This window comes from Chelon labrosus, assembly GCF_963514085.1.
Source record: "Chelon labrosus genome assembly, chromosome: 7".
NCBI lineage: Eukaryota > Metazoa > Chordata > Actinopteri > Mugiliformes > Mugilidae > Chelon > Chelon labrosus.
This window is the reverse complement of record NC_140343.1, coordinates 3804515-3874147: the sequence shown is the minus strand read 5'-3', so window position 1 is coordinate 3874147 and position 69633 is coordinate 3804515. Positions and strand designations below refer to the sequence as shown.

The 69633-nt window shown below is 40.9% G+C and overlaps 6 protein-coding genes and 1 pseudogene across 10 annotated transcripts in view; 3 read left to right on the top strand and 4 right to left on the bottom strand.

Moving 5' to 3' along the window:
- Positions 1-3498, top strand: part of LOC311490481 (carboxyl-terminal PDZ ligand of neuronal nitric oxide synthase protein-like) — a 201652-nt gene extending 198154 nt beyond the window's left edge. The window contains exons 12-13 of the mRNA XM_084547974.1: positions 1-62; positions 2774-3498. The exon at positions 1-62 is cut by the window's left edge and continues 63 nt beyond it. Coding sequence (XP_084404100.1) covers positions 1-62; positions 2774-3443 — 732 coding nt within the window. The 3' untranslated portion in view covers positions 3444-3498. The remainder of the gene's footprint in view (positions 63-2773) is intronic.
- Positions 3499-16355: 12857 nt separating this feature from the next.
- LOC311491024 (tripartite motif-containing protein 16-like protein) lies at positions 16356-22032 on the top strand (annotated as a pseudogene). Its single transcript, XR_014699945.1, has 8 exons — positions 16356-16968; positions 17051-17146; positions 17335-17568; positions 17648-17798; positions 17909-17947; positions 19411-19470; positions 19551-19789; positions 21637-22032. The product of XR_014699945.1 is annotated as a tripartite motif-containing protein 16-like protein (transcript).
- Positions 22033-22575: 543 nt separating this feature from the next.
- eef1db (eukaryotic translation elongation factor 1 delta b (guanine nucleotide exchange protein)) lies at positions 22576-35270 on the bottom strand. Its single transcript, XM_084547520.1, has 8 exons — positions 35179-35270; positions 27622-27739; positions 27402-27473; positions 25449-25536; positions 24915-25021; positions 24613-24813; positions 24331-24525; positions 22576-22709 (listed from the first exon to the last, which is right to left on the bottom strand). The coding sequence occupies exons 2-8, from the start codon at positions 27733-27735 to the stop codon at positions 22671-22673; spliced, it is 816 nt and encodes a 271-aa protein (XP_084403646.1). The 5' UTR covers positions 27736-27739; positions 35179-35270; the 3' UTR covers positions 22576-22670.
- A 1880-nt stretch (positions 35271-37150) lies between these two features.
- pycr3 (pyrroline-5-carboxylate reductase 3) lies at positions 37151-43757 on the bottom strand. Its single transcript, XM_084548253.1, has 7 exons — positions 42920-43757; positions 41119-41212; positions 40962-41026; positions 39465-39644; positions 39146-39358; positions 37841-37933; positions 37151-37752 (listed from the first exon to the last, which is right to left on the bottom strand). The coding sequence occupies exons 1-7, from the start codon at positions 43376-43378 to the stop codon at positions 37552-37554; spliced, it is 1305 nt and encodes a 434-aa protein (XP_084404379.1). The 5' UTR covers positions 43379-43757; the 3' UTR covers positions 37151-37551.
- A 413-nt stretch (positions 43758-44170) lies between these two features.
- bmb (brambleberry) lies at positions 44171-48904 on the top strand. Of its 2 annotated transcripts, none has more exons than XM_084548754.1 (13): positions 44171-44223; positions 45474-45748; positions 45985-46113; positions 46194-46379; positions 46516-46738; positions 46827-46943; positions 47037-47216; positions 47312-47518; positions 47605-47755; positions 48045-48106; positions 48205-48320; positions 48416-48510; positions 48594-48904. In XM_084548754.1, the coding sequence occupies exons 2-13, from the start codon at positions 45482-45484 to the stop codon at positions 48721-48723; spliced, it is 1863 nt and encodes a 620-aa protein (XP_084404880.1). In that variant the 5' UTR covers positions 44171-44223; positions 45474-45481; the 3' UTR covers positions 48724-48904. The 2 variants fall into 2 exon arrangements, with proteins under 2 accessions (XP_084404880.1, XP_084404879.1); XM_084548753.1 differs by having other exon boundaries at positions 48389-48510; positions 48594-48902.
- A 54-nt stretch (positions 48905-48958) lies between these two features.
- Positions 48959-52051, bottom strand: LOC311490957 (GDP-L-fucose synthase-like). The gene is made up of 9 exons (XM_084548755.1): positions 51874-52051; positions 51684-51798; positions 51442-51570; positions 51288-51361; positions 51072-51205; positions 50806-50937; positions 50615-50694; positions 50370-50469; positions 48959-50282 (listed from the first exon to the last, which is right to left on the bottom strand). Exons 1-9 carry the CDS (start codon positions 52020-52022, stop codon positions 50227-50229), a joined length of 969 nt encoding a protein of 322 aa, XP_084404881.1. The 5' UTR covers positions 52023-52051; the 3' UTR covers positions 48959-50226.
- Positions 52052-53580: 1529 nt separating this feature from the next.
- Positions 53581-58392, bottom strand: serpinb1 (serpin peptidase inhibitor, clade B (ovalbumin), member 1). 3 transcript variants are annotated; one of them, XM_084547978.1, is made up of 8 exons: positions 58074-58126; positions 57232-57595; positions 56844-57032; positions 55338-55475; positions 55137-55254; positions 54891-55033; positions 54583-54750; positions 53581-54481 (listed from the first exon to the last, which is right to left on the bottom strand). In XM_084547978.1, the coding sequence occupies exons 3-8, from the start codon at positions 57009-57011 to the stop codon at positions 54074-54076; spliced, it is 1143 nt and encodes a 380-aa protein (XP_084404104.1). In that variant the 5' UTR covers positions 57012-57032; positions 57232-57595; positions 58074-58126; the 3' UTR covers positions 53581-54073. The 3 variants fall into 3 exon arrangements, with proteins under 3 accessions (XP_084404104.1, XP_084404102.1, XP_084404103.1); XM_084547976.1 differs by lacking the exons at positions 57232-57595; positions 58074-58126 and adding an exon at positions 58234-58392; XM_084547977.1 differs by lacking the exon at positions 57232-57595 and having other exon boundaries at positions 58074-58191.
- Between the last annotated feature and the right edge of the window lie 11241 nt (positions 58393-69633).

Sequence of the window (69633 nt, the reverse complement as noted above, 5' to 3'; positions counted from 1 at the left end):
AACAAGAACGTTGGTGCTGTGTGGAGCTGCATGGACCAACTCAACCAGAGCACTACACACAGGTACACACACACACATGCACATTTATTGAGTATTTATGATCATGATGTTTGTATCTGGTCAGTTTGCATAATCTAATCTTAATTTTAATCATCATCTTGAACCCATTTTTGTTATAAAAATACTTGATCATGTTTACAAAAATCTCCACCCCACTTCAATATGAAATCACCAGTTCAGAGAAGTGAACCCTAACCCAGACGCTCCATCACAGAAGCTGAATAATTTAAGATTTTTTCTTGTAAAATGTGTCTCTAAATGAATAACGAGACATCAAATGTCTCTGTGAGACACCTGGAACTGAGCGGGACGGATCCTCAGCTCCTTACATGTCCTTTAATTGATCATAACTCTCACACACTCTCGTACGTTAAAGGCAGCTTCTGTGAGTGGGGGTATTTTTTATTTTTGTCATTGATCTGTTTTCTCTTCACCTGAAGATCGGTCAAGTGAAAGTCTTTTTTTTTTACAGCAGCCTAGATCCTGTTTATCTCCATTTACTGGACTAAGAACACGTTCAGTTTAATTATTGATGATGATTTAACGTTCTGCCGTTTGCAGCTGGGGGTATTTTAGCTGTCTGTGTTCCTGTGGTAGAGATATGAATGCATGAGATGAGATGAGATGTGCAGTGGACTGAGCTGTCTTCTGCCTCAGACAAAGAAAAGGAGATGATTTCTTTATTAGCGTTCGTGCATTTAGATTGTGATTGTTGTTCTCAGAAGAGGACAGAACAGTTAAGTCACCCCAACATGCTTGCTCCGCTTGTTGTCTCCGTACAGTGCAGAGGTTTTCGAGTGACGATCGTTCCTGGTTCTCTCCTCTCCGTCCTCCTCCGTCACTCAACGCGTTCTTATTAGTGCAGGTTTGAAGTCCGAGTCATCCCGCCAGCTTCTATCAGCGGCACTGGAGCAGGACGGGAACGTTAAATGGCCGTAACTCAGTCAGAACTTCTCGTTGCAGTGATGCATCGACTGAATCTTTCATTCATTATCTAGTACCGCTCATCCTCTGGAGCAGGGGTGTCAAACTCGTTTTAGTTCAGGGGGACACACACACAGAGACAGACAGACAGCCCAATCTGATCTCAAGCGGCCCGGACCGGTAACATAAAAGCATAATAACATATGAATGAGGACTCGTTAGGAAAATGTTAACATTTAATGAACGATCCTTTTACAAAAACATTTTATGAACAACTTTGGTGTTTCCCACAAGATTTCTCGAGACCCTGCCGCTTCTTTGTGTTAATTCTTAATTCTTTGTGATATTTTCCCACCTATTAAAAATAATTCATACAGTATATTGATTGTCTGCACGTAGAATAAGAGGACAAACGTATGCAAGATTAAATAAAGTATTGGCGAATTAAACTGTGCTAGCTAGCTCTTATAAAGTTAAGATAGTTCACGTTACACCTGGAGTCCTTTTGACCAACTCTCTTAAATTCATTTTAAATCTAAATGGTCTACAAAAATCAAGTCTTCGTCTTCATGCTTTCTATTTTTCATCTTCTTCCTCCTTTCCATCTTCCTCCTTCATCTCCTCCACCTTCTGTTCTTCCTTCTTCTTGTCCTCCTCCTCATCCCCTTCCGCCTCCTTCTTCTCTTCTTCCGTTGCAAGTAATTCGTCCCGCCAGGCCAGACCACAACTTCTGACGGGCCGGTTTTGGCCAGCATGTTTGACACCCCTACTCTAGAGGGTCAGGGCGGGGCTGAATCCTATCCCCGCTGTCATTGGACAAGGAGCCAATCACAGAAAGGCAAACAACCATTCACACCTATGGCAAAATTTGACCCCTTGACCCCTTGCCTTTGGACGATGGGAGGAAGCAGGAGCTCATTCAAAGTCCACGCAGAACAGCCCCAGCCGGTCGGCGGGTTCGACCCTTGCTGCGAGGCGTCAGTGCTAACCGCTGTAACTGGTATCATAGTCTTAATTCACTTATAACGCTTCTTTAGCTCCTTCGTGTCTGCAGTTCAGACTGCTGTTTTCCTTCCTGTTTGGAGTTTAAATGCTTTGCCCACGGTGCTGACGGTGATCAATAGTCGTTAAAACTTAATCAAAAAGTTTACCATGAATTTACAGACATCTATCACTGCAGCATTTTCATGCTGAAGAAATTCTGTGGATTTGAATCGGACCTGTAAACGTTTTACGTCTCAGCTGTGTTAAGTCGCACTAAATCTGTCTTTGTGTTCGGATCTTATTGTCTCTTGGCTCCAGATGGAAGATGACCAGATCACCTACTTCCTTCCCATTGTTTTCAGGCAGCTCGCACGCACCTGTCCTGTCACCTTGCACAGTGTTTTGTGCCTCACATCTACTCCCCCCGCCAGGGAGTCGGTCCGACTTCCACCGTCCTCAAAAGATTTGAAACAGAAAGTTGGTCTGGGGTCTGTCAAAGATCTGCTGAGACAATCAAATCGCTTGGACGGGCTTTATGTGATGATAAACAGAAGAGTAACAGTAGTCATTAGAGTGCACATTTTTATTTGTTATCGACTGAAACACTCCCCATAATGAAATCCAAATGACTAATTAAATAATTTGGTGCCAATTTCAGTGTGAAACTATGTTGTCACTAAATGTCTGGGTTTAATTCCAGCTGTTAAGATCCCCTACAACTTTTATTTCTGTCTCTATACTGTCCCTCAGTCCCATTTTCTGCATCTTCACATCTATTTACCTCCCTTCTCCTCCTCTTTTCTAGTCACATCTCCTCCTTCGACTCCTTCCCTCGGCTGGATCCGCCGCCCCCGTCGGGGAAGAAGCGTCTCCCTCGAGCACTGAAGACGACCCAGGACATGATGATCTCCTCTGACCCCGTGGTCTCCTCCCCAGACCCAGCAGACGCTTCCTCCTTCCCCTCCTCCCCCGACAAGGCGCCTCTCATCATTAAGGAGGAGAACAGTGAGGAGGAGGAGCAGAAGCAGGGCAAGAAGGAGGTGGAGGAGAAGGAGGAGGAGGAGAGGGCGACGGATGTCACTCTGTCACTGGCCCCAGAAGAGAGCGAAGCTAATTCAGAAACAAGTGGCACCAACGGCAAGGTGGAAAGGGGGATGAGTGGAGCAGAGGAAGAGGTGGAGGATGGGAGCAGCGAAGGAGGCGTGGAGGAGCATCAACACCACCTGCAGCTCTCCGTTCCAGACCTCATCAACAAAGATCTCCCTCTGGAGACCAGGGCCAAACCCTACGATGTGTGGCAGAAGGCGCCGGGGCCGGACTCCCGGCTGGCGTCCACTCCCCGCTCGGGCAAAACTCCATGTCGCATCAGCCTGGGCGAGGAGGTCCTGCTGGGGAACGGCGCCCCCTGCAGTAAAGGCACCGGAGTGAGCGCCGACGACGCAGAGCCTCATCCAGACCTGCTGTCTTTTGAGTAGCACGCAGGGCCGCTCGGCGTCATTAAGATTAAGGAACTTTTATTTTTTTTCTTTTACCCTAGAAACGTCTGTGGAAGTAATTCAAACAGACTGCAATAATTACTGCGGATCAAATATTCACTGCCACTTTTAAATATATAACGCGCTCCGCTGCTGCTCCAGGCTTTAGGAAAAGGGAACATGTGCTTCCAGGAACGAGTGGGCTGGGGGGGGGGGGCCTGATCTGTCGCTTTTTAATAACTTGTCATCAGCTGTTTGGATGTGTGGACGAGTTCAAAGGTCACGGTAATTAAAATCTGACCTTCTAACACGGCATGTCAGACACTATAAGCTTCTTCCGAACGAAAACGAGGAACGGACGATGGTCGATGAACATTTTTTGGTTCATTTTAGTAGAATTTTAATCCAAACTGTAAAAGATTCTGACTTATTCACGGTGTATTTCTTTAGTCTTAGCTCTTAGTGATGCAGCGACAACAACTTTATGTAATAATGAATGTAATGAGTGTGATGAAATATCCTTTAAATGGGCTAAAAATGTCAAATCATGTTAGAGATGTTCTTATTGCTAAAAAAATCTACATGAAGTTAGTGAAACAACAACTTTCTATCTTTTTAACATATTTTTTTTATCAGTATTAAGTTATTATATTATTGCATTTGTTATATTAATGACATTTTTCATCTATTTAAAGAGACATTTCATTACACGTCAGTCACAAATCACACAATAGCTGCTGCAATGAAGCCGGTTCGCAATTAATACGAGTGCAGCTTAATCTGGTTATATTTACAGCAGCATAACCAGATTAAGTGTCTAAATGATGGATCCTGTGAGGAAGTTTTTATGAAAACACCAGACAGGCAGGCTCAGGAGAAGACAGCGGCGAAGAGGATGGAAAGTGAATGGAAAAGGATGAAAGGATGTGAAAGTGTTTTAGAGATGGAAAAGTTTAGGGGAAGGTTCACTTTCAGTTCGGTCGAGAGGCAGCTTCTGCCGGAACGGGACTGGAAGCCTTTTGACCTTTCAGATTCACCCGTGGGAAATCATTTCTGACCCGGTTTTGTCGAGCACGACTTGAAGCCGCCCTGCAACTTGACTTGTTCCCTCATACACAAGCCTTTAGCACAGGCTGTGACCCTCATAGTGGCTTTTCTGAACGTGGAAATCTGAGCTGGAAATTGGAACATTTGTCAGTAATCTCTTTTAATCAGTGTGCACGTCAGATAAAGATGTTTTTTTTTTGTACTTTGAGCACTGGCCTTTTCTTGGCTTTTTATACATTTATTAGACTGTTCCAGTAAAGAGGGTTTGACCTGCAAACTGGACCTACATCAATGCAGGATTATAGCGTCAGTTTGGTGCATCTGCTCAAAAAAACATTTTTAATCAAATTTATGAATGCATTATTCAATGAAACACATTGTAAACAAGAAGACTGTGTTTGCCAAATATGAGGACATGTAAAGCCGATGTTAATCCACTAAATTCATGCTTAAAATCCTGCAGTTTTTCCCCCATGCACCAGTTAAAAAACGATGAGTTTCTGGCTCTGGGTCCAGACTCGTAACCTAAGAAAGAATGAGAAGGGCTTCAAGTTGTCTTCTTGCTCTGGCTGAACTGAAAGTGAATTCTCATTACACCCCTGAAACCTCGACAGAGAGTCCAGACAGACATGCAGACAGATGTGCAGACGGGGCAGCGTTTGGGGGGCGGGCTGGTGACAAGTAGGTTTTGAGCTAAAGGGAGAAAAGATAATGAGCTGTCAGCAGAGAGAGACGAAAGAGGTGTGTTTGACTCGAGCACATCGTTAAGTGACGAGAAAGACCAAAGACAGAAATCAACTTCTCCATCAGACGGCTTGTTTTTGTCTCTTCTTTTATTTCCATTTCATCTGCTCATGAAAAAAGAAGTGAAAACCAAAGTCATTTATGAGAATATTTTTAATATTTTATAATCATTTCTGACCTAGTAGAAAAAAAGACGCTGACTCAGGTGAAAGGATTATTTTAACACTATCAAAAGCTGAAAGATGTATTTTTATAACACTATTATCTGTGATTTTAATCTGTTGATTTGTGTAGCCGCATCCCAACACAGGTCACAGTCCCACAAGATGAAAATAACCTGTTCTCCTTCCACTGTGTTCCTCTACAAGCGAATCCTTGTAAAGGGATTTGACGACCTTAGAAAATAGCAGCGTGTTCCCAGAGGACACGGGGACGGACACAGAGCCAGCTGTAGTTGCGGTCAGTTCATGCCTGACAGAATGGGTGGAATGTGGAGCCGGACTTCGTGAGAGAAAGGAAGCTTTGTCTCAGCCCGTCTCTCTCTGGGACGTTACCGTACATACAACCAAACTACAAAACAACCAAGGTCTCCCACAAAGGTCAAAACCGAAATGACCAGAAATGGTTTTCTCATTAGTCCCACGGGCAAACCCATAGAACTCACTTGCTGAAAGTTTGGGGGATTATTTGAAAAAACAAATAGTTTGCCTATTTCTTTAACACAAATTTGAATTCGGACGAAGTCCTTCTTGATCAACGTCAGTGTCTATTTTTCAGAGAACAAAACGCAGAGAAATAGCAGGGATTTAGGAGTTCAAGCTGCTCTGATGCTTAGAATAATTATCATAAAAGTAATTTCACAGTTTCTGTAACTCATAAGAAGCTAAATATTTAGAAGATTGGACAAATTGACCCTTTATATGTGTGAAAATAATGACTTTTGTGCAGTTTTAACAATGAAAAGAATAGTTTCAGTCATGCTTGAAAATAGGATTTTGAATATGCAACAATCAGACTTTAACTCAGTCATCCAGGTCATGGTAGATCCAAAAACAAAAAACTGAAACAAGGGCAACTGGACTTGTTGGCCTTCTTGAAGATGTTTCCAAGTAGATGAACCGAAGAAACTGTGTGAATGTGCGTCGAAGCATCTTCAAGAAACCCAACAAAGTCGAGTTGGTTCGTGGTTTTGAATAATCAAAGTTTAGGACCTCTGTACACCTTTAAGTGTTATTTATTAAGTCTAACACTTGGAACTTATCATAAGTGCATATATTTAATCGGTTTAATGGGACAAGCAGCATTAGCAGAATCAAACATTACATTTTATGAGTCTGGGAGAAACAGAAATCCCTTGTAGAACAACCAAAATGAGCCCTTTGTGTTCAGTTAGGACCCCCTTCGCTGTCGTTTGAGATGGTTCACAGGTGTGGGGGTTCAGGTGATAAGCCCGTCGTCAGTCAGCGCAGATATAATTGCAGGTATCAGAGAGGTTTCGACCTTCTTTAAACAAAACCAAACTCGTGATCAGGCCGCTGCTTGTTTTCAGAAAGTAACTCTATGTAAGGCTTAAATCATTAGTATAAAGAAGATATATATATATAGAGAGAGAGAGTAGCTTGACTTTAATAAAAACCACTAAAGTTGATTTCTTGTGTGTCTGCTGGGGAAGGGACAGCTGTGTACAATTTTTCTGGAAATATTCCGCCTGCTCTTTTCTGTGAATATGCAAACGTGGCCGTGGCTCTAACAAATGAAGGAAAGTGATTTATTTTGATATTCGCTCATAGATTCTAGTTATGCGTTATTTAGCTCCCTCGGAATTTCATTATAGAAAAAGAATTATCCTGTTTTTGTTTTGTTTTTGTTTTTTTGATGTTTCTTGTTGTTTTTTTTGTAAAGCTGATCGATGTAATTACAGGAAATTATGACGAATGAAGGAAGCTGACCGCTGCACATGAAGGGCTTTTTGAAAACAAGGGACACATGGACGGCTGAAGCAAACCGGGGACATTTTATTGATTATTATTGATTATACTTTAAGGTGTTGCTTTTTCTTTTTTTTTTTAATGTAATGAAAAATCAAAATGACTCTGATTTTTTTGCATTTTATTTTCCTAATATACCTTTTTTATAATTCCTGCAATGACTGTAATCTTATATGAAAAAAAATCTGGAAATAGATCTAATTATGAACTTTGTTTTGTCTTGTTGGACTTTTTTTTTCTCCGTGTACAACAATCATCTCTTCATTGGGGAATATTCTGGGGGGTTTTATTCCTCCTGCGAACTTCCTGTTTTTACAGAGTCAGTTTTAGCAGTTTTTAGCTCCTTAATCTCTCTGTTGAGTATAGATGTGGCCTTTTGAGTCTATTTCCAGACACACAGTAATGGCAGGGATTCAGGCGACTAAGCCGTTCATCTGTGTCTGTCCTAATTCTTGGAAGTCCAGCTCTTCCTCTCTCGTCGCCTCGGCCTCGTGTTCCGAGACGAGCAGGAATACGACGGAGGACGAGTCTGTTTACCCAACATCGGTGGTGTAAACAACCAATCAGCTCAGACAACTTGCTGTTTAATTATTCAAAAGTGATGCATATATTCATTCAGCGGAATCTAGGCCTGCATGTAAAATCAGTTCACACAAGTTTCTGTATTGTTTGTCTCGATATGAGTTTCTAATTTGTGTAAAGAAGTGTTCTCTGCAGATGTAAGGACTCATGTTGTTCACTGAACATTTAAATTTCCCTGTGAAAACTTTTCAGAGCAAATCTCGAACCGAGTCGTCAAAAAGGGGTGAGATTTCCCGGCTCTAAAAGCACTGGATCCTACATCTCCCATAATGCAATTTGACAGCATATTTCATTAGACATTCCACAGTGAAATCGACCTAATCTTCAATCCTGAACCTTACAATTTTACTAGAAATAAAATAAATAAATTGGTTCTACTACCCCACCTTGAACCCCACCCCCCGGATGGGAGGGGAGCCAAAGTAATTGAATTAACACCTAAGAAAACTTCTTACCACATGATATTTTTTTCAAGAGTACATTTCCCGTTTTCATGTCTCTTTTTTATTGGTTATAACATCATAGTGATTGACTGCTGCTATGAAATGCAATAGCTGCGAATGCACCTGCAGACCCTCGCTCAGGAGAGTGGAGAACACTGAAGGACATTTACTTACTTTAAAATGTGATTCATCTGTTTTTAAACCAAATCAGTTATTGCAGTAGATTCAAGTAGATCTTGACTGTTTTGGTCTCCAAGATGCTAGCTGTTCAATGTGAAGTTCAGCCTATGATCACATTTGGGACAAGCAGAAGGCCTGACCTCTATGCCTTTCCCCACCACAAGATGGCAGCATCTACTTGTTAGCATTTAGCATCAATTTTAGCATTTTTTTCTGCAGATGGAGGGAGCGGCGACCCTTCATCTATATTTATGTACAGCCTATGGCCCAAGTAAAATCATTAGGTTTACTTGAGATTTAGCAAACCTTGACGCAGCTGTTTTCACAGGTGAAGTCGTACTAATCATAGCAATAAATTAATAGCCATCAAGGCTATTAATCCCAAAGGGATTTGTTTGGTTTCCTTTCTTAAAAGGACCGTTGCATATCATTCCCCTCTCTCCCCCGTTACAGCTCCTCTCTGTATCTCTTCTACCACTGACAAATAAATGCGGAAATGCAAAAGATTAAAGTTATAAAAAACATCGCTTGCTGAGCAGAAAAGGACAAAAAAAAGTGTCAATTGTATGAGTTTCGGGGAGAGAGAGAGATCTGAAAAGAAAATTAGGACAGCAATCAGAGCTGCCACCACAAACAAGCTCTCGAATGAATCCCTGTCGGAGTGGTATGGAAATTAATATTTGCATGTTCTCGTCTCGGTGATTGTAAACAAGAAAAAAAAAAAAAACATTCAGAGGCTATAATGATCATAAAATGTACATTTAATATATTCCATTAGGAGACAGCAGTAAAGTCTGCTCGATGACATGCAGCGAGCTCTCATTTACATGAGGAGGTAAATGTCAAACTGAGGAAAGGATGATGAGCACTGTCATGATTACAGCATTTATTTATTTTTTTAAAAGCTATCCATCATTTGACAAGTAAGCTGCACACAGAGGAGAGGAGATGAAATAAGAGACATCTGCAAAGCAGGAGGAACTCAAAGATAAATCCTCCTACCTGATCACCATGACCTTTCTCTGTGTAGATTTATGGTGTAGGCTCAAGGCTTACTTCTCCTTTTAGGCAGCATTATTAAAAAGCTGTCTGAAACTTTTTATTTAAGCTTCTGTTTGGTCTTATGTTTATTTATATATGAGGCGATCTCTGTCAGAGTTTGTAGTACTTTAAAGTGGTTTCATTTGGTGTGAAACCTTTCAGCTATTAGTCTAAGCTAACTGAGCTAATCTAATGTTAATTGTGTACGTTTTATCGTGCCTTTATGAATGTAATATAATTTGCATCACTATTCAGGGCAAATCTGCTGATCATCACTTTACACTTCATTTTAAATATTTTAACAAGCTAATGCTAGAAGTCGTTTTGCTGTTAGCTACATTACTGACGTAGCTAACAGTTAGCCTACTAGCAGTTAGCCTAAAGGTGGAATAAACTAATTGGCCTGTTTATTATTTCAGTGTCTAGTTTGTGTGTTTCAGCCTGTTTTTTAGTAATGTGTAGGCCTCAGTCTGCAATGAGTAAACATTTTGAACTTAAGAAAGTTTTGTGTAGCCAGTTAGCAAAAACCTAGCGAGAAGTGAAGAGTGCATTTGAACGGTGCTCTCTCTGGTAAGTCCAAGTTTACAAACTGCAATCTATTTGCTAAGATTATTTTTTTTTTTTAAATTGTGGATGTGGATGGTAAGTTAATATATTGTAATTTATGCTGTTAACAGCCTCATCCTTTTACTTTGTTATGATTTTGCATTTCCTACAGGTTGATAGCTTGCTAAACTACTAGCCTCGGTGGTTTTACACCGTTGCTAGGCAACTGTTGTCAGGACTTAAAGCAGACGTTGTCTCTTGTACGTAAAGCTTTTTGTGTTCACGACCTTCCTTGTCGTAACTGGGCGGTGCTTAGCTGGAGGCAAAACAAGACTAGCTGACTATTATGTTGTGTAGGCTTATTTCTCACAATGGTGGTAGGAAACGCGATTTTTTATTTTTTTTTTTAATCTAAATATGTATGGTCGCTGACTCTCCTGGACCGCGAGTGTTACTTGACAAAGTCAACATTAATCGACGGGATTTGATTGGCTGAAACAGAAAACAAACCTGCACCGGGTTTGGGTTATTGTGAACGGAACCAACGGCTACTAGCATGGCTAGGTAAGTTAGCTACTCTATTTGTCAACCATCAAGTTAGCTACATACGTGTTATATATGGCAAAGAGTCTAGTGAAATGTTGTTAGCTGTGTTATCTTTAGCAAAATATGAAGTAAATGAAAATTGATTCTTGTTCGGTGTTATTGAACTTTATTCCAAGTCATTTTACTGTATAATTTAGAAGAAAATTAATGAGAAAGTCACCCAACCTAAAAGCGTCCTGACAGTTCAATTTCTTATTTTCAGTCTTAAAAACCCTTTCCTCTATAGGTTTGCTTAAACATTGTCCTGATTCTTGTTCACAATGACCCTGACTATAACTGTTCAATATTTCAAGTCATTTTACTGTATAACTTTGAAGAAAATGAATGAGAAAGTCACCCAACCTAAAAGCGTCCTGACAGTTCAATTAACTATTTTCAGTCAGAAAATCCTTTCCTCTATAGGTTTGCTAAAATATTGTCCTGATTCTTGTTCACGGTGACCCTGACTATTACTGTACAATGGTTCATGACATTTTACTGTATAATTCTGAAGAAAAATACTGACAAAGTCACTCAACCTAAACGCATTTCAATTTCTTATTATGAAACGCTTATAAAACCCTTTCCTCAATAGTTTTGCTAAGATATTGTCTTGTTCATAGTGACCCTGACTATTACTTTATAATATTTCAATTAATTTTACTGTAAAATTTTGAAACATTTAGGTTATATTTTTCATATCTGAACCAGAATCTACCAAATAAACATTTTTGTTGTTGTTGTTGTTTTACTTACGGTACGTAAGTACACAAGGTGACATTTTTAAATTCAAGGTATATAATATTGGTATTAAGCAGCGTTATAATCTGTGGTTGTCAGCTAATCATTGCTCTGTTTACATTAACATTTGAATTCCACTAACAATCAGAATAAAAATGACCCATACTAGCTCCTAATAATCCGTAGTCAGCAACATATTTCAGTTTGTTTAGAAACATCCGACCAGTTTTGGAAACCTGAAAAATGGCTCCGGTGGTGCAGGTTTTCTGAACTTTTATGCAGCTGATTCAACATCTCTGATTGCTGAGATTCCAGTTTTTATTTCTACAAGTCCATATAGAGTGTAAATAGGTTTCATACAAATAACTACTTGTGTATTTTAATGACTGTTTTTGCATAGAACAGTCATGAGGAACATGCATTGTTCATTATATATGAGGCAGAGGAGGTTAGACTCCATCTAACCAGTGAACACATTTATCTTAAGTCCCATCACACACAACACCACACCTATAAATGTTTTGTCATCCTCGCTGTGTCTCTAACACGCCGGCAGCACTCTGGACCTGCAGGGGAAACCATGTGTCTGCCGACGCATTAGTCAATGCCAAACTGGCGGGATGGAGTTCTTATCGGGTTTATTGATCGGCCTGGGGAAAGATTACAGCTCTGCCTTTGTGTGCGCGTACATGTGAGAAGAAAGACAGCCAGCGACGACTCTGTTTGTTTGACCCATTCAGGCGGCACAAAGCCTCAAAACTGCTTCAGCCACACATGAAATCTTATCATGAAAGCTGCCACTTAACACAATAAAAAAACACCTGCACAAAGCACAGCAATACAAAACTGTTATGCCATTGAGACTTCACATGGTAAGAGAGAAATTGAAAGAAATTACATTAATTTTAATTAAGGAAATGTATCTGTTGGTGTATTTGTGCTTGTATTTTTATTCCTGCTTTGCTTTGATTGTTTATTTCCTCTTTGCAGGAGAACAGCAGGAGTCCCTTGTGGTTTTCCTTCATTTCCTTTCAGTCTCTCGGGGCTGATGACGTCTTCCCCTGGTGTTTACTTGACTTTGACTCCTGTTTTTTGTTCACTCATGACTGACCAAAAGACACAACACTGGAAGTTAGGTGGAGTACATCTACTTTACAACCTCCTCTGTCTTTACCTCGGCTATTCATCCGTCCATCCGACTGTCATCAGGGGGCCATTGCAGCCTTTCAAAGCCCAGACAGGGCCTCCTTTATGGTAGGAGACTGTCAAAAAGTGCCCTCTAAAACAGAATGGGAGTGGCAGGATGTATAGGCAGAAGGATAATCAGACAGACGGGCTGTTAACTGAAGCAGTATTTAGTCTGTGTGTGAAGTGAAACAGGCCACCGGAGGCTCCTCCGCTGCAGAAGCTGTTATTCTAATAACCTATTAAACCCAGCGATCGTTCTTCAAAGCTGATTTTTTTTTTTTTTCCTTCAGGGAAGAGAAACAGAAACCTATCAGACAGCTAGAATGGTTTAATTTGTTTCCAGCTCCAATCAACATCTTATTTAGAGTCAAGCTCCCTCTAGGGGGGAAAGTGACAGATTTTTCCGTTCATAAACAAAAAAAAATAAATAAATGAAAAAGACACGAAGCCTAAATTAGACTGAATGCATTATTTTATTTTCCATTAAATGTGCTTCCCTTGAGGTTAGAGTCAAAATAATCAAGTGTCTTACAAGAAACAAAAATAAAAGAAGCATCACGTGGAGCAGCGTTAAGGGATCAGGCAACTCTGAAGGTTTTGCACATGGAGGAAATTAAATGCTAAATTCTGCAGAACAGAAGTGTTATGTTCCTTTGCACCCACACTGGGCTTTGTGTGGTGCATGGGCTCGATTCCCTTACCTGTAACCTGCATTTGCATATTTAGTGAAATACACAATTCATTTTGTAACACTGACATTTGAGGTCCTTTTCCTGAGCTGTTATTTGGTCTCCTCTCATGAGGCTTCTTGCAACATCCCAAGTCAAGGTGAATTTATTATTAAAGATAATTATCTCAAGATTTGAAATATCTTAATGACATGTTCACGTCCCACCGAACCCACGGCTGAGGTGCCTTGAGCAAGCACCTAACTGCCAAACTGCTCCACAGGTGGTAGTCCACTGCTTCAAGTACTAATGGATGGGTCAAAGTTCATCTCTTTGTCCTCAGTTTGTTACAACATGTGGGTTTACTTGTTAGAAATAAAGAAGTTCAGTAAATATTACGTTTATAAATGTTCTCTCCAGCAATACCAAGAAAGTCTACGTACATAATGTTCTAGACTAAATGGTTCCATCTAGTGGACGCCTGGAGACATTACATCTTCAAATAACCAAAATAGAATCATATAGACTTAGACTTAGATAAACTTTATTGATCCACAAGTGAAATTGCTTGCAATATATATTTTTAAAACCCAAAAAGCTATTGTGCTAAATAATCAGTAAGTGTTGTCTCAAATGCAGAGAGTTGAGTCCAAAGTCAAGACTTGAACTTGGAGCCACAACTTTAAGTCATTATTTTAGATTACATTACAGTCTTCGTGGGTTTGTGTGCTTTTTCAGCGGTGGAAGAAATAAAGGAATCATTTGTATAAGTGAAAGCACTGATACAACAGTTAAAATAAATAAAAAAAGTTCTTAATATTATGTCTGAGATCACTAAATCGTCTAAAGAAGATTTTACCAGAATGTTTCCAACCTTAATAACCGGAAGAAGAAAAAAACAAAACCAGACGTATTGTTCTATATTATTTTGTTTTAACTTAATTAATCTTTATTTTTTCACAAAATAGTAAGTAATTTCACCCTTTTCCATAGCTTCACAATGTTTTTATAAATTAACCTATGTGATAAACTTTGAGGTAAACATCTCCCTTTTGATGAGCTGACTTTACTGAAGTGTTTTGGGAACCACTGATGAGCTTAATTTTATTATTTTATATGGTATGTGTTTAATGTAACAATAAATGCAGAATCAATTATGTGACGTTCAGTATTTCCAGTTTGAACAGTAATAAATTTCACATTTCTTTTTCAGTTCCTGATATAATTTTTTTCCAACCTGCTGAAGGCGCAGTTTGCTGCAGTTCCGTCCTCCGCCAGCAGGGGGGCGGTCGAACACAAACGTCGCTCTTTCCTCGTCCTCCTGTTTCTTCCTCGTCGATCCCAACTTCCTGTTTCTCCAGCGAGCACATCAGGTGAGCAAACTGTTAAGAAACGGATTTTTATTGGAGTAAATGTGGAAAAAAGTGAACTAAACGTCGTGCTTTATTGTGTTAAACTTTATATTTTTGTGACTAAGCAGCTGTTAAGCAACTCTGAGTGTTTAAACGTGATGTAAATGCGAAAACCTCAAAATAACAATCAGTTGCTTTCAAAAAAAAAAAAAAAAAAAGTGATGGCAGTTTATTGCCCTAAAATTGTTTTAAAGTCTTTGACTTTTGAGATGCAAACCAGAGGGTGGGGCATGTCTCTAAAAAATGAACAGGTGGAGTCCTTTCACTGAAGGTTTCCAGCTCCAGCAGTATATTTCCTTCTCCTGTTGGTCTCCTTACTTACACCCTTCTGTTTATGCCCCTAATCTCTAACTGGGATTCATCATCTCCATCATCCACTGTGAAATGATGCTCTGTCTTAGTCCAGCCCAAGTCTTTGTCCTTATTTCCCTCCTGATAAGATGTTTAGAGACGCCGCTCGTCCTCTGAGACTCCACCAGACATCTCCATCTGCTGACTCTGGATCTGGATCTGTCAGTGAATAAAGCTTCCTGTATTGATCTTCCGACGGAGCTTTGGATGCAGCCGATCCAGTTTCCACAAAGTGTTTTAGAGCCCCATGCGCTGCCCCTTTAGAAACCTTCAGTCTCCGTGATTTGAAGCTGAGAAATCCTCTCTTTTCGCTCACAATAACAAACTGAGTTCTGATGCTGCTATGCTGATTAGTCAGCAGACATGTGTAAAGGTTCTCAGTCAACCTGATCATGATTCATTAAGAAAACAACTGGACTTGTCTGGTTTCTTGGAGGTGTTCCAACATCATCCAAGTATCCATCCATCCAGTATATCTGTGACCTTTTAAGTCGCTACTGTCCTTCTAGGCTACTGAGGTCTTCCTCACACATCTTCTTTCAGTCCCAAATGCAATCCTAAAAACTAAAGGTGATAGGGCTTTTTCTGTTGCTGCCCCTAGACTCTGGAATAATCTCCCTATAGAAATTAAGTCCTGTCCCACCATCACTAGTTTTAAATCAAATTTAAAGACCCATCTATTTTCTTTGGCCTAAAATGTCCATTAATTTCTCCCCTTGTTTGTTTATTTATCTTATTTCTATTTCTTTTCAGTATTATATTAACTGGCATCTTTAGCTTTACTGTACATCTTTCTCTAGTAGTAATAGTTTCAGTAACCATATGTTCTTTTATCTACAATCATACTCTGTTTATTATTATTATTATTATTTTGTATTTTCATTTATTTTATGTTTTATTTATTTTATTTTTTGTCATTTATATTTTTGTTTTTATTACTGTATATATTTTATTTCTGTGAGCACCTTGGGTCAATTACATTGCGTTTAAGTGTGCTATATAAATAAACGTGACTTGACTTGACTTGACTTCTGAAAAAAAATAACTTGTGGGGATTTTGGGTTTAAATAGGAACATCATGTCAAATTGGACATGATGTTCCTATTGACATCGTCTCCTGAAGGTTTCACCACCATTCACACTGGTCTCTGGCTAATAAGAAGTCACTAGAGCATCATTCATTCAAGAAGAAAACAGGAAGGGAAATAAATAAAACAGTAAATATTTTTCATTTTCATGTTCCTTTTCCATTTCCGTTTGCATTATCCATTTATTTATTGTTTTATTTATTTAATCCACATTATATTTCCACATTTATTTATTCATTTGTTTCCTTTATATTGCCACATTTATTTCTTTATTCTTTTACACATTTTTTTATATGGCACTTCTAAGATACCTAGCAAGATACCTGGGAGATTGATCATGAATAAAAAGGATGAATAGAGGTAGAAAAACTAGTGAGTATACAGCGTGCACATAAAGTTACTGTTATAAGAATGAATGGGCTGATTTAATGTGTAGTAGAATTATGCAGAACTGAATGATGGATAACTAAGCAGTGAACTCTGGACGTGTTGACGGGCCTGGACGACCGTGTCTCCATTTGTTGAACATTTGAGAACCAATGTCCCGTCTCTGCTCCTTTCAGCCACGATGTCCTCCTCCAGAGTCAGCGAAGCCCAGTTCAGCTGCCCCATCTGCCTCCAGCGGCTCAAGGATCCGGTCACCATCCCGTGCGGCCACAGCTACTGCATGCGCTGCCTGACGGACTACTGGGACAGGCTGACGGTCTGCAGCTGTCCCCAGTGCAGGGCCACCTTCAGCCCCAGGCCAGCGCTGGGCAGGAACAACCTGCTGGTGGAGATGCTGGAGAAACTCGGCGCCGTGAATCTGAGCGAGGGCCCCTCCGCTCCTCCTCTGTCCGAGGTCCTCGTGGGCCCGGCAGAGGCTTCCAGCACGCCACTTTTGATGTGTCCTTGGTGCGTCCCGAGAGGAATGAGGGACAGGTGAGGAGACTGAAACATGTTTAATTCTTAAATGATCGCTTTTAAGTTGTGTTTTTGTTGATTTGTTATGTTGCTGTTTCAGAGGCTTTTGGGGGAAACACGGAGGCGTTTTGCAGCTCAGATTCAGGAGAGGGAGTTTGAGGTTCAGCAGCTGAAACAAAGTCTGCGCTCCTTCTCTGTGAGTATATGTTAAAAAACTGAACGGTTTTTCAGTAAGAGTGAGATTTATAAATATGAACCCAATGGAAACGGCTTAAATTCTCCATTTAATTGTCTTCTTCCACACTCACGGGTTATGTTTCATATCTCATGTTGCTCCACGGTCTCTATAGTCAGACGTAATGAGCGTCCTGTGTTTCTCCTCAGCGTATGGCCAAGGCGGCAGCAAAGGACAGCAACAATATCTTCTCAGAGCTGATGGCGTTCCTGGAGCGGCGCCGCGTCGAGACCAAGGAGCTGATCAGGGCTCAGGAGAAGACCGAACTGATCCGAGCGGAGAACCACCTGCAGCATCTGGAGCGGCAGATAACAGAGCTAAGGAGGAGAGACGCTGAGCTGGAGATGCTCTCGCGCTCTCAGGACCAGCAGCTGATCGCACAGGTGAAGCGTCTCGCCGTCCTCAACGTTACGTTAAGACACGAGGAGCGTGAACTGAGCGCTGCTGTTTCCTCTTCGGCAGATGTGTCAGTCATTTCAGAGTCCAAAGGAAAGCAGCTCTCTGAGAGTCAGTGCACACGTGTCGTTTGGGCCGGTCAGGAGCGCCATCGCAGACCTGAAGGAGCAGCTGCAGAGCTTCTACCGCACTCAGTTCACAGGCGTCACCTCCGCAGGTCTCTAATATTGATCAGCTTTCTTGCAGTTTCACCTTGGTGACCAACACAAACTTATTATATCATCCTGAATAACTTCACTCAGTGTTTTGAATTTCCTGTTTTCACAGTGAAAACTGTAAACCTCCTGCAGATAGAGACAAACAAAGGTGAGCGTCTTCTCTCTAAACTAGGGCCGGGACTCGATTAAAAAAATTAATCTAATTAATTAGAGGCTTTGTAATTAATTAATCGAAATTAATCGCATTTTAATCGCATATAAATATTTGACCTGAAAACAGTGAGAAGTAATTTTTTTCATATGGATTTTTAGTATACCATTGAATAATGACTAAATTTCCCATCCACGGGGCCAACCAAAGCGGTCTCATCAGCTTCTTCTTTCATGTTCACTGTGGTTTGTTGTTGTCTGAAGTAATGAACAGTGTTGCCAACTCCTCAGGAAAGGAAAGTAGCTATTGGCTGTCCTAAAAGTCGCTAGAAGTCGCTAAATGACGTCATCGGCTAATTTGCATAATTTACCTTTTGGATGTAATTGTGATGGACGCTGTATTATTAACGCGCCTCCTTTATCAGGGCTTGGTATTGGCAAAATGACTCTAAAGAGACACTCTGGCACAGTAACTTAAGTTTTTTTTTTTTTTTTTTTAGTTTTCTTAAGTTTGGTTTAGTTTCTAGCCTACAAGTCACAGGCACAGAAGAACATGAGCATTTTTTGCCATAACTAGAATATTTTTAACATTTTTTGTACAAACGGTTTTTACTTGACAAAATTAACAATCTAAATGGATTATTATTTTATTATTTATTTTAGTGTGACAGTGAAGAAACATTTACATCCCGCTCTGTAAACCAGGGCGCGATCAGCGGCAGCTTTGCGCATGCGTCATTCGTTTGCAGTCTGGACGCGGTGGCGTGGTTCTCCCTCTCTGCTCTGACCGCTGCTGCGCGGGGCTACTGTGAGACTGACCGCCTGTGAGTGCTTTGGGACGGGAGAGGGGCTCACGGCTGCACCCGCTGCTTGTTGAGGACACTGGTAATGAACGCTAGTTGGTGCTCCAGTATAATCGGTCCACCGAAACTCATCCAGTGAGAAACGTTCCGCGGTGCAAAAATAAGTGTGATTAAAATGCGTTAAAAAAAATTAACGCGTTATTTCTGTGTAATTAATTAATCTTAATTAACGCGTTAAAGTCCCGGCCCTACTCTAAACACCTAAATTAAAATTGAAGCACCAGATCTTTTCATTTTGACACTTTAAATAGCAAAACAATACTCATAAGATCTGACACAGGTCGTGAGAGACAGTTTAAATCTGGATTGGATTAGTGCAAACCACACCTTGTTCACACAGAGAAAACTGGATTTATATTTAAAACAGTTAAGACCATACAGTGAAATTCTTACTTTTCAACAACACTAAATAAGTCAAGTAAATATAAAACCTACATAGAGCAAAAAAATATAAAGTAAATTGGAAATAGTAGAGGAAATAGTACAATAGTCATAGAAGAAATAGAAGTAACTCAGTTTGTTTTGATGGTCGCTGCTTGAATATAATTTAGTGTTTCAGTTAAAATGTTCTGCCTCAGACTTTCTCTTTACTTTCCAGCAGAGGCCTGTGATTCTTCCTGCGTTCCCGCTTTGAACAGCAGAGACGATCTCCTTCAGTGTGAGTTGTGTCTCACTCTAATGTCAGTCATCTCCTCTTTTAACCCGGTACTCAAACCCGACCGTCTGCTCTCTCTGCAGATTTCTGCCCGCTGTCTCTGGATCCTTTCACGGCGCACAACGAGCTCTCCCTGGCCGAGGGGAACCGCGGAGCCAGTCGGACCGGACAGCTGCAGAGCTACCCGGACCACCCCGACCGCTTCGACACCTGGGGCCAGGCGCTGTGCCGGGAGGGTCTGCGGGGCCGCAGCTACTGGGAGGCGGAGTGGGACGGCCTGCAGGTGGTGCTGGGGCTCAGCTACGAGAGCATTGGAAGAAAGGTGGGTGTCCTAGGAGTGTTTACAGGATGTTAGGGTTCATTTTAGCACATTTTAGTTTTGGGTCTCAGTCTCATGTTATGTCTGCAGCTAAAACAGTGCGACCCCTGGAGGACAAACTACGAATAGCAGTTACTTCTATTGAAGCAGTTAGCAAATTCATCTCTCAATATTTCTCTCAGTAAATATATTTTTCTAAAGGTGCTATTGACATAGAATTTTCACCAGATGACAGTAAGAGTCCAATTAATCCACACATGCAAAAAAAAAAAAAAAAACATGGACCATGGACAATACTTCATACAGAAGCAAAAATTAGCACCAAACCACCCGATGTTAATCTGCACTGACAAGGGGCAGGATTGCTTTCGTAATAACTGATGGATTTAATGATGGATTTAATGCCTTCTTGCACCTCCCTTTCTTAATGTCTGCATCCCTGTGTCATTTCACATTATTACACTTAATTCATACACGTCTGTGGGTTGATTTCCTTGCATGTGTGGATTGTTACTGACATCTGGTGAAAGTTTCTTGTCAATAGAACCTCATAGGGACAAAAGTCTTTTCAAGTTTTATTTTTTTTTATTATTATTACTTAGCGTTGGCTATGGTGTGTATTTTTTAACAAATTTACCATTAAGGGACAAAAGTGTCCTCTTCAGAAATGCCGTGAAAATAGTATATGTTAACATTTTGTTTGCTTTTTTTTTTTTTTTTTACATAAATCTTTTAATCAACTTCAGTTCTAATCATAAATACCAAATGTTTGATTAATTTCACAAGTTTAACCTTTTATATGCCAGTGTTTTTTGCCAATTAGAAGTACAGTGTCCAACAACTTAGATCGCTCTAGAAATAAAACATAAATACCAAACAAGATGATGTTTATTTAAAAAAATAAATAAATAAAAAAAAAACTTAACATATGGCGCTTTTGTTCCTTAATGGTAACAACGTAACAATTTTTGTAAATCTGACACTACAAAAAAAAATTTAAAAATCCATCAAAATCAATGTTTCTACTAATCATCCATATATCCAAGGCTCTGATAAAAAAAATCCACTTTGCATTCAGATTATTGAAAATATTAAATAATTATTAATCCAATATTTGGTATCTATGATTAGGACTGAAGTTGATTAAAAGATGTATGTGAAAACAAAAAAACAAAAGAAAGAAAAATATTAACATATGCTATTTTTATGTGACTTTTGAAGAGGACACTTTAGTCCCTTAATGGTAACAACATAACAATTTTAAAGTCAGGTATGAGGGTTAAAAAAACAAAACAAAAACAAAAAAACAGAGACGTGTTTAGTATTTATTTTACTTCCTTTAATCAGCTTTTTCTTAACGTTTAGATCCTGAGTTAGCTTTATGAGTGCTCCTAGGTCTGCTACGGGTCCATATTTCCTAAACCTCTCCAACAGGGGTGTCAAACACACTGTCAGAGGGTCCAATCTGCACCACGAGACACATTTGCATAGTGCTAAAAATTACAGAGAAGACGTCAACTGTCATTTTTCAATAAAAGTAACTGCTATTCCTAACCTGAATGAACCTGAATGAACCTGAATGTGACCCCCAGACTAAAATAGAGTTTGACACCCCTGCTGAAATTACTGGACTCAGACTCAAAGTGCTGAAGTTTCCTGCACACCACACATTTTAAATTTCTGTTAGTAAAAGTAATTATTTTCCATCCACGCAAAACTTTTTTTTCTTGCCATCTTTGAATATTATACCTTAAATTATGTGACATAGTGCTTTAACACAAATTTATATGTTTGAATAATGAACTATAGTATCAGTGTCTTATTATTCCTGTCTGATCCATCGTCCCCAGGGCTCGTCCAACGAGTGCCGGCTGGGACACAACTCCCTGTCGTGGGGTCTCAGCTGCAGCTCGTCCTCCTTCTCCTTCTGTCACGCCAACCAGTCGCAGGCGGTGGCAGCCCTCGCCGGCTCCGCGGCCCGCAGGATCGGCGTGTTCCTGGACCACGACGCCGGCCTGCTCTGCTTCTACGCCGTCACGGCCAGAGGAGTCCACCTCCTGCACCGGGTGGAGACCAGATTTGACCAGCCTCTGTACCCGGCAGTGTGGCTCGGCGCCAACTCTAGCGTCGCCTTCTGTGTCCCAGACTGAGGACGAGCATCTAAGCTGTGTTAGGTCAGTAAGTTCATGCAGTTAAAACATTATTTAGGTGTTGTCTAGAGCTCTACTGGTACATTAGCTGCTCATCAGTATTAGATATATTATAATATTTTGCATGTAATGAATATTAATAGCCATCTAAACCTAAATGCTACATTTAATGCTTATTACGGTAAAGTGCACTTTTTACACACTGATCAGCCATAACATTATGACCACTGGTGTAATAAATAACACTGATTATCTGGTTGTCATGGGACATATCAGGCAAAAACATTTTTGGAAGGATTTGAGAGACCATTCGTGTTATTCACTTCACCGGTTTTAATGTTGTGGCTGATCTGTGTACTTCTGATATATCATTGGCTGGATTTTTTTAGATTTTATTCAGCTGGATTCTTGTACCGATATATTATTAGTGTGCCTCATGCTGGGATCAGACGACATGATATCTACCTCATTAATTAATGTGGTCTCACTCAGTCTGAACCAGCACAGCTCCTCCTGCCTCCACCCCAGTATTAAGATCTAAATGAGCTGTCATTCCGAACAATTCAGACAACATTTCCATTTCTTTTTTGTGAGGAGAATTGTGTAAAGATCTGTTAAATTCATGAGAGAAACGGCAGCGTCAGTGCAAGAGTTGGATTTTATTCATGTTAACCGTTGACACAATCAGCAGAGGAAACAAGGCGTGACGACAGACAGGAGGAGACGTGCTGGGATCAGATCTTGTTGAAGGCTGCTATGTCGACACTCTGGACCTGAAACAGAAAGTTAAGTGTTACTCTGGAAACAAGTTACTGTTATAGTGTCTTCATCTCAAAGACCCTTCAGAACATCAGGGTGGAGGAAGAAAAAAAAATCTTTCCATCCAGATTATTTGAAGGGTTAGTAAGGACTTTCTTTTGTGTTAAAGCTATAGTATGAGTCTGTTAAGTTCAAGGCCTTACCAAACAAAGTCACACAATGCTGATAAAGTGCATAGTTTAAGTAGATCTCTTTATATAATACCTTAGTTTTAAAGAGGAACTACTGTTTTTTTACAACCTGGACCTTATTTCTAGCATAAAATACCATCGTTTACTCACCAATATCACTTCTGTTTCATTTGCACTCGTTCAGGAGATAATTAGATCAGCGTATATCAATTCAGTGAGAGTGATCAGGGCAACGCAGCTTTTAAATAACACATTATCTGCCACGAAACTCATTAATTTTGTTATGATACGCTAGTGCTGTTACCTGTTGAGTCCAGACCCTGGATGATGTCATCTCTGACGGTCGGCTTGTTTATCTGTAATTTGCTGCTGCTATTTTTTTTTGCCACATGGCTGAATATTTTTCCAATTCCGAGGTTGTGGACGACAAATTACAGGTAAACAAGCCGACCGTCGCGGGCACGGGCCGCTCAGAGATGACATTATCCAGGTCAGATGACATCATCCGGGGTCTGGACTCAACAGGTAACAGCACTAGTGGATCATAACAAAATATTGGTGAAATGAACGAGTTTCACGGCAGATAATCCGTTATTTAGAAGCTACGCCCTGATCACTCTCGCCAAATTGATATACTAATTATCTCCTGAATGAGTGCAAATGAAACAAAAGTGATATTGGTGAGTAAACGATGATATTTTATGCTAGAAATAAGGTCCAGGTTATAAAAAACGGTAGTTCCCCTCTGAATCTGAGTTGTCTGCGTCAACTAAACTGAAAAGCCTACAGCAGCTAGGAGTCCGGTAGAAAAATAAATGGTTTCTGTGAATTATCTGGCAGTCAGGGAGAATGAAACGTATTACTAATGATTTTGGAAAAAGACAGGATGGAGGACAAACAGATTCAAACTGGTGCATCGTTTCCATCTTCAAGAGTAATTACTGCTGCTGCCAGAAGGGGGAGACAGAGATGTAGCTTTAACTTAGACTAACAGTGTTTATTCACTGACTTTAATGTCTGTTCATTCATGAATGGGTCAAACCAGGGCTATTACTTTTAACGTTGTTTCATGGAGGTGGTGATTACATTTCATGGTCATGTTGGAGGCTGTAGTTTGTTCTCCTGTTAAATGATCTAGTATTGGATTAAGGTGTTTCCAGAAGTAATTCATGAGCTCAGTTTAGAGGCTCCTGAATTACTTCTAGAAACACTTTAATCCAATACTAGATCATTTAACAGGAGAACAAACTACAGCCTCCAACATCAGACTGACTCAATGCGTCTCTACATGCTCAGATTTAGCTTCGTGTTCATTCTAACCTGCACCTAAACATATGTCTGTCTGTCTGTAATTAACGTGTCTTTTAATGTTGACTTAATAAAAGAAAATCATGTCCACACTGATACTTCTGAGTCTGTTAACTGCTTACACCACGCTACTCACATAGTCTTCAAACTTGGTGATCTCCTCCTCCAACAAGTCCGTCCCCACCTTGTCGTCCTCCACCACGCACGCGATCTGCAGCTTCTTGATGCCGTAGCCCACGGGAACCAGTTTGGACGTTCCCCACAACAGACCGTCGGCCTGCACCGAGCGCACACACTCCTCCAGCTTCGCCATGTCCGTCTCATCGTCCCACTAGAGAGAGGCACAAATAAAACAAAACACATTCAGGCTCCTGCTGGGAGACACGAGTCAGTTTCAGTCCATCAAGGCAGAACTTACAGGTTTGACGTCTAGTAGGATGGAGGACTTGGCGATGAGGGCGGGCTTCTTGGCCTTTTTCTCAGCGTACTCTTTCAACCTCTGCTCTTTGAGTTTCTCTGCCTCCTCGTCATCATCGCTACCAAACAGATCCATATCGTCATCGCTGTCCTCCTCTTCGTCTTTAACTGGGGCGCTGCTCTTCTGCTGGACAGCAGTGCCCTGAACGGAATAAGGATTAGAGCCGATGTTGATAAACAAACACTTATAATCCCAATCTTTAGAAGGGAAATGAAACACAAGCGATGTCGGTACAGACTCACATTTGTGTAGGGGACTGAAGGAGCTGGAGTCACAGTGGCAGGAGACTTCTCAAGAACTGCAACCCGACATTCCAGTTTGGAGAGAGCTGCCCTTAAATCCTCCATCACTAAAGAAACAGAACCAGAGTTTATTAGGTACACTAGAATATTAGTCCTGCATTAAATCTGAGCTTCGTGAACATTTGATCAGTCTTGAAGCGTACCTAATGTTTTGGCAAGTTTAATTGACTCAAAGCTCCTCTAGAAGTCTTATAGATCGGCGGCAAATTACATTAGTGACCAGATAAATCCTAAAAACACCCATAGTGTTGGTCTTTTGTCTTTTTTTATATGTTGATCAGCTTTAGAAATTAATCAAATCCAATTACGAAGCAAATTATTTCAACATTAAAAGCCACAGATACCATGTTTATAACCTTTTTTCTTTTAAGCTGCAGATCTAACACCTCACACTCATACATTAAAAAGGCCTTGACGCAGGTAGAGAAAGAAAACACATTCATATTTGATCAGAGCTGAGAAATAAAAACCCACCTTTGTGTAAACTCTGGTTCTCCAGCTCCAGGCTGTTGATGCGAGAGACGAGTTCTCCTTGATCGGCGGCGTTGCTGCTGCTGGCGCTCTGCTCGGGTTAGAAACACAAGAGACCGATGCAGTTTAGTGAAAAAACAAGCGGCGAGGAAAAAAAAACAAAACAAGAATATCAGTCCTTTCATCAAACTCAGAGGCATCTACAGCGAAAAGCAGAACCCTGGTGGAAACGTATGAGCGATAAGCAGCTACTTGGATCGTGTCTACAACACTCCACACACACAGAAATCAGCTGAGAGTGATTCTGATGGCAGAGGAGCTTCAGGGAGACACACCAGGCTGAGAGGCACTTACAAACTGAGACTGTTGGCTTAAGGAAGGTTGAGCTGACCCTCTGTTAGACAGTGAGGTCTTCAGCTGGAGGGAAGGAGGAGGAGGAGGAGGTTTCAAGGCATGAGACAGGAGAAAGAATCAGGTGGAAAGGAGGAACAGAACTGAATAAAGTGCAAGAGGAAAAGAACTGGGGAGAGTAAAACAGAAAACAAATGGAGCAGAAGGCATCAACGTACAGCTGGACCAGACTAAAGGCAGATAAATCATTTAAATGTCTCATTAGACGGCAACCGACATAATATGACTTTGAGCTATGTGTCCCTTAATGCTGCACCAACAAGGAGATGCACCACTGGACCGTTAGCATCAGCTGCACACACACACACACACACACAGGAAAGGCTTTGTTCAAGCTGCAGGGAAATAAGAGTGTCTGACTTTCCAACAGAAGACTGAAAGTTTATTTTAGCATCTTAAATCTGGAAGCAGCGTGGATTCTGGTCAGCACTTTGATATCAGTTGACATGCAAGTGACACGACACTTTAAAGTCTTAAAGGTCTAATTGAGATGCATGTGCAGATATCTTAAACTACTATAATTTCTGATTTAGTTTAGTTTCCTGTCCCGGTGTTTCCCACAAAATTTAATGAGACCCTGGCTTTCGCGTCTTAAAAAAAGCCTCTACTAATTATGATGCTATCCCAACTATTAAAAACTATTTATACAGTCCATGGCACATTAAATAAGAGCATGTGTTTGGTATCAGTCCATCTTTAAATTACCATATTAACACAGATCTGGGGTTTAGCGACAAACAGCAGCAGCCTGTGCAGTTCATCTACATGAAAACTAAATCTGTTGATTCTTTGGACAAATGTATGAAAGATTAAATAAAGTATCTGCAAATAAAACTGTTGAACTGTTGGGTTTTGATCAACTCTCTTTAAATAATTGTAAATCTCCATGGTCTAAAAAAATTAAGAGCGCAAACATCGGGTTTTAAAAAGTCACGGTTACGTAAAATTTTAACACAAATAGCTTCACGTGAAACGTGACTGCAGTTTTCTCCGTCAGGTTAAATTCAGAACAGAAAAACGCAACGCAAGCACAACGTTGTTTGAAACGTACAAAAATATTTCCTATTCTTTATGAGACCACGGCATGAGTAAATTAGACCCCATAGTATTACTGTGTGGGAAACCCTGCTGCCCAGGTATTTTATAACCCAACCTGGTGATAATCCGTAAGATATTTTGTCTTGAAGTTTGAACAAAGCCACAGACCGTCACAATACGTAGCTCTAAAAGCAGGAAACCCAGAAACAATTTACCCAAAGGAGTTGATTTTAGATGTAGAATATTAGCTCACTGTCATTTTGAAATAACTGAATTACTCCTGTTTTACAAACCAAGTTGTAAAATCTGACGTGGGGGTAACGGTAAAAAGAAAACATACAAAAACAGAAACTAGATATAATCCTCATTTCTTCAGCCAAATTCCCACACGCTGGATATTTTTCCATGCAGTCTGACCGAGTTCCCATGAGTCGTTCACTTGTGTTTGTATAAAAGTGGAAAATGTGAGATAAGGAGTTAAGACACTGGCACACACGCTGCACTCACCCCTGCTAGAGATTTCTGGATGTTCTCCCGAGCACGAGCAATGTCCTGCAAAATGGAGTTGGCTCCGACATCCTTTAAGAAAATGAACAAAAGTCTCATTTAGGTTTTGCTTTATAAAGATGGGAGCATTAAGAGACTCCACTATCGGTGTAACCAACGTCACAACGTTTGGATGTGAGGCCTTAAAGCCAAATTCAACTTCTGAGACCGCGTGGGTTACCTGTGTGGTTTTTGGCGAGCCGTTCGCACGCTCGTAGAAACGTCTCTCCGCCTCGTCGTAGCGAGGTTTGTCAAACCAGATCTTCTCCTGGGCCAGAAAGTTTACAGCGCTCATTTTTCTAGAGAGAGAGAGAGAAAGAGGAGAGGAGGACGAGAGAGGGATGTGTGAAGAGAGCACAGGAAAGAGGTCAGGAGGAAAATTAAAATAAATCTGTATTACTATTATTTAATTAAGTACTACAAAGCCTATGTTTTATTTGCTGTAAAATCTTAAATATTTAATCTTTAAATGCCTTTTTCTTTTTAAATTTTCTCTCCCACACAGACGCCACAAATGCAACCATACAAACACTTAAAGGAAGTGGGTAAAAAAGCACAATAATACTTAAAAATCACCCGCAATGTAAAAGAAATGAATGAACCAAGATGAATGGAAAAAAAACACAAAGGTAAATAAAACAAAATATGTAATAAATTCACGCATTCAAAAACAAAAACAGAACAACAAATGATACAAATGATGAAAACTAATGAAAAGATGAACGGAAACATCTGGAGCCGTTCCATTCTCCCGGTTTGGTCATACTTGTCCCTCAGTGGGGCCTTGGAGGAAACCGACGGGGCTTCCGGCCTTCGCTCCTTCTTCGCCGCAGCGGCTTTACCGCCACTGCAACCGTGGAAGCGGCTCTCCGCGGCGTCGTACCGCCACCTGTCCAGCCACACCCGCTCGCTGTCCGGGTGCAGAAAGAAGCGGACCCCCGACTCCGACGCGCCCTCCTTCTCCGGGACCTCGGCCGGCTCCTCCTCCTCCTCCTGGATCGGGTGCAGAGCGTGGAAGACTTCCGCTTTACCCTGAGGGACCACCTGTCTCTCCTCGTCCTCCAACACTTCCTCACCGTCTTCCTCCTGCTCCTCTTCTTCTTCGACAAGGCTTTGAGGGTGGTCGTTAGTTCTGGAGGAGCTGGAGGTGCAGCTGGACCGTTTGGAGGAATTGTTGCCGTACAGGTTTTGGTAGAAGGCTGCTTCTGCGCGGTCGTACAGCGGTTTGTCTAGCCACACGTCTCTGAGCAGCTCCACCGGGATGCGGGGCAGTCCGTTAATCGATTGTCGAGCTGTTGGGGTGACGGGTGTTGCAGGAGTTGGAGCTAGAGACTGGTAACCTTCATCAGGAGTTCTGGCTGCAGTGGAGCGGTTCGGCGGCGTTTGGAGGTTCAGAGAGTTTGGAACCGACAGCTGCATGGATCCTTCAACAAAGCGGCGTTCAGCCTGGTCGAAGGTCGTCTTGTTGACCCACACCGCCTGTACGACGTGGTGGCAAGCCACCTGATCGCCGTGGTGACATGCTGGTCCCGGAGAAGACGATGGAGCCACAGTGGATGGAGCGTTGGAGCGTTTCCCTGAGGACGGAGGCGATCGTTTCGGCTGGGTGGTCCCATTGGAGGAGCTCGCCAGCCAGCGCTGGTAGAGGCTCTCGGCTCTCTCGTAGGTGCTTCGTTCAAACCACACATTAGCACACTCAGACTGCAGACCGATCAGCGCCGCGCGGGGATCGGGTGGCTGGCTGCTTTGTTTTTCCGGCTTCTCTCCGTTCTTGACCTTGTTGTCTTTCTCCTCCGGGCGGCTCTCGGGATTTGACGAGCGTTTCTTGCGACGGCGGCTTTTCCCGCTGCGCTTTCCGTCTCCGTTCAAGCTGCCGCTCTCGGGGGATGACGACGCAGTCTCTCCGTTTGTCTGGCCCGGTTCGGCCTTGCTCCTGGAGCCCGGCGCTGCCTTTGTGGACCGATCCACCTGACAGCGGCTGAGGGACTGATCGTGCTCCGACTGATCATCCACAGAGCACTGGGGGATCTTCTTAGACATCGTCTTTGATCCGTTGCAGGGAAAAAAACATACAAAAAAAAAAAAAAAAAAACACAGGTACAGGCTTTTGGATTAGTTAGAGGCACAAAGGTTTAGACATACGACGGGGTCCGACTACTGCAAATGATTCACTGAAGCTTTGGTAAAACGTTCCAGTGAAGCATCAGCAGCAGGCAGGAACACAGAAGACACACATGCAGATTTGAGAATCAGCTTTTTGTGATTCTTTAAGAATCCAATTCATCAAGTCTTGCACAGCAGGGAGTGAATAGAGAGCCGAAGTCCTTCCCCCTCTACTTCTGGGTTATGGGACCTATCTTTCGAAAAAATATGAACGGCAGTCTATGGCAAAAGATAAATTATTTTCTGGTCCCGATCGACTTGTGCCTTGGATTATACATATATTGTTTTTCAGAATAAAAAATGATTTTACATGTCAAGAATGTCACAGTTTGTCACAAGATAGTTAAGTAAAACGCTATGGAAAATACGTAATTAAACGAACTACAAGTCCCGCATGCTGGCGCGTACAGAACCGACCAAAACTCCCTTCGTGTAACTACAGCTCTGGACATGACCCGATTTATAATGATTGTCACCTCGTTTGATGCTTCTGCCTTCGTCCTGGAAGAAGACGGTAAAGCTCAACAAGGAGACAGCCATAGTTCTCAGAAGAGAGATGTAGTTCACTAAGCGATCTCATACAAAACCTAATGTTGTTCAGCTTATTTACGTCAAATAATTTATCTCTTGACGTGAAAAATTATCTTTTAAATTCACACACATCATATGTGAAATTCATGCCACAATTCGATCGGGACCAAAAAATAATTATTATCTCTCCATAGACTGCCGTTCATATTTTTTCGAAAGATAGGTCCCATGACCCGGAAGTAGAGGGGCGGGACTTCGGCTCTCTATTATGCTGCATTCGACACGGCTTGTAACTAGGAAATTGGAATTCTTTGGGACATATACAACAAACATATAAAACAACCTTGTCTAGCTTTGGGTTTGCTTTGTTTTCTGGTGCACAAACAACAAACACTCTAAAAGAACACAAAAGAAAGAGCAAAAAAATATGCAAAACACACATCAGCTAATGCTTTAGATCAAGCGTAACGGTAAAACCTTTTTTTGGCAGTAATGTATAACGTGGGTAATTATGAAAAATCAACCTGAGCATTCGAATGCAGCATGAGTGGTAACAAAGCTAGAAAGGTGTCCCTCCATGCTCATGGTTTAGCCTCAGTGTTATTAGCATTAAATACAAAAAGGGACACGGTTATTTAACAGCATTTATCTTTCACTTTGCGTACGCAGCATATTAGATAAGGTTTAAAAGCATCACAACACATGAGAGCATGCAAATAAAGCAAAAAAGTTGACATGGACTATGTTTACATGGATAATATTTCTGCAACCTGACTGAAATCAGTCTGAAGATGGAGATAAGTGGTCCAACCAATGTGGGGCATGATATCTGCCAGAAATATAACTGAAAAGGTTTTATATTTTCCACCAATTTTTTATAAATAAGATGGAATTTGATTGAGTAAAGGAAGATGGCCAAGATATGTCCATATTTTCAACACTGCTGCCCACATTGATTCCAGCTTTGTTCTTCTTTTTAACACTTGTTTGGACGACTGGTTGGTTGTTTTTGCTACCTCCGGATTTCTTCTCAACCTGATCAGGTCAGTCTGGTGTGATTGAGGTTGTTACAGGAGGTATTTTTATTCTGGTTGGGCCCATTTTTCTGATTATTAGTAGAACGTTAGCGTCCATGTAAACGTAGCCTATAAGAGATCAGTAAAAAGCAGTGACATGCAAAAAAATCAAGTAAACCATGCAGTTTTTTTTTTTCCATCACAGCATTCTGATGCAATACAGTAAATGCATTCCCTTTCATCATTTGGAGGTTAGTAAAACTGATCCACTGCTAATTCTGTTCTCTTTTTTTGGGGGAAGTCATTTCCTGCTTGACTCGTATCACAGTATCTCGTTCAAGCTCTCAACTCACCTTCCTCTGCGAAGGTGTTGAGCTCAAACTAGAATCAAAGTCAAGGGCTCAACGTGTTCTTTTCATCCAGTTTACCGCAAGCCATTGGAAGAGAAATTCAACAATCACCACCTCACAGTATCATTTAAACTAAGACAAGAAACACAACTATGAAATACAAAGAAAAAAAAAAGAGAGCTCAAAGGGATGAGGAATACTCACTTGTCAAATTCTGAATGCAAGATGAAAGAAAGAAGTGAGGTGTTAAAGATTTGTGCCAAAAAACAAAAGCTCAACACTTTACAGACTGAACACGGTTCCCACTTTTAGTTCTGTTTGAAAGGGAAGATGAAATCAATCTGAGGTGCCAATATTTTCCAATAACAACTTGGATGCATCTCAAATGTTCCCATTTTCCCTTTAATCCATCAATGTAGTACAAGAGTCAGTTTATTTTCTTCGCCATTGTCAAAAGAAGCAGCACACCTTCCTGTTCAAAGCCTCTAATTAGTAAATCAAGCAAATTAGACTTGGCAATGGTGAAAACGGCAATTCTGAATGCTGATTCTGTGTAATACTGGATACAGACTGAGCATTTTATGTTCCAGCTTTTATGGATTTTCCTCAATGAGTTGCTGGCCGGGCGAATTTGCTGCAAAGACCTTTTATTTGCACTTTTGGAACGATGGAACGAAGTATTAACTGCCAACTCACCAAGGACACGGTTTCATGGAGGAAACACTGAGCCCCGTAACTGCCGACCACTCTGTGTTCTGTGTGGCTGCACATCTACGCTATTTATTTCCACAATTTGAATGATGTCAACTAGGGATGTCCCAGTCGGTATTGGGGCTGATCCAGGCATTTATAAAATTCTAGTCATTAATTTTAGGTCTGCCATAAACCAAAACCACATCCCTGTAGCGCCAAAACATCTTATTCCTCTTTGTTGGCTAGCATCAAAGCTACCAAAAAATGGTTGTAGGAGAATGTTATTCAATACAACCAACCCAACCCAGTCAGCTCAGGCAATGGATGCACAGAAATAACAAACACCAAGTTTAAAAGAAGTTTCCTGGAGACAGAGTCAAAGTGTGACACGTGTGATCTAGGCCAGTACAAGCAAGATATTAAAAGCCTTTATGAATCTCCAGGGGGTAAACTTTATTTATTCAAGTTCGGATCATCCGGGTACGATCAACACTTCTGTCAGACCAACAACAAACAACTACAAAGTTTAAGGAACTCACTTACGGGGCTTCACAGCACTCTACTAATCAATAAAACAACGTTGCTAAAGAATTTAGTCTAAAACACATTATTATAGGAAAATATATCCGCCAAACCACTACTGGATCCTTTCATATTAGTCTGCATGTGTCTAATGTCTCTTGATTTAGCATACAAATATTAGCCACACCTTAGCATCCATTTAAACAGCTACAACTACAGCGTTTCTCAGTTTAGGAACCTTTCAAAAGAGAACAAAAGCATGTCTCTACTCAAAACGGCTCAAGAGCAGCGTTCAGTTTAGTTTTATTTCGTTTGCAGGAATGGTGAGAGCTTAATGGAGCTATTGTCAGACATATCCATTAGTTACACGAGGTTTTAATTATGACCAACACTGGTGATACTCAGCATTTGTCAGAATCAAACACAGTGTTTACACAGATGTAGACCAGTCTGGGCACTGCTGCCGCTTTTAAAGTAAACAGTCGTAAACATATTACTGTATTTGAGGAGGACTATTTTTAGCTCAGTGTTTCTGGCAGCAGGACGGAGTACGAGGGACAAAAATAAACTACAGTGGTAACGGAGATACATGTCACTCGGTGCAATCAGGTTCAGGACAAAAATAGGAGTCTGTAACACAGACAAATAAGATGGAATAGGATTCGAATAGCAAAAAATTCATCACCGGGTTTGCTCTCTAGACTTCAAATGGTATTCCTATAACATAATAAAACGGGAATCACTTCAAAATCTCGTTCATTATACATGAATGGTAACAGCTGATGCAATCGAAGGACATTTAATTAAATAACGATTAATTCATTGAGGCCCGTGGAGCAGTTTACATCCTCAAAATAGAGGAAAGATGGCGATCAGTGATTGTCAACGTCTTTTTAAAACTCAATTATTTGTGTTACTACTCTTTAACGTATCATACACTCACCTGCCAGTTCATTAGGCACACTGTAAAACAGTCCTGCACTAAAGCTTAGCTCCACTACACTTCTGGTATCTGGTTTAAATAACATAAAAAGGAAGTTAAGTGTGGCCGTTTTGTAATGTTAAGTGACGGAAGTTGATTTGATTTCACTTTTGATAGAGTAGCCCAAATAACCGCAGTGAAAGAAAACAAATTCTGTTCATTTACACTGAAGGACACACATTTAATATAACAAAAGAAAAGTGCATCCGTAGAATATTAAAGCCACATTATTTCAAAGATATTCTTCCTAAAATTTCTTTGAATATTAACAGTGACAGCATGTTCCAATTCAAACTGATTTTCATTTTGAAATTCCAATAAGGATTCATAAAATCCCCAGATCTATTTCTTTAAATGCACGCCGTTTCCAGCATCTTCCTAGTCAGAAATCGGTCTTGCAAGAACAAATCTTAACACCTGACAGAAGCTACAACCCTAACTGCACCGTGAGGCCTGAAAACTGAGAAGAGATGCACAAAACTAAAGTCACAAGATGTGAAACTAGAGGTAAAAACTCTGGAAACTGAGAATATCTCTAAATTAATTTACATGGAACCGAATCTAAACCCTGCAAATGATGATCAGACACGTGTTCCTATTATTTTGACATGAGAACATGAGTGTTTAATTCAATCCATTTTAACAGCAGCATCCTCCAAGATCATCATATGGTTGAATTAACACCTTTCTGACACTATTTCAACATTAGAGCATCCATGAAGCTGAGATTTAGAGCAGGACTGTGACACTAAAATGCATTTACTTAACTGGCAAGTGGGTGTGCATGTAATTAAGTCAAAGCTACTGATCTTTCTTATCCCTTTAGATCTGTGGCAAATTATAAATGGACCAGAACAAATCCTGAAATCATCAAACATCATTTCAACCATGAGTTTAGCTTCTGTACACTTCCTCTTGTTGTGAACAATAAGCCCTGCTCCTGCTCATGTTACCAGACACAGCAGGTCCTATTTAATTATTTATTTTAATTGTTTTAAAGACTACACACTAAAGGTCAAAGATGTGTTGTGTCATCGGTGCCTGAAGCTAAAGAGCAGAAGCTGTCATGATGAGGAAGGTGCGCCTTGCTGCTAACCCCCCTTCACCTTAACGCTAGCCATCACTTTGAGCTAGCTAGCTAGCATTTCTAGTTGTTTTTTTTAAAACGTGACAATAAACGAGCAATTTCTTAATTTTTATATTCGTGTTAAAAAACAAAAATAAAATAAAATAGCGAAAGCGGAGAGTGAAGCCGGTATTCAACCGGCGGCAGGCGTGACTGCCGCTCCGGGCAGCGCTAGCATGTCAGCTAGCTAGCTAGCTCCATTCAGCTAGCCGCTAGCTAGCTAGCTAGCCAGCTAGCCCGAGCTCCTGTAAACGCCTCTATATTTCATCAATTCACAATTTTCCTTTTAAATAAACTAGAGGAGGAACATTGAACACTGAAACACTGGTTGTCAGTCAGCGGTAACGTTACTTACTAGTGTCAGTGTTAGAGAACAGGCCGGCGGATAAGACGCGTGGTTCTCCAGCAGTGAGTGACAACGGGAAGGAGGAAGAAGAGGAAGAGGAGGAGGAGGAGGAGGAGGAGGAAGAGGAGGAGGAGGAAGCAGCAAGGAGCGTGATCTTAGAGGATGGGGGAGGGGGGGGTTATGAATCATTAATGTCGCCTCATGTAATGTGTTGAATTTGCTGACATTTAAAATGAGCATGAATGAAAATGTCTCTGCTCCAAAATGTCCATTTAAACCTCAACACTCATTATTTCCAAACTTTCTCCAGCTGTGGCTTTTTACAGTTCAAGTTCAAGGAAACATGGCTCTCCTGAGAAATGAAAACTCTTCCACAATATAAAGACTAAAACAAAGGATAAAAGCTGTTTTCTAAAAAAGCAGCATGTGGAAAATAGGAAGGAAATTTATGTGCAACAGCAATCAGCAATAAGAGTGAAATTATACATGTCATGCATTGTGACAGACAAAACATTTCACCAATAATCTATTCCCTTTAATAAAATTTAAATGTATAATTCAGGCACTTGCTTTTTGTTTTGTTTTTATGTACAAATGTGATTTTTAAAAACCTCTGAACAGTTTATTATTCCTCATAACTTCAGTGCCATGAATAGATTTGTCTCATAATAATTAAAAAACACCATTACAGCTTTTTAGGGACCATATCGGCGAGTTTAGACCCCTTTATAAATCCAATTTATAATCCTAAGAGGCTGGTATAAATAGTAATAATAATGCATTTTATTATTATTTTCTAAGGTTATATTTTGCCGTCTCGTCTATTAGACACAGTAGAGGTTTAATGCTGTTTTTCAATGTATTCTTCCTATTTATTGTTATTCTTATTCAAATATCAAGGCAGATTTATTTTTTGTTGTCACTTGCCAGTTCATTAGGTACACTAGTAAAAACAAATGCATGCTAATATAACGGTCCTGCTCTAAATCTCAGCTACATCAAAGTTACGGTGTTCAGCATTTGTTTAAAATAACAGAGAGCTGTTGAATTGTTAATTCAATCTGTTTTAACACCACATCACCTCTAACTACATCCTCGGTCCAGGTTTAATGCCGTGTTTTTGATGTACTACTTGGTGAAATACTGCGTCCACAGTGTCACCAGATCATTAATGAGAATCAACGAATATCTCATTTAATTTAATGCCACCTTCTGTCTCATGCATGCAGGGTTTGTATGTTTCAATTAATTTAAGGGATGCATTAGTCATTCATTCATTTTCTGTAACCACTTGTCCTGTGAAGTGTTGAGCTAATAAATTATAAACAGATCCTAGAATAGTCTGTCAGTGCGCTGCTTGTTTTTCACCAAAATATTCAGTTTGTAATTTTATAAAATAGATTAAATAACTACAATATTTCTTATATATATGTTAAATATGATTTGATCAGCTCTCTATTCATGGTTGCAGATGACATCATTTCATTTTTCAAGTCCAAATTAAATACAAACCTCTGATATAATCCCAAATCTCCTGGGTCATGCTCATAGCCGATTTCAAGAACTCAACTTAAAAAAAGGTAAAAACTGCACCAAGAGCGTTCGACATGACACTTTATGAAAACCGACTCTACACACTTAGGTTGGCATCGTAGCTCATAAATACTTTTCTACACATGGTGTTAAACACACACACATACACACACACACACACACACACACACACACAGTCGGCAACTACATATTACAACTTCACCAGAAACCATCATTGGAATGCAGCTGCACAACCACAGTCACTCTTTAATGATCCCAAATTCAAGTTTTATGCTTAATTTAAGAATTAAATACTGCAACACGTTAATCTTCCACTCCACATTATATGCACATCATAATCCAATCAAGGCCAGTACAGATGTTTACATGCTACACAATCCTAGTCAGTGTTTGTTTTTTGTTTTTTTTTACTTTAGCTCGCAGGCTAAAATTAGTCTTTAATTAATCTGAAATGACACGTACTCAGTATTTTATTTGGATTATAACATCCACAACTACAGCCAAGATCAAGTGTTGTTCTGCCACATAGATACGATTATTCTGTGCACGTAAAAACGTCCATTCTCTCAAAACTGTTGATCACACACGCTCACGATCAAATCATTTACTTGTCATTGTCAGCCCTAAGATTAAGCCAATATCTCATTTTTGCTCACTTCAAATTCCTCGCCAAAGACACAGACAAGAAATATGAACTGCATTTTTTTGTAAAAGGAAAAACTGAGTTGAGAAAATAAAAAGTAGTGACAAGTCTTCTTTTTTGTTTTTGTCTCTGTGTTCCATGAAGACACTGAGCAGAAAATGTTCTTAAAAGGCAACCAGCAGCAATCATTTTTTGCTGCCTGATGACTTTCGTCCGAGCTCCTTGGCTCTCTCTGTGGCAGACTCCACGGCGCTCATGGTCGCCGCCCTCACGCCGCCCTGCTCCAGCGTGTGAAGCCCGTAGATGGTCGTACCGCCCGGTGTGGAGACCTCAGAGCGGAGCTGAGCCGGATGCTTCCCGGAGTCACGTAACAATCTCCCAGCACCCTGCGGTAAAAAAAAAAAAGGCAAATGATGAGGTTCAAGAACTCTGAAGTGAAGAAATGAATTTTAGTGCAGACGGTGTAAAACTGACCAGAACCGTCTGGGATGCGATGCTGTGGGCCAGAGTGCTCGGCATGCCCATTTTAACGGCTCCTTCAGCTAGAGCTTCAGCAAAAAGGTACACCTGCAGAGAAGAACCACATGCAGGACAATAAAGGATGAATGGTCTACTTTATCTGCTCTTCCATTCCCATGTGCACAGTATACTATACCATAATAACCACAGAAAGCACAGATATCCTTAAAATAGTTATTGTTTTAGGTTTGGTTCTTTCAGTCCACTTAATTCCTGTCATCTTTGTAATATATTATTAAATATTAAATTCTGTTGTAGTTTGCTGTTAGTCCGGTTTACTGACAGTGTCTGTGTCTATGACCTTGTTCTGACCTGGTACCAACATGTGTCCCAGGTCATTCCATCACAAGTGGCACACAGCCTACTCATAGTCAGTCATTCAGTCAAGAATAAAAGGATATTAAAAGCTGTCCTAACGATGCTTTTTCTTTTTCTGGCCATTATACAAAAGAGCAGACATGTCACTATTGTTTTAAAGTCAGATTATGCAGAGGGTGTCGACTGAGTAGGGGGTCCATGAGTGTAACCCAGGACACCTTGAGTGTGTTCACGCTACTAAAAGGACGGAGTCATCTCCAAATGCGTCCTCAGTGGGTTCCCACTTCTGCTCTGTTAAAACAACAGGTGCATCTCAAGTCTCAAGTTACATAAATGAAAAATATAGATTAATGAGTGTTACGTGCGGCTGTTCTTCCCGTCTCCTCCCCTGGCCTGCTGAGCACATGAATCTCATTTGTGCTCAGGTAGGGGAGGAGACTATATAAGGAGGCGAGGGAGGCGGTGCTGCTGTCTCATTCTCTCACCATCGCTGGCGCACATCGCGACAACGCTGGTGTCCAGGTTTTGTCCATGTTTCTTTGTGTTGAAGCAGGCGGATTATTAGTTTAACCTATGAAGTGTTAAAACTTCGTAGGCTTTATTATTTTAGTTTGGATTGTAGGTGACCAGTAGTCCTGTTTTTGTTTTTTGTTCATGTCGTTTAGGTTTAGTTTAAGTAATTTAATTTAGTTGGAATGAGGTCGGGGTGCTACGGCCCTATGTGTGCTGGCCCCGTTTCCGAGTTCCTCTTTTGTTCTTTTTGGCCGGTACCTATAGTCCTTTTGTAGAACAGAGACACTTTAACGTTCATGTCAGCCTGTTATCTTGTCAAAGCTGCTTTAATATAATATTTCGCGTCACTAGATGGATTAAAGCATGTTTTGATTAATCCCCATTCCAACAATTCAAAGACAAATATTCAAATAATCCCAGCACACTCACAAAAGCTACTCCGCTCCCACTCAGCCCGGTGTGGATGTCGATCCAGGCCTCGGGCCCCTCCTCCACCAAACCACAGCGATGCAGCAGGGAGCGAAGCAGAGCGCCATCCTCCGGTTTGGCGTGAGATCCCCGGGCAAACAGGAGAGCGCCTTCCTGCACCAAACAGGGCAGGTTTGGCATCAGCCGGATGGCGACAGAGTTCTCTGGTAGGAGCTTGAAATTAAAACAGAGAGAGAGAAAAACAAACAAACATGATGTTTAGACGATGAACAGCACGGCATTTATCTTGAAGCCGTTTCATCCTAACTGCAGCGCTCACCTCTTCCAACGTTGCCAGAGTTACTCCGGCCGCCACAGACACGATTATGTGTCTGTCGGTGACGTGTTGCGAGATCTCGTTGAGGACTGCAGGAACCAGGTGAGGTTTGACAGCGACAAAGACGATGTCTGACCCGCAGACCACCTCCACGTTGGAGTGGGTTACGGCAATGCCCAGCTCCTGGAAGCAACGAGTCAAGTCATTTAGCTGATTGTAGCAGCTCTTATACACAAAATGAACTCATGCAGGTTTACTAAAAAATAAAGTGTTAAATGACAAGAAAGAAGGAAAGAAAACACAGCAATAATTTGTGCAGAAGAATTAGAGATGACGACGTGAACAAACTCCTCCAGTGAGATAAAGAAAAGTGTTAGCATCAGTAGCAGCAGCTGTGTTTTAGCACAGAAGTGTTATCGATGCCACCGTATTAAGATATCATTATTATTTTACATTCACGAAGGACGTCGCAACACTTTTTAAAAAGTTACAGTTGCGGTAAAACAGTGAGTGCTCGTCAGCGTCTGGGATGCAAAGCGGCACGCTAACTCTCAAGAGAAGTCAGGCTCCTTACTCTTTTCCAAAATTATTCTTCCAGGACTTTATTACTGACATAAGTTCCCGGTATGAGAGACAGCGTCAGGACCTGGATGAACAGGTTTATTGAGACAGAGAGTATTGTGAAGAGCCGACTATAATTACCAACATGTGAAAACATCTCTGAGGATAAGAAGTACAGAACTGATGCTTTTAAAGTTTCTATCGTACATTTGTTTTATTTTCTGGTTGTTTTTTTTAGCAGTTTTTGTTTTTTTTAACTTCAGCAATCCTTTTTTCTGACTTTGGCAGTGAGCTTTAGTGCACATCTTCTATTATTAAGGTTATTTTTAAGTTAATATGATTTCACTGTTTGGAAGAACTATTCTAAATAAAAGGGATGAAAGCAAATCTGTTAACTTGTACTGAAAAACACAAACATATTTGATATTTTTACTCATTAAACTCACAGATATTCTTCCTAACATTTCTCTGAACATCAACTACAATGTTAAAACTTTTGACAAATTGAATGATTGTACTTGTTTGTATACTTTGGTAGCTGGAAACCAGCACCATCAAGAAAAGATTTCATGCATAAAAAGGAAGATTTAAGCAACAAGTTTTACTTTTGCTCACCTCTGACATCCCTTAAATATATTCCGCTGGTTAACAGATTGTTTAACGTTATATTCGGCTAAGCTGTGACTGAAAATCCTTAATCTGAGAACACTGATTATTAATTTCTGTGCAGGAGTTACTCATTCGTGCTTTTAAATATCACTTAAACTGGTGAGATGAACTCAACACATGCAGAAATCCATTGCAAACCGATCCACTGAAGCGGTTTGCAATGAACCTGCAGAACCTGATCTGACAAACAGTAACCGTGATCCTCACCACTGCTAACTGCCATGTCTTATTGAGAACCGAAAGACAAGTACACAAGATGGAAACATGTACCTGAAAGCGTGCCAAGTTCCTGGAGGACGGCGCACTCACTTTGATATTTACGGGAAGAACATTCCCTACAATGAGAATATAAAGTTGAACCATTTACTCCTTCACTCAAACTCCTCCTTCCTTCAACACATCTCTCTCTCTCTCTCTACGGACTCACCAGACAAGATGCCCTTCGCGATGCCAAAAGTCATGTTTCCCGCTCCGATAAAGCCCATCTTCAGCTGAGAGTCCATATCAGGGTCCATTTTGATCTGAAACCAAGGACATGGGACAGATAAGAGGAGGAACGGTCTCGGCGGTAACTCAAAAACTGAGGATGAGAATCACAGGACGACCTACAACACGATACTGTCATGGCACAATTTCCACAGCACCAACCTACGCACATTACCACACTTGTACGTCATGACTGTGTTACATGTAACATCACTTTAAGACAATTACTGCTGATCAATTAGAGGATCAAGCATTAATCCGTCAACTTAAAGAAAGTATGAATATGTCTAAAATGTCTTGAGACACTTAATATAACTCAATAAATCTTATGATATCATGATACTGATGCTGTATAACATCCAGTAATAACCCCTCTTGTGACTCTTGCTCCCATGATGCTTTGTTCAGACTGCAGCCAAAACAAATTTCTCAAATACTCATTGTTGTGTGTCCAGACGCCACAATCCCATCTGCATAGGGTTCTTGCAGCTGGTGACGAAGCATGAGAACTTAAGGTCCAGCTTTGAACGTCAAAAAAATATATCTGGTCTCACATTTCTACTTTTCTACCACAAACCATCATCTTCTAACAAACCTAAACCAAACTGGGACACAGAAATCATTTATAAAAACCAAAATAATACGTAATCCAAGAGTAAAGGCAACAAATAAACGCTGACTTTTGGCTTCACGAAGGACAAGAACTCCAGTCTTGTGACTTAAAGTCGGGTGTTTGACTCATTCATCCACCTCCACCAAGTTCCTGCTCAGACTTTATATCTGTTTATACTCCATCACGTCTCCTAAGGCCTTTCTTGCCCCGAAAGCAAACTTCTCCAACAACCGTAGCAGCACGAATGCTGCAAAAGATGTCCAATTAAAATACATCTGATTATATCTGATTTAAACCACATCAAAATCTGGTTTAAATCCATTTAATCTGTCAAAAAAATATATATAGTGGCAGTCTAAACAAGCCGTAAGATATCTCAAGAGAACAAAGAGGCAAAAGAGAGAGACGTGCTGTGATCGTTTCCAAAAGAAACCTGATTACTGTGGAAAATCAGGTTTAAGGCAAAGAATCTGATGACATATTAAATCCTGTTGACAGCTGGTCGGTAATCTGATTTCACCTCCCCTCCCCTCCCAGTCTAGTTTCCCTGTTGTGTTGGTATTTTAGCATCTGCAACCCTGTCCCGAGTTCACAGGGCCAGTCAGTCTGGAAGCAGATTATGTTATTTTTAAATTAATATTGTCGCTTTTGTTTTGTTTTTTTGAGCTCTGGTTGGACAAAGTACTTTAAAGAAGTTGCCTTGGCCTCTAATAGCCTGCTAATGGCAGTCAGTTGATCAAAAACAGATGACGCAATAAAGGAAACACTGAAAACCTGCACATTATTCACCGTAGCACTTCAAAATGATCTACTACGCAAACAGTCCTGCAATAAACCCTGCCTTCAATTAAAGTTTTGAAGCTCAGTGTTGGTTTAAACCCTTACTACTAATCTAAATGTGTAAATAATGTGCTGTTGTGGACTTGTCTTTGCTTCTTCTGTGTGTTTTTCTTGTTAAAAAGTCCAAACTGGGCACAACCTTAATGGAGACTGTGTTTGCTGCAGGACTGTTTTGCTGAGATGTAAACACAATAAGCAGCAGACAGCTGGCCTGATGAAAGCATGCATCTGTTAAGAAGACACATTTATGAGGCTACATCTCCTCCACGGTCCGGTCGTCAACCCCTACAATTAAATCCAGGTTCTGAGCGGTATTGTCCGGGCAGGGCTGCGGGCAGGGCTGCGGCCAGGGCAGCATCGACGCCTCCCCGTCCGAGTCCTCCGTCGCCTCGTCGTTCCTGTCGGAGTTGACCCCGGCTCCGACCAGGGGGTGCCTGGACTCCATGATCGCCACCATTGTCTTCTCGTAGCGCCACCAGCCCTGTATCTTGGTGGGCGCCGCGGAGTGGGGCTCCCGCTTGCACTTGTAGTACGCGCTCTTGAGAAGTTTCCAGCGAAACTTCAACTGGTCCACGGAGCGGTGGTAGCCGGCCGCTATCATCCTCCTGTGCGCCACCTTGAAGAGTTTGTTGTTCCGCACTTTCCGCCCGTCCAAGCACTTCTTCATGTCCAGCTCCTTGAGAATCTCGAGGAACAGCTCCGTCTCCTTCACGTCCCAGTTCTGCTTCTTGATGCCGGAGTCGTCCATCGCTGTGGAGTTAGCTTAGCGGCTAGCGAGCGTTAGCCCAACGGTAGAATGTTCACGCGGCTAGGTTGCTAATTAGATGCTAGCATGTCTGCGGTGGCCGGCGCAGAGCGGTGCTGCTGCTAGCTTAAAGATTTAGCCGTATTTAACCTACAGTTTGTAAAAACCCGCGCCAATAAAACGTTTAAAAACACTTAAAACCCCCAAGTTTAGCCAAAAACTAGCCCTGCCGCTGCGCCTAGCAAGCGATAGCTAGGAAAATAATCCAGAACAGATTAGATTAGAAATACAATGCACGTGTTTCTTGTTGACTGGACAACCATAAAGTAACACGGAGTGACCAAAACACGAAGCCAAGGGACGCTGTCAATAAACACCGGCTAACGGTGGCGGTAGATAATTTATTCACCTGCTGTTTCTTGTCAGATTTGTTGAATTCCGACGTGTTACAAACCTCAAACTGTAGTTTAATTTTAACTGTCAAGCACGTCGGATACTCCAGGGTCATCCACAAACCAACCAAGCCAGAGTGGTGTACACGGAACCGTTGGTCTGTTTGATTTTGACCCCTCCTTCTCCGCCGCTGCCGCCGCCGCCGCATCCATGTGGGCGGCGCCTGCCTTGTAGCATCCTCAGTGACGCGTTGACCGCGCGAGTGTTTTTTTTTTTTTTTTCACCGCACCTACCCGGGATTTAAATCGAACGCACTCCTAAGAAAAATGTGAGCGATTCTATTGGCTGCGTCCAGGAGGCGGTGGACAGAAAAATCAGCTGTCATTCCAGTCAGCTGTGTGAGGGAGACCCGGAGGGAAACCTTTATCCGACCGTCCTGCAGAATTAAACCACAGGTAAAAACAATATTTAGACATATTTTAATCGGTGCAAATATAAATATATATGTGATAAATGTTTGTAATTAAATATATGATTGTTTTAAATTCAGAACATATTTTCTTTTTTCCATGTGAAGATGACACGATACAAGAACATTTGTGGGTTTGCTTCCATAATTAAAAAAATAAAAATCTTAAACTGATTTAAATGTTTTTTTAAACCAAAATTGTGTGAATGGTTCTCAAATGATGCTGCAGCGTTTGTGCAGAGCAGACATGCCTGGGCAAGCCTCCGTGTGGTCTTCATTCAAGTCAAATACATAATTCATGTTTCTACTATGTCTTGCATTTCATCAAAGCAGCTCTTTTATTTGTTTTAAGACACAAACCCACCCACCAAAAAATAAATGCATTTAAATTTTAAAACCTTCCAGTACATTTATTATATTTGTCCAGTGTCGCCATCTTGTCGCATCCTTTTGATTTCCGTAATTTTAAAGTTTATAATCTTTATAATCTTTCTGAAAGAAAGTTTATTCGTGCATCTTTAGTCTAACGTAAACGCATGCGCAGACCGGCTTTAATTCCACAGTGGTGCTGTATGCAACTATGCAACATCTCTCCTCCAGCTATATGTTTGAACGTTTTAAATGTAAACTATTTGGATATTCATTTGGATTATAAGTTTTTAAGATAATTAAACTATATTGGTCCCAAAGATAAATCTATTTTTATGCATTTGATCATATCTGAAAGGGATTAATATGTATATTTCATCCTCTCCTGCAAGTTTAATTTCACTTTCATTCCTCCACCTTCTAATTTTTACTTTTGCAAAGACGACTTTCAGATTTTTAAGATCGGTAAAACAAACATGAAGGGAAGTCTTCTAGAAAAATAGATGCATGGAATCAGATTAACTTCATCAATCACTGTCAGTTGCTCCCATAAAGTGAGTGTTGCAGGGACATAGAGTAAAATACAGATATGTACAAAATATATAAAGATGCATAAAAACAAAATATTGCACAAAGTGCTTCCAATTAGCAGAGGATGGTTCCATTAAATGAAAATAGTTGGCACATGCTGTAGAGGACTTTGTGAATGATTTCCACTCTAATTTTCACAAACCTGTCAAAAATACTGTTAATATATGATAGTAAGTAGGAGGAGCACATCTGAACGATTAGACTTACCACATCAAAACAAAGCTACAAACATGTGTATTGTGAATGTATTTCCTGTATTTTGTTCACGGTGTTCAGATCCAGACATGGGCCGTGTCCTGATCCCCTGCCTGCACCTCCTGCTAATGTTCAGCCTGCTGGCCTGTCGGTGTCCTGCAGCCAGCGGGTTGTTTGAGTGGTTGAGGAAGGTCGAGTCTCCTGCAGCACCAGTGGCAGCACCTCCTCCACCAGCGGCAGGAGCTCCAGCGCTTCTAGCAAAGGATGCTCGGTTTGAGATGGCGACCGGAGACGAGAAGTTTTTGGCCGAGGCAAAGCAGATAGAGCTCAGCCCGTTGGACAGCTGTCACCACAGGGTAAATGCAAGCTTTTTAAGACCTTTATGTTTGTGATGTGTCTGATTTAAATAGATATTTTAATCATGGAAAAAGTGGCACACAAAATTTCAAAGGAAAATCTGCAATGTGGTGCAAATTTTAGGCCAAAAACATATGAGTGAAGTCTGGAAAAGTGTGTTTTTATATCAAATTGGACATTGTAGCTTAAACACAGAGTCACAGCAACCTTCACATACTTCTTCGCTCCTGCACAGGTGGTTTCCCAGCTAAAGTCGAGCTGTGAAAGCCTCTCAGAGGAAAAGCTTGCGAAGCTCGGAGTGGTTCTGTTTAACTGCCAGGCAGAGTCTGAGGGACGACGGACCTTCTCATGCACAGAGGAAATGGTAAAATATGATCTAAGGAGAAACATACACTAGTTTTTAAGGGGTTTTAACTTCCCGTTAATCTCGATTTCTTGTTTCAGACCCTGAAAGAGTGCACGGCCGACATGGATCCAGACACGTGGAACGCCTACCACATAGTGAGCAACCGAGCGCGCTCCGTGTGCTACGCAACTCGCCAGCAGCTTTTTCGGCGCCGAGCAGAACACACGGTGAACGCCCTGATCTCCACCGCCACCAGCCAGCTGGACACCATGAAAGACCTGAAGGTAGAGCCGGCTTTTCTTCTTCTTCTTCTTCTTCTTCTTCTTCTTCACGTCCGGTGCACTTTTCTGCAAGGACTCAGACCCTGCCTCGGTTTAACGGTCGTTGATCGTGGCGTGGTGTTTTTTCTTTCTGAAACAGGAGGGTCAGCTGGAGTTGAAGGAACTGGCCGCGGCCTCGCTGGACAAGCTGGTGGAGGGTCACAGTGCTCTGCAGGCCCAGCAGGGGAAACTGTACGAGGGCCAGGAGCAAATGGAGAGCTCGCTGAGGGACAACCTGCAGCGTCTGGGGCAGGAAAAGGCCCTCATCGCTTCTGGACAGGAGCTGGTCGCTCAGCTCATTCAGGGCATCACCAAGAGAATGGGTGAGAGTTGATTTGTTAATCTGGAAATGCCTGAACTGCAGGGATCTTTTAAAATAAAAACAGACTATATTGTCCTTCTTCTTTTCAGAGAACGTGAGCAAGCATCTGCAGATCCACGGCTCAGAAGTGCAGGACAGCCACAACGAGATCGTAAAAGACCTGGCGGACGTAAGACACCAGGCTCAGGACATCTACCACAAGATCGGTAAATTAGTCGCAGCATTGTTCTGTGTGCAGTTAACGTCAACGTCCTCTTGAGTTTCCTATCCTCCTCCCACCACACCCCGTGGCCAATCAGACCACAGCATGTCAGAGTTCCTGCAGTACCAGGACCGGACCACGCAGTACTACTCCGACCTGATGAGCAAACTAGAGCGAATGAACAGCACCCTGGGCTTCATGCTGCACTACATCGACAACATGCAGAGCCGGATAGAGGAGAGGCTTCACATGATCCAGGGCTACCTGGGCTGGGCAGGTGAGACACGGCGCCCTCAGTGTCACAAAATACACCTTCCACCTACTGAAACCTGTCCTCATGTCATGTCTCTCTTGTGGTTCTTGCCTCCCCAGGTCTGAGTCTGACAGCCATGTGGACGTGTGTCGCACACACCTGCTACTTCGTGCTGTGTGCCGTCCTGCTCACGTTCCTGCGCTGTCCGGGCTTCTCTCGAGCCACGCTGCTGCTCGCGGTGCCCCTGAACGCGGTGGCCGAGGTCAACCAGCAGCCGGCGCTGGATCTCGCCGGCCTCAGCCTGCTGCTGCTCACCGCGTCTCTGGGTGCAAACTTAAATCTTCCCACGAGGCAAAATGCAACGTCTCCGGGATTCTGGCGTGTTTGTCACTGTGTTGTCGTGCGTCTGCAGGTCATTGGTTCGTGTGTCGGTTGTGGGGGTGTTTCCAGAGGACGGGAAAGGCGGCGGCCCCGCTCCCGCTCGGCCCGTGCAACATTGTGGAGCCTCAGAAAGAGTCGGTGTCATCGAGCTGCTCATATCCAACTTCTTCTACGCCTCAGAAGTGAGTTATTTTATCTCATACCTGTTTATGCAGCGTTCTTTGCAGAGGATCAATCAGTTTCCACTCCAGACAAACTATTCCTCTGCTGCTTCTTGTTCCATTACTCCCTGATATATTTAAAACTATTAAATGTTAAAACACTAAATTATTCTTGCAGAGTTCTCAAATTATTTGCATCCCCTGCTTTTTCCCTATTTGATGCAGATTCATTTTAAAAACTTTTGCTCCTATTACTCATAAATATAACCACCCTCTCTGGACGTATTCCGTCTCATGCTTTCATCCTCAGGGACAAAAAAGACGACATCCTGGAGCAAGACGACTTCCTGAATCAGGACAGCTTCTTATCAGGTGGGAACACCTCCTGCACCTTTTTTTTTTTTTTTTTTTTCCCCCATAGGAAAATAAATCAGGACTACATTTAGTTTCTCGTGTTTGCTCTCATGTAGGTAACCTTGGCGTATCAGCGGTGTCTCCCCCTCACAGGAAGCCGGTCCTCGAGTCCAGGTTTAGGACACCACATCAGTCCACTCCCAGGTTTATAGCACAGCCTGTCCTCTCAGCGGTGAGCACCTCAACTTAAAGCAAAGTGACCTGAAGAGGTAGCATGTTCCACTAATTTTCATTTTGTAGGCACTGATTGAAAACCTATCCCCAAAGAACCTGGGTGGTGCTTTTGATGTAGTGCTCGACTCTCGTAACTTGGCCAACGACTCGCGAAGTGCAAGTCCCACGCCGTCACTAGTCAGCAACAGGTCAGAGGTTTAAACTTCATCTGAACTCTCTCGTATGCTTTAACCACGATGATTTCTGATTGTTTGTCTCTTTCCTGTGGCAGCTCCATGTCCGGCCGTCAGCTGTGCAACGGCGTCACAAAAACAGGGAAAGCCTGTAAGAAGAGAGCCGTCCCGGGACAGGAGTTCTGCCGGGTCCACGAGGGAGGACACAGCTCTTACGTTCAGTCCTGAAATGTTCAACTTTTCCAGATTCTGAGCTGCAATTAACCGTTACTGTCTTTGCTTTGAACACTAAGTTTCACTAAATGGCTTCTATATTATTTATACTTTTATATTTTTAATCGCTGCGACTGTGCATTTTTAAATAAATTATTTCTTTGTGTAGTAATGTTTGTATTACATGTTATTAAACAGCACAAATATGACTTTAATCACCAGGGATTTTTTATTTCGTTTTTATCTTTTGTAAAATATAAAAAAATCTCCACCTGTGACTCGGTTCTTTAACGATTCAAGCAGGACAACGAAGACATTACAGGTAGAAAACATTCATCTTGCTCCATACCTATGTACCCAGTTAAAAAAAAAAACTTTCCAGTAAAGACCTTTCTGCTCATTAAATGAATTCAAAAATCCTTTAAATTCTAAGTCCCAAACCCTTTTATACAAGATCAAATTCTGTATCTATGATTTGTGCCAGCACCTGGATTGATTGAAGATTTAAAGCAGTAACAGTTTAAATGTAGTGAATAAAACTCTTCTTCACAGTGGCTGCTGCATTTACATGGACAATAATTCTTTCTTTCAAACTGACTGAAATATTCAAATCAGAGTAACTTAACCGCTTAAAATGATCTGACAGGACAAACGTGTTTAACTGCCCTGAAACATCAACCACAGTGTATTAAAGTAGTCCTGATCACAAATCTGCCAGAAGTGCAATAGATTTAATTATTTCCCCCAACATTATTAACAAAACTAAGTTGATTTAATAGAAGAAGATGACCCAGATGTTTCAAAGTAGATGCCTACAGCGGGGGTGTCAAACATACGGCCCGGGGGCCAAAACCGGCCCACCCAAGGGTCCTTTCTGTCCCACGGGATGAATTTGCAAAGTGCAAAAATTATGCAAGACATTTAACTGCAATTTGTCCACTAAGAGTTGCAAACATAACACACAATAATACCTACAACTTAACAGCAGATGGCAGCAATGTGCCAAAAATGCACTATGTTTTTTTTCATAGATGTTTTGTAAGATTTCATAACGTATTTCTAAAACAAAAGGAACCTGTGGAGTTGTCGTTATATGTTCTTGTGCTGTTATGTTACTGGTCCGGCCCGCTTGAGATCAAACTGGGCTGTATGTGGCCCCCCCGAACTAAAATGAGTTTGACACCCCTGGGCCGACATGGATTAATTCTCTTCCGTGTTTCTGTCCCTTCAAGCTGCTCAGAAAGATATTCCAACCAGACTGAACCCATCAGATCAAGTCTTTACATAGTTATTAGGGGCTAATATTTTACACCACCCTCCTCAACCGGTTTAAATGAGGCTGTACTGTTATTATGATTATTAGTGGGGTACTACTGTCCATGTAAATGCACCAAGTGATCCTCCTAGACAGATAAACCTCTTGGTTTTCCTCCACCTCTGTCAACACCATCGACTTCTCTTCCAGCAGAGTTGGTGACTGACCGGCAGGATTGGTGCTAAACCTATTCAGCACAGTGTTCACTTGCGGGCTGTGTCATGATTGGCGACAAACCAATCACAGGTTTCCTTCAAAGCTGCAAATGAAAACATAAGAAGAACCGGTCAGGACATTTTAAATCTGAATCAGTGATATGTGGACATGGTCAACTGTTCGTTCCCACCTTGTTTGAAGGGTGTGAATGTGAAGTCTGGGAGGTAGCGGCGCAGCTTTGCGTTACTGGCCGTCTTTTTGAACTGGCCGTCTGCTTTACTGGTGTCGTACTGAGTGTCAAAGGTCAAGGGAGCCAATTATCAACTGAACATGCAGACAATAGTTTGCTTAATAAGAACATACAGATTTAGTTGTTGCCAAAACTCCACTATTAAACAAATGGATAACTGATTTATGCATCTATTAAAAGGATACCACCACTTCTCCTTTGAATCCCAAAGCCTCAACAACTCCTTCTGCTGCTTCCTTGATGGACACCTCATCTTCCTCGCCAACTACGAACAAAACACATCACATCATTGTTATTACACTTCCTTTTGAACGGCTGAAAAATGAACCGTCATTATCAATACAATGTGTGTGTGTGTGTGTGTGTGAGGACTCACCAGAGAGAATAATTGGATCAACCTCCGGATAGTCCCTCAGGACCCAGAGGAAGAGACGAGCCAGGTCCAGGGAGTAAATGAACTGCCTTCTGGGAGCGCCGGAGCCCCAGACCACCAACGGCTTCCCCTCCTCTAACCAGCAAAACAACAACACAAAGACACACAGAAGAGGACGTTAGTTAACTGAAGGGAATAAATCACTACTCCTGGCATTTCTTTCATGTTGCAAATGTTTTCACCAAAACACTGCAACTCCTGTGACTTACTTTGAGCAATGTACGCTTTGTGTATGAGGCCTGGCAGCACATGTCCGTCCTCGATGCTGAAGTTGTCATGAGGACCGAACACATTGGTGGGAATCACAGCTGTGTAGCAACGTCCGTGCTGCTGGAAAAGAGCCCTGTGAAACACATACTTCTGATTCGTGACCCTAAATCACCGAATTGATTCAAATTAAAAAAGGTTATAGCGCGATAACAAACCTGTTATGAACGTCTATCATCCTCTTTGCGTAGGCGTAGCCAAAGTTGGACTCATGAGGTGGACCGTTGTGGATCTGGCGAGATAAATTAAGCTGATTTAATACAAATACGAGCCTAAAGCATTTGAGCAGAAAAAGCGCAAAGGTTTATTTACCATCGTCTCGTCGATGGGATATGAAGTTTTATCCGGAAAGATGCAGGTGGACAGGCAGGAGACAACCTTGACCGCGTTCACTTCGTGTGCCGCCTGCAGCACGTTATCGTTGATGTAGATGTTGTTCCTCTGAAAGGGATCAAAGCAACAGGCAGCATCAGTTGTAGCACCATCAAGACAAGTCTGAACACTACTACACATGTCTAACCAGCGGTGGTAGCAGTGGAGCATCTCCTTCATACCCAAAAGTCCAGGTTGTGCTTCATGTTCTTGAAGAGCCCCCCCACCATAGCAGCCAGGTGGATGACGTGCGTGGGCCGATGCTTCGCAAACGCTGCCCGCGTTTCGTCCATGCTCCTGAGGAAGAGGACAGTCACGATGAAGAGACATTTTCCCGGTAGCAAAAACACACAAAAACAGTACGGCTCTCACATGAGGTTGGCATCTTTGGAGGAGAGGAATATCCATTCTTCCCCTTCCTTTGCTCCACCTTGCTCCTTCACCACGTGCTGTATGGCCCTCCCCACCAAGCCGGACCCTCCCGTCACCAACACCCTCATTGGAGCTGTGTGATCACCCATCTAAAGGGACGACAGGTGCAAGATGAGAAGAGGAGGAGCTGTGGCTGTCTGGGAAAAGGTTTGTCACTTAATAAGGCTCAGACAATGTGAACAGGTGGGCGTGTTGCAGCTGTTCTCAAATGTTTGCAGTGCCACGTTATTTTCCATCAGTTCAAGTGAATTAAACAAGGCTCAGAGGTATTATATTACAAGGAAACAAGTCAAGGAAGATGGGCAGAAAACGAAGACAAACTCAAATAACCTGCACTAACCAGAACTAAGGTGCTACTAGCCAGCTAGCTTACTTTAAATTTCGAAATATGTAATTATATTAATATTAATTATATAAACATGGTGTTTATTACTTGTTTTCTGCATTTCATTAGAGAGAGACAGTCTATACAGGACAGTGCTGTGCCTGTCAGACATGCTAACTGTATAAACCAAAGTTTATGTTAGCTAGCAACTAACCGCTGTCACATTCATTTCTTTTGCAAGTAAACGTTACATTAACGTAGCCGGACAAGCTAAACGTCAACTATCTATGCTTATATTTTCATGTCTGTGTCAAGTCAGAGAAGTAAAATAACAAATAAGACATGATTTTAACAAGTAAATAAATGGTTTCTCACCTGTTAGCAAGTCGCACACGAACGAGAGAAGCCGGTTTCAAGTCGAACCAGGAAGAACGTAACTCAGCTTCCGGTTTTTACATATATAATTTCAAAATAAAGTTTTACTTTCAAACAACTGGGTTATGTTCGTGCCTCAAATACACAATTTAAAGCGTTTCGATTACTCTAAACATTCTTCTGATATAAACTATACATCCAGAACCAAATATTCACAAACAAATGTTTCTCTCTGAGTGTTTTGATGCAGTGGTAAATTTTACTTTTATGGGAAAAATACAACTTCCGGTTTTGGTAATTTTAACGATGGACGTGGACTACACTGAATTTAGACGATTTTTTAAAATATATTATTTAATATTTGAATGCTATTTTTGTCATATTTTACATTTATACAGCTGATATGTTTTTATTATTATTATTATTATTTTAATATGTTCTTCATGTTTCCATTAGTCTTTTTTTACTTTAATCTGTCTAAACACACTATTTGAATAAGATGTAAATATATACATTCAAACTAGTGATAACTTTATTACTTGAAGGATGCATTTATTATTATTTTTTACTTGAATGTGGTCAGATTCAGATTGAGATCGACTATAAACTCATAAAAGTCTGAATGTAATATGTCTAATGGAACAATATTTCTATTTTTGTATATTTTACCTTTCATAATTTTCATAATAAGAATACATTACTACCGGTTATGGCTGCCACTTGTGAACAACAGCAGCGATGAAGCAGCAGAAGCTGATGTTTACACTTTTCACCTATTTTTACAGCGCTCACAGGAAATACAAAACCACTACACTTTGATCGCTGCTGATTACGGCTGAAGTGAAATGTGTCCTGGTGCATTTTTCTCAGTTGTGGTGCAGTTTTAAAGAAACACAAATAAAAGGAAAAACTTCCAAGAGAAACATTCGGTTAAATTCATTTTTATATTTTTCTTTCACAAGTTTAATTCGTTCTTTGAGTCAAATTTAACTCAAAGAACAAAAGGAATGAATTAATGGAATAGAAAGCCTATCAGTCCTGGTGTGAGCAGCTACAAAAATTATTTCTGTGCAAAAGCAGAAAATACATACACAGATCAGCCACAAGATTAAAACCACCGGCCTTTACGATACTTGGTCTGGTACCGGGACGTTTGCAGCAGGTCGTTTGGGTCATGTGGGTTAAGAAGTGGGACCTCTATGCATCAGGCTTGTTCTAGCTTATCCCGCTTATACTCGATAGATTGAAACCTGGGGAGTTTGGAGGAGGCTGGGCTTTTTGTAGGCGTTGAGAAATCATTAACGATGTAATAATATTCTTTTCATGTTTGTTTTAATGTCGTGGCTGATCAGTGTAGTTCTTCAATCTCTAAAACTTGATTTACACTGTTTTGTCGCTTCTTTATTGAGTTGGTCCGCCATCTTTCTCCGCCGGATCCGCCTACTGAGGAGACGAGAACCTGCCAAGGAACAGGATGGACTTGGTCTTGTTGTGCCTGATGTAGAAGAGGAACGGGTGGTCCGCTTTGAAGTGTTCCTCCCTCAACATGCAGAACGATGCTATGCCGGCCGTGGCTGCAGCTGCTTCCGTGCCCTCCTCGTTCACCTCCACAAAGGCCTTGTGGGCCACCGTGGACAGGAAGAGCCCCCCCTCACCGTTCATGCCCGACAGATCGGCCTTTGGCTCGCAGAACACGTCGATCATGCCCAGTTTTGCCAGAGGCTCGTTCAGCTCGTAGTCTTGCTCCAGCTTGAACTTTGGCAGGTGAATGACGACGTCTGACTCGGTGTCCATGTTCTCCCTTTTGGTCCAGTCTTCCAGCTTGTTCTTCGTCAGCGCCTTCTCCAGCTGGAACGCAATGAATACATTTTCTGGCTCTGGTGATGCTTGTTAAATCCTACATTTGGCTTTATGAGATCAACCAATAAACTCTGGTAGATGTTGTGTACCTTCGGCAGAGGGTCAGAGCCGTCTTCAGACTCTCCTGGTAGCAGGACGAACATGCTGAGCTCCTCATCCACGTACGGCAGCTCCAGGATCTGTACGCCGTGATCAGGGATGTAGTTGTAGGGCAGCTTCTTCATCTGGTACATCATCTGAACTGGCCTGGTTTCATTCTGACGCACAGGAAACACAGAATATCAGAGTGATCAGGTTAGAAAGTCTCTGTTAAACAGACTTTAAGGTGTTCATCTGGATTGAGTTAAACCGTTTCCTGTATTCAAACTTTATGATTTAATCAGGATTAGTTTTTCACCTGGTTCACTTTAAAGGACATCTCCTTGGTGTTGGCCGCATTAAAGCAGTTCTGCCAGTTTCCCTTGAAGTAGATCGCGTTGACCAGAGCCAGTCTAGTCATTGGGTTCACTGTTCCTGGCTTTAGAAGTTCTTTTATCTTATCTGAAAAGAAATGCACAGACAAAGTAATATTTAACACATATACACGGAGGAGACTACCAAATGATGAACAAGCTGTGGGAGCTTATCGTTTTAACGTCCTGACTTTCTGTCTGCTGCTCCACCCAGCTGTTGATCTCTTCCCTGCAAGCCTCTGAAGCCCCGATGAAATCAACAGCCTTCAGGTCTGCCTGGTAGTACTTCTGTGTGGCTTCCAGGAATTCCTGCAGACGGCACGCAACATCTCGTCAGTTCAAACTAATCCAGTAATATTTAACGAGCCGTCGCGTGCTATATGAAAACTCACCGGAAGGAATTTGCTCGTATGCTCTCCATAAAGTCGGTTGGCTAGTTTCAGGATGTATGACGCAGACGGTGAGTTGATGTCGGCGTTCATCGTCTGGAAGTCTGCGTGAACGCCTTCGCCTGACCTCAGCGAGAGGGCCTGCATGGAATATAGAAATTACATGTTATTTAAATATGAGTTGATGGAAACGGTGAAGATGAAGACAAAAACATGAGATGTTTGAAGGGATGATGCTAAGCTACTGTAATAATTTGTGGTACTTATGTTCAGAAATAAGATAAAACAAGTTTAAAAATAATCTTATTAGCAAATTAGTGTATTTAATTACCACCTTCAAGTTTGAATATCTTTTATTTGTCTTGTTCTTTATTCGTCCACCTGCTTACACACACCTTATGACCTATGTGTCCGTCCCATAGGTTATAGTTTTGAATACATTTTTCCTTTTTCTAATTTTTTTTTGACAAAGAAATTTAAGCCACAACAAACAAAGTTGAAAAAAGTCTTACACTAGAACCATGAATACATTTTCCAACCAAAATTTACCTAAATACCTGAAAAACTTCTTTAGTTTTAATTAATCCTAACTGATTTGCATTATGTATTCAGTCAAATTTTCCTGAAGCTGTTGAATTGAATTTCTTTCATAATCATTTCAACCAAATCCTCATTATTACTGTAAATACCTCTGTCCCACTTTCTACTTCCAGTTGACATGAATCTAAACTGGAACTTGTAAATCTGTCCTTGGTCTTTCACAGGTATAATACTTCAGTACTTATTTCTGTTCTAACATACAACAAGTAGAAATGCCATTATGCACAATTCCAGCTCCCTACAGGAAAGCTTTTCTCTAGTCATTCAATACTTCGGTGATGAAAGCTCTTATGGCTGACTGGGAGCATTTATCAACTCGCTGATGCACGTGCCATTAAGACAAAGCTTCCTGAATGAAAACTGATATAATGAATTGAAACCCCGGTTCTGGTTCCTTAAAACTTAACTCTTTGCAGCAATGGGTGCAGCTACAACAGCAGATCAACGCCAGTGGTCGCCAGGATGTTTTAATCTTTATGTGTTTACACTGTTCCAGGTATATAGTGTATTTCTATAGTTCTGTATGCCGTTTTGTGCATTTATAATTTATTTATTATTGAACCTGTTGAGGTAAACCCTTTGATCTAAATGAATAAAGACAAAGATTCTTGGCTTAAAATGGCCTGAACTGAAGCTCAACGGGTTCATTTGACAGTGCATTTTTTCTTTTTTTGCAAACACTACCTATCATGTTCCAGAGACATTTACTGAGGTCGAAGTACAGGTATAACTACACGCAGGCAGCGCCTCTCCCATGTCACACCTTTGGGCTTATGCCAACATACACGCCTGAGCTAACAGAAGTAGTCTATTTGTCACAGCCCTAAAGATGTTTTATGGCTGGAGAGCAGACTGACTGCATTTTTATAATCCTTTTCCACGAAAAGGCAGGCTGAAGGGTGTGCTGACCTGAGCCATCTGTGCGGCAGTGTCCCCTTTAGCGCCCAGGTAGACCATCGCCAGGGCTGAGCTGATGCTGAACGGAGAGATGAAGATGTTTCCGGTGGGATCTGCTTGGCTCAGGGTGCGGAGCAGGTCCAGAGCAAACATTGTGTTTGAGCTGCTGGTGGTGGCCATGACTGATGATGTAGACGTTTCCTGCAAAGTGCAATAGATGCATAAACATATATACCAGCAAATCAGGGTAAGAAGAGAGGCAGATGAAGTGATGCACCCATCATGCCTAGTGTCTACTGTACAAGCCTGTGGGGGCAGTGCTATGATCTGGGGTTGCTGCAGTTGCTCAGGTCTAGGTTCAGCAACATTATGAGTCCAAAGAATGAGGTCAGCTGACTACCTGAATATGCTGAATGACCAGGTTATTCCATCAATGGAGCATATTCCAAGATGACAATGTCAGGATTCATGGGGCTCAGATTGTGAAAGAGTGGTTCAGGGAGCATGAGACATCATTGTCACACATGGATTGGCCACCACAGAGTCCAGACCTTAACCCCATGGAGAATCTTTGGGATGTGCTGGAGAAGGCTTTGTGCAGTGGTCAGACTCTCCCATCATCAAGTGCAAAGAGGAACAAGTAAATTAGAAGAATGTTTACATTTAGTAAACTATCCTTAAAAAAAAAAAGAATGTTATTTGGTCACATTGCTGTCTGCTGTTTAGTCTTGGGTCTCAGTCTTGTGTTCTGTCCCCTTCTTTTTCTAAAACAGTGGACAAATTAGAAATAGCAGTTATTTTCATTGAAAGATTGCCTTGTCTTCTATGTCATTTTCGCACTGGGGTCCAGATTAGACCCTCTGGCCGGTCGCTTTTGGCCCATGGACCTTATGTTTGACACCTGTGATTTAGAGGATGTGAGCATACGTATGAAACTGTACAAGTTATGAAGCTAAATATAAATCCTAGGAACAAAACGCAATTACCTACACATGACTTTAAACCTTATTACGGACTGGGAGTGTCCCATTAGAGGCTTGGTACGACTACAACTGCTGTTACAGCGTTTTATTTTCCCACACTGACTCCCTACGCAACCACATATTTCACCGAAGCGAGCAAAGCTGTGTTTACATGATGATAAAGTGTACCCGGAAATAAACCAGCGCATGCCCACTGCCCCACTTTAAACGACATTTTCCGACTTTATTACGTACATTTTTAGATAAATTGTTGCCTTACCTGATATTCCGGCTCAAACGCGGACTGCTCGCACAAACTCAGCGTGTAAGAAAGTGAAAGTAACACGTTGAGAAATCCCCAAACATGCCCTGAAGAGGAGAGACGGAGAGAGAGACCACCGCTCATTTATACGGAGCTCAGACCTAAAGGGGGCACTTACCGTGACGATGGGCTGCACCGGTCTGTGGGTGTGGACCCGTATATACAGTCAATGGTGTGGACGCGTGACTGGGCGATAAGTCCCAGACGATGACAAAACGGGGAATTATACAGATAAAGGAAAAAATGCGACCATGTACTGAGGTGTAGAGATGTCAGCACAACCTGCTGGAGATTTATGCGTTACACCTAAGAGTGCTGCAGGTTTTAGGAATGTAGACATTTAAAATGTTAAATTATTAGATTATCTATATCCCGGATGAATGTAGGGGCGTAGTCAGGATTGATTGAGGTCAGGAGTCCAAGTTCTCCCAGCAGAGCCCACTGACTGTGGGCAGAGCCACGCCTGTCTAAGACAGAAGCCATCAACTGAACATGTAAAATAATAAAGGTTTTAAAAATTGAATTCTAATTTTTATTTATTTATTTATTTCTGAAAATAAGGTGTAAAAGCTATTACTTTTTTTTTTTTTTTTTTGAAAATCGAAAAAAAAAAAAAACTCTGGTTTTCTTTCAGATTTTCAAAACAGTGTTAGCTTTGGCAACTTATTTTTAATCTTAATTAAAAAAAATAATGATTCAACACATTTTCAGAATTTCAAATATGAACCAATTTTCTTTAGGTATTACATGCATTACTTATTTATGTATTTATTTATTTTTTAATATTTATATTTTATAACATTTAGGACTGGGCTGTTGTTTATTGATGTGTTTTGATTTCGGATAAGGAGTTAGAGTTTCTTTTGAGATTTATTTTTTTTTTTTTAGAAAGGACTCAGTCTACATGTTTAGTTTTGTTTTACTAGTTTCTTTGTTTTATTCAACACCCTTCGTCCAGCCTTAGTACTGCACTTTCTATTAACCTTAATCATTCACAATAAACCGATTCAGTCTGGTTTAATGTTGCTTCCCACACCCCTAACAGAGCTGAGCCGTAACATGCAGTGCACAATTTACAAAGTAAGAATAAAATAGTAAGAATAAAATAATCATAATAATTCAAAACAACTTACTTCAGTCTTTCAGACACATTCATAGTCATTCATAGTCTGAAGCTGTATTGCCATTACTTTCCAGGAACTAGGAACCTGTAGAGATGCTCTGTACATTTCTACCACAGTGACCAGGGTCTAAATTAAGTTGCTGGGGAAATTCCCAAAAACATATTTGCCTCTTCTTTACAAGGCCTGATGTACACAGGAAGATCACAGACAACCTCTGCAATTAATTCTGGAGGAGAATAGTATATCTTTATATACAGTGCTGCTTAAAAGTATGTGTTGTTAAGATCAGACTGAGACAAATCTTCATCTTCTGTCCAGTCTATCATAGACAGACAGACAACCATTCACACTCACACCTACGGCCAATTTAGAATCACCAATGAACCTAACCAGCATGTCTTTGGACGGTGGGAGGAACCTGGAGTACCCGGAGAGAACCCACGCAGACACAGGGAGAACATGCAAACACCACACAGCAAGGAACCCAGTTGGCCGTTTGATTCGAACCTGAGTACCTTCGTGCTGAGACGTTCACTTCTGTGTCTTCATGTTTCACAGACAAAATACATTTTCATGACGGCATCACTAAAAATACCCTGTGCATCTTCTAACAACTCGTGACGCCAGTGAAAATGAATCCTAACTTGATTTTATCTGATTATTCTGACTTTAAAAATATAATAATTAATATTTTTCTATTAAGTTCTCATTTACTCCTCTCTATACTGTTTTTACTTTAAAAAAAAAGACTTTACACTGATATTTTACACAAAACAAACTTGTTTTGACTGAGAATTTGTTCATGTATGGCAATATTAAGTGGCCTCAGCTCAGATTGTGCAGAGGTTAACATTTTGAAGGTGCAGAAAGGTGTGTCTGAGGGATTTACTGTGCAGAGATTACGCCTTGTCTCCACTCGTCACGGAGGTTTACAGCACAGCCCTTTGCATCCACTGAAACATGATAAACATTTCAGATTCCAACCCTTGGACTCCAGACCTCTCTCTGTTACATAACCAGCACCTTATAGCTTGTCCTCCTAAAGAAACCTCCCTTCTTCTTATTTACACCACAGGTTTTATTCCATCAGTCCTATTCTGTATCGCTGTTCAGGAACTGAAAACCTGTTTTATAATTATTTGTCACAACTGCATCAATTAATAAAAATGCCTTAAACTTCTCAATTTAAGCTCAAATAAAAAAGTTTCCAGATTCATATTAGGGTGTATTAAATCAAAAAGTAAATAAACAAATGTAACAAAATCACCAAAAATCTAGTGTCCATTAAAAAAAGAAAAGAAAATCTGTTCACTTTTTGTGTATTTAGGTGCCTTTTATTTTTCAGTGCAGGTGTTTATCTCATAAAGTTTGAGCTTTTGCAAATATACTGAAATAAAATGCATGTATATATTTTGTAGAAGTGGAAAAAAAATGCAAAAAACAATTTACAATTGTGCTGTGTTTAAATTAAGCATTTAAAGAACATGGAGAAGACTTTGCATGTATTTTCCACAAGAGGGAGCCAGAGTGACGAGCTGGAAAAAATAAAATAAACTATGCTTTATTGAAGTCATATTTATTAAGTGCAAAAAATCACAAAGCCAGGTGCGTATAATGTTTACATAAATTTGTGATTTGATTGTATGATTCAATGACAGAGTGTGTCTCCACTATAATCCTCTAGAGTGAGTGGGAAACTCACATTGCAGCAGCAGTCCCTCCCTCTCAGAGGTATCCTGTTATTGCAGTTGACATTGGCATTTCCATTAACATCTTTGTGTCCTGTCACCATGGTCAATCAACACATGGCCCTGAGCGGTCCACATGCTCCTCATACTCAGCCGTGACTTTTAATGCAGGAACTTGACGTGGACACAGCCTTGGGGCAACCGACTGAAGGCAATGTCAAACCTCCCGTTAAAAAAGTGGCAATTAATTCTCCTACAGATTGCTGCATGCATTTATTGTTTTAACTTCCTGACTTTCTGTCTGCTGCTCCACCCAGCTGTTGATCTCTTCCCTTCAAGCCTCTGAAGCCCCGATGAAATCAACAGCCTTCAGGTCTGCCTGGTAGTACTTCTGTGTGGCTTTCAGAGAACTCAGAGCATGAAGCCCAGAGAAAGCCCAGATGAAAGAACTCCCTTTTAACAGGAGGAAACCTTGAACAGAACCCTGCTCATATGAAGGAAACCTTCTGCTTGGAGGCGGACTCACGTGGAAAGAGGTTCAAGAAGTGGTAAGGCACGCAAGAGCCTCTTCAGCCCCGGGACCTAATGGGGTCCCCTACCGGCTGTATAAGAGTGCACCAGATGTGCTGAGGTTCTTGTGGAAATTGATGAAGGTGGTATGGAAGAAACAGGTTATTCCCAAGGCATGGCACAGGGCAGGGGGGATTTTTATTCCCAAAGAGAGGGACTCGTTGGAAATAAGCCAGTTTAGACCAATTAGTCTGCTTAATGTTGAGGGGAAGATTTTCTTCAGTGTTGTGGCACAGAGGTTGTCCAGTTACTTGGTGAAAAACAGACTAGTTGATACGTCGGTGCAAAAGGCTGGGATCCCCGGCTTCTCTGGATGCTTAGAGCACACCAGTATGATTTGGCACCAAATTCAGTTAGCAAAGCAAGAGAAGAGAGACCTGCATGTTGTATTCTTAGACCTGGCTAATGCTTTTGGGTCAGTGCCACATAGTTTGTTATGGGAAGCATTTGACTTCTTTAGAGTTCCAGGTAGTATAAAAAACTTAGTCAAAGCATACTTTTTAGACATTCAACTCTGCTTTACCACAGCAGAATACTCTACAGCATGGCAGCAGCTGGCGGTAGGCATCATGGCAGGGTGTACAATCTCTCCACTAGCCTTTACAATGGCAATGGAGGTCATTATTAGGGCTTCCAAATGGGTGGTAGGTGGAGAAAGGCAGGGAGGGCTTCGCCTCCCCCCAATTAGGGCCTACATGGACGATATGACGACTACAACGTCAACCGCTCCTTGTACCAGAAGATTGCTGGATAAGCTAAAAAGCAACCTGCAGTGGGCTAGGATGATAGGATAAATCTAGGAGTATTTCAATTGTTAAAGGAAAGGTAGTAGATAAGAAGTTTGTTATAAATGATGAGGTGGTTCCCACAGTGCTGGAGAAGCCAGTGAAGAGCTTGGGAAGATGGTATGATGCAAGTCTTAGTGATAAGGCGCAGTTTGAAGGGTTGAGGCAAGAAATGATTCAAGGCATTTCAAGCATAGACCGGTCAGGGCTACCAGGGAAGTCAAAATTGTGGCGCTTGCAATTTGGTTTACTGCCCCGGCTAATGTGGCCGCTAACAGTTTATGAGGTTGCCCTGTCAAAGGTAGAAAAGTTAGAAAGAAGGATTAATTCATTTATCAGAAAGTGGCTCGGTGTCCCACGCTGCTTAAGCGGCACAGCCTTGTATGGGAAAGGCATTCTGGAGCTCCCAGTTACTAGCCTAACAGAGGAGTTTAAGTGTGCAAAAGTTAGACTGGAAATGACTCTTACTCAGTCGAAGGATCCAGTGATTAGGAGTGTAGCGCCTACTATTAAGACAGGGAGGAAGTGGAAGGCAAAAGAGGCAGTGCAGCAAGCACAGGCAGCTCTTAAACATAGGGATATCATAGGTCATGTACAGCAAGGGCGTGGAGGCCTAGGGCTGTGTGCAGGGAAACCTCTGTGGAGCAAGGCATCAGCAGTGGAAAGGAGAAAGATGGTAGTGGAAGAAGTACAGAAGCAGGAGGAAGCAGTTAGATGCTCGAAGGCAGTGTCGCAGGCTAAGCAGGGTCAGTGGGTGAACTGGGAGAGTGTGGAGAAAAGGAAGTTGAAGTGGAGAGAGCTTTGGAGCATGGAGGCTAGCAGGATTAGATTTATGTTAGGGGCTACTTATGATGTGCTGCCAACTCCCCAGAACCTAAACCAGTGGGTAGGTGAGGATAATGCCTGTTCACTGTGCACGTGTATCTGCACGCTTAGCCATATTCTGACAGGTTGTAAGGTTAGTCTTTCCCAAGGACGTTATACCTGGCGTCACAATCAGGTACTGAAATGTTTAGCAGCTGTAATTGAGGAAAAACGGGTGAATGTAAATTCCATGGCCGTTAACAGAGGGAATAAATATATTAAGTTTGTACGGGAGGGAGAAAAGGCTAGACTATCAGGCATCAGGCATAACACGGGACAGCTAAGAGTAGGAGGAGCCTGGAAGATGAGGGCGGATTTAAATGGACAGCTGGTTATTCCAACCGAGATAACCTCGGCCTCTAAATGTGTTTTGCCTTGGATTTTGGCACAAGGGATTGTAACATCTAATCCTGTGTATTAATGAACAAACAGAAAGAGGACAAAAGGAAAGGAAAATGTGTGGAAGCAGAGTCAGTTCAGTTGAACTTACTGGATGGGGGAAGCATTTCATTTTTATTGAAATGGGCTTGTTGTTGTAATTATGTTGCCATATACGGTAGGGCTGGGTATCATCAGGTACCTTGCGATACGATACTATCACGATATTTTGTCCACGATAACGATAATATCACGATACAGCGATTCTGCGATAATCGATATATTGCAAGAAATTTCATCCACGATACATCACGATATCTGTGTCTGAAGAAATTCTGAATTTATTAACAGAAATTCACAAAAAAAAAAAAAAAATGTACATTTCAGTGCATTATGATAACTGAAAACAGCTCCTCTGAGAGCTGATTATGCCACCTGCAGTAGAAAAAACACGTTCCGTACACTGGTCCCTGGGACACACAGATGTCTGATGACGGAGATTGTTGGACTCTTCTCCTCGCACATGATATTTGTTGCCACCAGCATTGGCTTGAGGGCTTGCACAACTTGTTCAGCATTTGAGATGTCGGTCTCATTTAGGGTGCAGATGTCAGTGGTATTCTTTCTTACCTTAATGAAAGAACACAGGATTGAATGGAACTTTCATTCAAAACATGAATTTAATGTACATTTTGAATTTTCATAATTATATTGTTACATTATATCCAATTTATATTGTTATTTGTAACCTATCAAAATTAAACTTGCCTATGCTTTAATACAGAATAGAGCTGCATGGAGCTATAAATAATAAAAAAAAGATAATATTGAAATTATGACCATATTTCAAGCTATAGGCCTATAATTTATTCACAATCAACTTTAATCAACATTATTCAACTGAATTCAATATATATTATTTAAAATCTGTGTGTGTCTGTTTTATTTTTACAACACAAACGTTACGTTATCAACAACAATATAAGTTAGATTATAACCTACCTCAGGAGATAAGAGGGCAGCACAGATCGCAGGCTGCTGCTCCAGAAACCTGGACAGCATCTCATAAGCGCTGTTCCACCGCACAGCAACATCGGTAATGAGCTTGTGATGTGGCAGTTCAAGCAACCTTGTGTATTTACCTCCGCTGACAGCGGAGGTAAATACACAAGTTTTTCTCCACCGCCTTCCGCCATTTTCTTCTTCTTCGGCTAACTTCTTCTTCTTTGTTTTATTGGCTGCTTACATGTTCAGCGTCCTTGGCCGCAGCACCCATTTTTATTCATGCTAAGCGCCATCATGTGGTGGCTTGAAGTAGTGTCAAAATTGTAGCAGGTTTTTGTGAGAGAATTTGTTTGGAACCGCTGTATGTTTATTGTTTAAATATCGATATTTGGCGTCAGTGTATCGATAACGTGCCGCAAGACGAAATAACACGATATATCGTAGTATCGATATTTTGGCACACCCCTAATATACGGCCTTTTGGCTGACTCTGACCGGCCTGCGTAAAGCTTGTCATTTGTTCTACACAGATCATCCGGACAGGGTTTTTGTTTTGTTTTTTGCGTGGTGACCTAAATTAACATGCTAGTACCGTGTTAAACATGCTGCTGTTATTTGGCTAACGGACACTCAGTGTGTCTGTATGTTAGCATGTATGTTAACAGACTGGTGTTTAGCTGCAGTGGTGTCGTCATTTATAGTAAGTTTTTTGTTAGCCGTGTGTGCTACCGTGGAACAGTAGGCTAACAGATTTAGCCCATGCTAACTGGTCTGCTAACTGGTTACAAAGACGTAGTAACGCTGCTAACTGGTACAGAGTTACTACGTCTTTGTGTCAGAGTCTCCGTTAACATATTTTAGTATTGAGTGCTCTAATACTTGTGTCTTGAGCTTTTATTGGTCAACCGTATGAACTTCAGAGCACCGCGCTGCTATACCGATATGCTGAGCGGTTGCCAAGGCAACAATGAGACTCTGACAAGTTTGTCAATAAAGTTGCGAGGAGGAGCTAATTAACATACCTGCCTGATGCACGCAAAACACCAGCGGGTCAGTTCTGATAGATAGAAAATATTATCTTGCCTGATACAGTTATGGGCCTTGAGTTTGACATATGTGGTTTATAAATGATCATTTATTTAATATACAGTAGTATTTGCCAATATAAATATATATATGGTCATTTAAAAAAACAAATCATACTAATAGATTTACAGTTAATAAACTTGTCTATATTTTAAAAGTTCATTGGTACAGATTTCACTTAAGATTGAATTAACTGCACTTTATAACAGAATGTGTTCATTGTTAGTAAAGCATTTCAAGCTTTAAATATGACTAATTGCTTACTAAAAATAAAACATAAGAATGCTGCAGACGCAGAATTGAGTTCAAGATAAGGGTAGACTTTATTCATCCCCGTGGGGAAATTAGGGGCTTTACAGCGGCAGGAAACAACAGCTGGTCTGTCAATGACTCACAGGCCACTTCCTATGTGTGAATGAAATATTAACTGTTCCTTTGAAGCCATTTTATCTTCCGCGGGAGTTCGGTCAGATACAGTCATTCTTGGTTACGTGCCAGGATCAAACGACGTGGCAGCAGGGAGAGAAGAGTGGGAAGTTATAATAATGCACTCGCCCGCTCTGCAGACCTTGGGTTGGTGAGCCGAAGCCGAATTTCCACCTCAGTGGACAATTAAGTTTCGTAATTTACGAGAATAAAGTCATAATATTCTAACCTGTTGTTTTAGAGGAAGACAGTTGGTAAAATGAGGGCAGTAGGATTTTGTGGAGTTGTACTTTAGGATAGGTTTCACAAACACGGAGATACTTAATCTTTTGGCACATCAGCATCACATCATCATAAGTATTAGGACTTTAAAAATAATATGCAAGAAAATGCATCTTTTCCGGAGAAAGAACCAGATGGACTTGGAGGAAGTCGCTGCTTTTGTGGAGGGGGAAATGGCTGGAACTGGTCAACTGCAGGGTTATCGGTGGATGCATCAGCGGGCCATTCAGAGGGGTTTCATGTAAAGTATCTGACATTAAAAATGTATAGTATTTTTATTATATTATATATTGTATTTATTAATAGGCCTAATTATTCCTGTCAGTGTATTTCCTGCTGTAGCAAAGGGATATCCAAAATACAGTGCATTTTCATTGTGATCAACAGTGGTTGTATATAGTAGTATATATATATTACAATTAATGTTAAACGGTTATTTATTTACAGGATGAACTTGACAAGGTTGTCAGGATATGGAACACACACCAGATAAGCTCAAGACCAGCCCATGGTGTGCAGAGAGGATGACCCATTCTCATGTACTCTATGCCACAGCTCTATGCAGCAGAGGACAAACTCCAATGTGTACTACCTGAGGAGGTTGCTGTTTGCAAGGAGGAGTGCACCCCAAAAGGGCAGTTCCCCTGTGATGAGACTCTTTTCGAGCTCTGCATTCTCCTAATGGCGGAAAATGTTTGGAGTCCTCCTACAATGCTCATTCATTAGCACACCGAGGTGCGTCGGAAGAGGAGGCGGTGTGGCTCTTGTTTTTTTTGGGTTTTTTTTTTTTTGAAACAATAAATACAGAACACAAGAACACAAAAGGAAAATACACACACAAAAAGGGACACAATTCATTATCCTCAGTCTTTTAAACTAGGCCTTAGTGCATACCATTTTCTTTCATACTCCTTGGTCTTTTGCTGTCTATTTGCGATAATACCCTCTAACTTAAAATAATGTTTCAAAAGGGAGAGAAAATTAAACAATGCCAAAAATTCTTTTCCTTTCAATTCAAAAATAAATCTCTTACCCAGTAAAATAACTGTATTTAAAACACTTGGACATCCATTTCTTAATTCACCAAAGATGATTGTTTGAGGGCACATTGAAAATACAAGGGAGTTTAAAGCTAACCATTTTTCCCGGGTCATCCAAAACATAGCCACATGTGGACAAAACCAAAAAAGATGCAAAATATCTTCAATTTCAGTTTTACAGAAACGACAGTTTTGGTCCTCTTGTAACCCCCAGATGCAAAGCATTTTTCTTGTGGGCAAATTTTTATATAGAATTTTAATTTGGAAATATTGAGATTTAGTATCTGTAATAGAATTATAAATTCAATTATACACTTGTCGCCATGGCAAAGGGGTATCAAATATCCCCTCCCAATAAGATTGAAATCTATCTGGGTCCTTCTTCAAATTATATGCCCTCAAGAAAAACTTGTACATAAAGGGGTTTATCTTTTTCCCTTTAAGCCACAAATAATTTTTTATAAGAGGTTTACATACCAGCAATTTTCTTTTTGCGTTTTTAACTTTTCTCCTCCAATCAAAGGGAATTGCAGCTACCAACTGATAGTATCTAAATTCCGAACACAATTTACCAAATAATTCACAGAAATTTTTATATGAATAAATATTACCATTCAAATCAATTACATCATTTACAAAGATAATGCCTTTTTCAACAAAATGCTCCCACAAAATAGGTAATCTGTTAATCAGTATATTAGAATTAAACCATATCATTTGTTGCAAGATGGCATCCACAGACTCAGGTGGAAAATACTGAAAGTGTAGCCATGCCTGTATCATATCTTTAAAAAAAGGTGATAGATTTATAAAAATATTTTGCAGACACTGAAAGTGGATATTTGAAATCTGTGCAAACATAAATAAATTATACTTAAATATTGGGTGTATATTACGCAAGAAGCATGAGGAACTCCAATTAGGATTACAATATATTTTTTGTACCCAAGACGCTTTTAAGGACAGATTCAGTGCCTTGAGATTAATTAATTTAACACCTCCTTCATCCAAAGAATTATATAAGTATTTTCTCTTAATTTTTTCTGGTTTATTATTCCATATAAAATTAAAGACTAATTTATTATACTTCTTATAAAAAACCTCATCAGGGGATGGAAGAGACATTAACAAATAAGTAAACTGAGAGGTACACAATGAATTAACAAGGGTGACTTTCCCAAATAAAGATAATGCTGTTGATTTCCATGGACATAACACTTTTTCCATTTTTTGAAGTTTATTCTCAAAGTTTATTTTTACCAATTCGTCAATCCTTTTTGGAATATGAATACCAAGTATATCTATTGGTCCATCTGACCATATCAATGTTGAATTACATGAAAGTTTGAATGTAGTTCCATGTAATGAGCCTAATCGAAAAATAATACATTTTTCATAATTTGGTTTCAAACCAGACAGTTCTGCAAAGTGATCCAAATCTTTAAGTAATGCATTCAAATACTTTTCTTTGGGTGATAAAAAGAAGATTATATCATCCGCGTATAACGAAAGCTTTGATTCTACCCCATAATTACTCAAACCTTTAATACTGATATTATTCCTGATTTTTATTGCTAATGTTTCTATTACCAACAAGAACAAATATGGGGAAAGTGGACAACCCTGTCTAACTCCTCTAAATAATAGAAAACTTTGTGATAGATGGCCGCTGTTTATAATTCTACTTGATGAATTATTATATAGTACTCTAACCCAATTTATCAAAGAAGTTCCAAAGTTGAAAAATTCCAAACATTTAAAAATGTACTCCCATTTCACTGTATCGAAAGCATTTTCAAAATCGGCCACAAAAATTAAACCAGGTTTCTTTTCTTTCTCATAAAGTTCAATAATTTCTAAAAGATGTCTTATACTATCCCCAATAAATCTACCCTCAATAAATCCATTCTGATCTTTATCAATAATTCCATGCATAACCTTTTTAATTCTAGAGGCGATACATTTAGACAATATTCTGTTATCACAACACAATAGGGTTAAGGGTCTCCAATTTTTTAATTTAACTGGATCTTTATATCGACCATTTGCCTCTTGTTTTAGGAGAAGAGAGATCAGTCCCTCCTGCTGAGTTCCAGACAATTTACCAACCTCAAAAGAATAATTGAAAGATGCTAGAATGGGATCTTTTATATAATCAAAAAATATTTTATAAAATTCAATCGGGATCCCATCTAGTCCAGGTGATTTACCTAACTTAAAGGAATTTATTGCTTGACGAAGCTCATCTTCATCAATCATACCTTCACAAT

Coding starts and splice junctions, on each gene's coding strand:
- eef1db (XM_084547520.1), bottom strand. CDS start 27,735: ATGAGCGCTGTAAACTTTCTGGCCCAGGAGAAGATCTGGTTTGACAAA. Junction 25,022..25,448: donor GAACCAGAGTTTACACAAAG/GTGGGTTTTTAT, acceptor CTGTTTCTTTAG/TGATGGAGGATTTAAGGGCA. Junction 24,814..24,914: donor CTTCAGTCCCCTACACAAAT/GTGAGTCTGTAC, acceptor TATTCCGTTCAG/GGCACTGCTGTCCAGCAGAA.
- pycr3 (XM_084548253.1), bottom strand. CDS start 43,378: ATGGACGACTCCGGCATCAAGAAGCAGAACTGGGACGTGAAGGAGACG. Junction 39,359..39,464: donor CTCTGGCAACGTTGGAAGAG/GTGAGCGCTGCA, acceptor TTTAATTTCAAG/CTCCTACCAGAGAACTCTGT. Junction 37,753..37,840: donor TCGCATCCCAGACGGTTCTG/GTCAGTTTTACA, acceptor TTTTTACCGCAG/GGTGCTGGGAGATTGTTACG.
- bmb (XM_084548753.1), top strand. CDS start 45,482: ATGGGCCGTGTCCTGATCCCCTGCCTGCACCTCCTGCTAATGTTCAGC. Junction 46,944..47,036: donor GGACATCTACCACAAGATCG/GTAAATTAGTCG, acceptor GTGGCCAATCAG/ACCACAGCATGTCAGAGTTC. Junction 47,519..47,604: donor GCTGCTCACCGCGTCTCTGG/GTGCAAACTTAA, acceptor GTGCGTCTGCAG/GTCATTGGTTCGTGTGTCGG.
- LOC311490957 (XM_084548755.1), bottom strand. CDS start 52,022: ATGGGTGATCACACAGCTCCAATGAGGGTGTTGGTGACGGGAGGGTCC. Junction 51,799..51,873: donor TCCAAAGATGCCAACCTCAT/GTGAGAGCCGTA, acceptor CCTCTTCCTCAG/GAGCATGGACGAAACGCGGG. Junction 50,938..51,071: donor CAAAGCGTACATTGCTCAAA/GTAAGTCACAGG, acceptor TTTGCTGGTTAG/AGGAGGGGAAGCCGTTGGTG.
- serpinb1 (XM_084547976.1), bottom strand. CDS start 57,011: ATGGCCACCACCAGCAGCTCAAACACAATGTTTGCTCTGGACCTGCTC. Junction 55,476..56,843: donor CTGCCGCACAGATGGCTCAG/GTCAGCACACCC, acceptor TATTCCATGCAG/GCCCTCTCGCTGAGGTCAGG. Junction 54,482..54,582: donor GCTCTGACCCTCTGCCGAAG/GTACACAACATC, acceptor ATTGCGTTCCAG/CTGGAGAAGGCGCTGACGAA.